Genomic DNA, 72089 nt, shown 5'->3' on the forward strand with positions numbered 1-72089 from the left:
TTCATGCAGTTATTCAAGCTCTCTCTTGAATTTAGAGTCAATTCCATCTACAGCAAAAATAACTCAATAATACCCACATATGGAGCAAGAACAGAGCAATATCCTCATTTCGGTTAATGTTTCTCAAAGTTTGATGGCATTTTAATTGTCTAAAATCCTCCAAAATGCTGCTTTTCTGTCATGAGCAGAGAGAGCATGGCATACTAGACTGAGGCACTTTGTTTTTTTTTATTGTTTTTTTTTTTTTTTTACCCATTTACAGACACTGAGCCTTTGTAAACACATTAGATCAGTTTTGAGCAAGCAAAAAGACTCTAGAGCTAACAAATGGCAAGGAAACATCTTCTGAACTTTATACAGTGTTTTTCTTTAGGAGCAGAGTGCAGTATTAGTCTATTTACTACAGCACCTCTCATGCACACTTCTTTGTAACTGGCTTAGGCAAAGACTTATATGGAAAGTATATGAAAATACCACCTGCAGAACAGGGTCCATTTACAGTTAAGCTTAGCATTATCTTTGCATGAGCACTTAGAGATGTTGAAACAGTAGTCAAATTCATGGTTATAATCATGTGTCCAAGATGGGCATGGGTTCTGGGTGGGTCCCAGATGGATTGAGGACCCACTGTGGAACAGAAACTGTGGGCAGCCCATTACCTCTATTATGGTCCTGTACTCTGTTGTACCACCAAGATTGGCCATATTTTAAACCACCCATGTTATATTACTGACCCTATGGCATCCATAACTGGCGGTTGTATTGAACCCATGGACAAAACCTGCTACTGTGCTGTTCACATGGGCCCACATGAGTGTTTTGGTTAATGTAGTTTAGTAAATAATCCACCTTCACAAAAAAATAATAATGATAAATAAAAACTTTATAAATTTTTAATCTCACGTTCTGCTTCTCTACAGCCTAATGTTTGGGGACTTTGAGCATGAGGACATAAGGCCCATAGGCAGATGCACCGGACTGTCCCACCAAGTTTGATACTTTTCTGCAGAGATAATAAAAGCCTTGTACACTTTTGGACATACAAAGTATGTTATGACCTCAGTACCCTCGTTGTATGCTGCCCCTTTGCGGCCCCAAGTTAAACTCTGGTCAAACCCACCGTGTTGTGAGGGAGGAACCGTGGAGAGCCGCCTGATTGGCTGCGAGGAACCGCTGTCACTTTATACTGAGAGATGATAGGTCTGAAACCACGCATAGAGCCCGCCTACTTAACGCTGATTGGCGGTTGGCGTGTCAGTTCTGAAACACCAACGTTTAAACTGTGATCAGAAGCCGGTTCAATATGCATTTGAAAGCTGGCGCTCGGTTTAATAAGGCCAGATATATTAATACAACTCGGGAACTTAATGTCTAACACATAGAGGCGACTGACACCTGGATTTGAGCGGCGTTTCGTGTTAAACTCCAGTGTGTATTCTGTTATCTCCAGGTGTTGTGTAATGAAGTGTGTGTGAGGTAACTCTGAACTCTGCTCACAGTGATTAGCAACGTTAGCTCACTGCGGATAAACCAGTTTAATACCGAGCCTTAGAAACTTTACTCCACTTTAGAGCTCACCAGCGGAGAACCTATCTTCCACGGCTTAAAAAACATGTCTTTCTCAGCGGTGAGGAGATTGACGCTGTTGGGTTTGAGTGTTTCTCGGAAGTCGCCGAAACTCCGCTCTACTCAGGGGCTATCTTCACTGAACACAGACCACCAAGAAGTCTCTCAGAGACGAGGAATCACCTCGTTTAACGTTGTCCAGCCTCTCAGGTAAAACAGCACGTAATTGAACTGAACCACTGCTCATTTAGCTCTTAGGCTAACTGCCTTGGTAAACTCGATGAGCTCAGCTAATGCTAACCCACATTTGACTTTGAGTCCATTAGCCGCTGCTACACCAGCACAACAGTGTGGTCCAAACGCGGTGTTTCCGCTTTTATCCTTTATTAGCTCCCATTCTCTTCAGAAGACATTCTTCCCAAGGTATTCCAAAAGGAAATATAGCTTACAAAATTGTTCAAGTTCAGTCTTAGAAGTTGGTTGCATTCACTAAAGTCCTAACACACTCTACGACATTCCACAGTGGGTGATATGAGAAGGGACAAAACCTTTGCACGCAAATTTATTTCCAACATTCAGTAATGTTGAAGTTTTGATGAATACTGCCCACTCCAGGGCACCAACCCTGGTATCTAGAGAGATATCCAATGAAAAACGACCTAGTTTTGGGGCCGCGAACAGGGCGCTACATTGTAGATACTCTCATTAATTTGGCGTTATCTTATATGCCTTGATGCGAAGCAATGTCACACTGATTTTGTTATGAATTCGGTTTTATATAAGCACAAGGAAGTGTGGAGTTTGCTTATCACAACTGAGGGAATCTGTTAGCAGATAGCTTGAAGGAATGGAGATCTTCCCCCGGAGTTTTTTTGGAAGCTGATTTAATTAAAAAAGCCTATACAGCCTAGAAAGTCCTCTATACTTACCACCCCCTTTATTTGTTAAAAAAAATAAAGTTAATTCACAATTACAGCAGTTGCATGTGTTTACTTTAGCTCCGTGTACCACTTTAAGCACAAGTTACTGCTATTGCTAACTTGAACAAGAACGAGTAAAATGTTATCTAGCACCGCTGATGACACTTGGGAGATGTTTGCTTTTGGGGTTTTCTGCCAGAAATGACTTTCTACCAGAAAATGACATGTTTAGGTTTTAATTTGTTTGTCAAAGTGTAGGCTAATACATTTCATCATGGTTTTTGTTTTCAAATGTTACTTTTTATTTAGTTCTTGTCTTGTTTGTGTTGTGAAAAAATAGGTTGACATAGTTTTCAGTAATGAAATTAACGCGGATACCTAAGAGATGATCACTTTGGTTCGCATAAAAATGATTGAATCATGCATTGGGCCACTTTATCAGTCAGAAGAGAGAGAGGCCAGTTGTGCCATACTGGACACCTGGTTTTGGGAGTTATTTCTGAGGATTATCCAAATGTATAAGTAAAGACACAGTCAAAGGAACAAATTTATTATATAGTTATATTTAAAAAGCTGAATCTGACAAACACCCCACAAATGATCATTACTTCTGCAAAAGTCATTCAACAAAAGCCTTATTTATTCCTTTTCCTCATCATCATTGCTTTCTCAATTTATTAAATACCTTAAAGGCAATTGTCCCATAATGTAAAATTTTGTGACTTGTTTGACAGTGAAATTCATTTATAGATGATGCAAATGGTAGGTTTGTGTGTAAAGAAACATTCTCTTTATGAAATTAATATGTTAGGAATATAGAGAACAGTAAACAATGTGTGAATGTGATTGGTAGGCTGTTTTAATAGGGCAAATGTAGAGGGTTGAATTTTTTTTATTTTTATTTATTTATTTTTTTAAACTAGTATTTCATTTGTGATATAAATTGCAGTTATTTTCTATAAATGATTTTCCAGACCTGTTTTTATAACAAAGAACACCAAGAAGGTCTGGCTTTAATTATAACTTACTTGGGAACAGTGGCCAAGCCATGCATCAAACCCTATTTCTTTCCAGCTAAATAAATATTGTCTAAAAAAAATAGAACATCCTTGTTATATACTTTGCCATTACAGGTTAGAACTGAGAATGTTCTGAGAAACATTGAATAATAAAAAGTAAATGAAAACTCTGACATTTAGAGTGAAACAGAAAAACAATTGAATTTTGTGCTGTCTTCCACTAGAGGGCAACATTCCCTGCTTTTTGACATATCTGAGACAGTTTTAACACTGCATGTCTTGTTACTAGAGCTATTCAATTGCACATATTGAACATCAGCATTTTTACTTTTTTTTTTTTGGGGGTCACTAGGTCAGAAAACAAGGTGACTATTAATTTCATCAATCGTGATGGTGAGAAAATAACAGTTAAAGCTTCCCCTGGTGAATCACTATTAGATGTGGTTGTTGATCAAGACCTGGACTTTGATGGATTTGGTAAGGCCATGCATTTCAGTTTGGTAGCATTTGTTTTATTTAGGTGCATTTAATGTTTAATTGTATTAATAATCTTTGTTATTTAAGATTTTATATCTAAGATACAACCGTGTGTAATACATGCAGTGGTAATTTTCTTCAGTATGGATGATTTATGATTATATATTTTTGCACTTTCTCTTGTGTTTAATGAAGAAATGGCTAATGTAATTGCATGGGAAATACAATCTAATCTCCATGTAGAAAAACACAAGTAACTCTTATCTGTTCTTTACACATAACTGTATTTGTTCTTCTTCTTTAAAACATGTGCTGTTGTTTACCAGGTGCATGTGAGGGAACTTTAGCTTGCTCCACTTGTCATGTCATATTTGAAGAAGGGACATACAAACAGCTGGGCCCTATCAGTGATGAAGAGATGGATATGTTGGACCTTGCCTATGGTCTCACAGACACGTACGTTGCTTATTCTTCTGACCTGACACCACTATATATTGCACAAACATATGACATAATGCTTAGGGTTTGGTTTGGGAAGGATAGAGATATTACTTAAGATCCAAAATCAGTATTGTAAAGAAGCATATTAGGGTGTTGTGCTGATTATGACCACTGTCACTCTAATGTCCGTTACATAAGAGATTCCCCCCTAAATTCTGTAATGTACAGAAGAAGGTATGTGTTCATGAATCCTAGTAATTAATGTTGGCAGGCCATGTAGTTCAGGACCTCTAAGGCCTCTATGATTTATGTATTGTCTTATAGATTCTGAAATTACAGTGATGTGGAGGAAAATGGAAACACATGAGTGTGAAATATTTTACAAATTGAGAGCTTTATATAATTTAAAATCATATGGGGGCTGGAACAAAATCCAGAAAGAACTATATTTCAGATGTGGTGATAAAATCTCATATCACATTATCTGACACTTAGAGTACATATTATACCCCTTTTCAATGAGTTAAACCACAGCTCACTTCAGTGCGAGTGCACAGCAGTGAGAAGCAAGTGAAGAGAAGGTCTGTTTTTTGGCCATTGGAGCATTTTTTTTATTCAGTATTCCTGTTTCTCCACGCTCGTTGTAATTCTTAAACAAGGGCAGTGTGAAAATTACAGCATATCATTCTGTAAAATATTCTTTTGGCTTGTTTTAAAATTTGAATTTCAGAATGAAGCTGAGTAATCCTAACAGGGAACTGAAGGGAAATAATTAGGTCAGTGTAGTAGGTATTTTGCTAACGAATATAAAAATGTCTAGTTGGTTTGTTGCATGGATTAGTACTGGGTCAGTATTAATTCAGAGTTCATTCATACAACAGAATGAATTTAAAAAATCCCCCAAAATAGGAAAGAAGGAAATAAATCTTACAAGAGACCTCCTATCCATTGACTTTGTCTGCCTGAGCCGATATGAAATGTCCCAAGAAGATTACTAATGAAGCAGATTGTTAATCACAGTCAATAGAGAAGTGGTATTAGAGCCTAATGCTTTATTGGTGGCACTGAGAATTGGAACTGGACAGAGTGGACTGTTTATTGTTGCTGTTCCTCTGCTGTGTTAACATTGTGTCTGTTAATTTAATTTCCCTATGAATGTATTCATTAATCTGAAGGATGCAGTTAATTAAATATTTCTGCCTGGATTTAATTGTGTAATGATGGATTCATTAAGTAGATTTTAATGTATTTATTTGTAATTTTTCCCCCTCCCCGTTCTAGGATGAAACTTTATTTTTAAGTTAAACACTGAGCAGATTAGTCAGTAGCTTTCAGTCCACACAATTTTCTTGAATAATGGGCATTGTCTCAGATGATAGGTGAGCTGTCTAGTGGTGAAAAGGACACATCTCTGTCAGGCTGAACTTTCCAACTTAATTATCCTCCTGACAAAGACTTGAACTCATTGAACATGTGTCAGCCTTCAAAGGGTGTCTTGTCAGTTTCTCAAACACTGCAGTTGTTTCTTGACTTAGTGGCTGTTCATGCCACTTTATGTTTAGCAATATTATAGTTTATTAAACTTTATGTAAAAAACATTCTAGACACAATTTCAATAATCTAAGTTCCGACATATTTTGCGAGCACAAATACATTTGTGCAAACAGCTTGAATAATTTCGAAAGAAAAGCCTGAAAAAAAAGCAATGCCGTCTGTTCCAGAGGTCTCTGTGTTGAATGTCATACATCAGTCAGAGCGGTGTAAATCCCTCAAGCATTGGGCTGTTGGGCACTGTTACAGGTGCATCTCAATAAATTAGAATATCATCAAAAAGTGAATTTATTTCAGTAAGCAGAGATGTCAATTGGCAAGGTTATATTTGATTATAACACAATACTTTGAGCCGGTGACACTAACAGCATCAGTAAGTTGCATATCTAAATCTTCTTGTTACTTAACCTACATAATTCATCCTTCATGCTTCATGTAGAATTACATCACACAAGCAATCCATTAATGACATTAGTAGAGTTTATAGTGATAAAAATAAATCAGATACATTAAGCATCTACAATTCTGAATCAACAGTTCTTTTTAGATCAATCTTCATAGGATGTATTACTAACATTATTTTATTATATGAGTATTATCTTTATACAAATGATCTGACCATTAAAAGCAGGTGTGTTTTGTTTATATTTGCAGTTTGTTACTTGCACTGAGGCTGCAGATTAGTTTTTACTTTGACTTCTGCACCAATCTCAGAAAATCCCAACATTCCAGAAGCGGTTGAGCCTGTTTACACATTGCATCAGCATGTTATTTGGAAATACATATGTCAGAATATACGATTCACTAAAATGTGCCCTCAGGGACCTCTGAGTTAGAAAGAAATGTCTGCCAGTACGTTGCCAAAAACAGATGGTTGTAAATGGATTCGAGGACAGGTGGGGGTTCCCACAATACGGCAGTGTCACACGACGCCATCAGAAAATGTGAAAGATAATTTCAACTGAATTGTTTGCGCAAACAGAAAAGACACTCTGCTTACGCTTATTACACTTATTTTGAAAGCCTGTCTCTTAAAACATCCAGATGTGGTTTGAGGGATCCCAACAAAATGTGCGTTCATACTTGGGATCTTCATGCGATCAGGTGAAAGCAAAATGTAATCTGATCAATAATATGCATGTCAGTGCAACGTGTGAACAGGGTCATTGTGTAGAGGGGAAGTCAGTGCTAAAATAATTTTAAAGGCTGCAAATGCTGAATTTAATTCAGTTTCAGTCCTGTGATTGAGGCAGCAAGTAAGTCATGCTCTCTTTTAAAAGCAGTAAATACCTGAATATAAAGTGACACATTTATTATGAAAATTGTCATTGAAATCCTAGAGTAAAAGACCTTTTGGATAAGAACACCAGTTTTTTTTTTTTATATATATAAAAGTACCAGTTTTTATTAGGGAAGCCCCTATGTAGGAGTTGAGGGCCAATTTGCAACTAGATTTATATACAGTGAAATGAATAAAATGTTTAAACAGTAGCCCAGCATTTCATGAATATTCTGCTGTTCTGACTACAATAATTACCTCATTACATACAAATAGAATTGTTATAATTATGGAAGCATTATTGGTCAGTATAACTGTCTGATTCCAGTATTATCACGGTTCTCATTTCCCACCCTGCATTTATATCTAAATTGAGCTAAAATGTGTTTCTCATTGTTTTGCTCTCCACTTACAGGTCCCGTCTGGGTTGCCAAATTTGCCTCACAAAGGCCCTTGATGGTGTCACAGTGCGTCTACCTGAGAGTGTGGCAGACATCCGACAGTCAGATGGCTCTGCCTAGTTCCACCTTAAATGGATGCTAAACTACTGTGACCATGTTATTAGAATATACCAGTGTAAATCATGAGATTAAGTGGGAAGGCAGCTGCATTATAGTGTAGTTTGCAGTTGTGGTGATCAGTACCCTTTGTATGATGAGCATCTTTTTTCCCCCGCCCAGTCCGTGAATGGATACAGTGTGGACTAAAGAGTAAGGACCCAACTAAAAGGCTGGAGTGGAGGTTTATGCAAAATTCTGGACACACCTGATTAAATTGCATGTTGTTGGTTTTTTTTTTTTTTTTCCTCTCTCTCTACTGGGAACAAACCTGAATATGGCATTGTGTTCTGTACATGTTAGTGCTCAACTTATTTGCTGAGTTAAACATTTTGGAAAAATAACTGATAACACTTTCACATGCCACTTTTGTCAATAAAGGATTTGTTTATTCAGCAAATAAAAACTGTGCATTGATGTGTTTTGAATATTATTTTATAAAAACATTGTGTTCATATTATCACCAAACATGTAAACTGACCAGTGCTGCCAAAACTTGCATATGACTGTACATGCAGCTGCTTTTTACCAGCAGAAAAAACTTTTAACATAACCACTGGAATTTTTGCTGAAGTACTTGGATAAGAATGTTTATATAAACAATCTGAGGGCTAAATATTGATTAGAGTATTGTAAAGTAGTGTCTCAGACGGGGCTCTAAAAAGGCAACGCAATACAATATCTCCCTAAATGAAAGATATTTATCGTTCCAGTTTTAAATGAGAAGCTAGTGTTTTGTCGTTATACAACAACTACGGATACTAAGCACATTAATTTACCATGTTATGTGGTGTTAAAAAAGATAGTGCCTAATCAACTTGGACTGTGCAGTTAGTAGATTACTAATGTACAACAGCCTTTATATAATCTATGGATTATCACTTGCAGCTGCATAATTATTAATTATTAAATATAATACATTGTTTTTAATTACACCTGTGTTGTCATACTTCATTCTTATATAAACCAAGCATTAGTATTTATATATTACAAATCTAGGAGTGTAATTTTCTCTGATGGTTAAATGGTTAAATATGATGTAATAGCAATTCTTTAGGAAACACTTCAAGGAGAACTACATAATATTGTTACCTGAAAATTACAGAATCATGATGCTGCTTCACTGATCTGTAATATGGAGAGCAGATCCTCTGTTGTCACTACTGTGAGCTCAGCACTGCAGAAACTTTACTATGTAGTTTGTGGAGGAAGGTAGGAAACCACCCCCTCCCCATAGATTTCAGTACAGTGCTGTCAGAATGAATTACACTAGGGGGAGCTCCAGGAGCAAAAAAAATCCAAATCTTACGTAGTGTTCCTTTAAGTGCGCTTATATCTCAATTTCTGTCAAGGTGTGGTTGGGTAAGTCAGAATTCAGTATTTCTAAAAGTGCACAGATATGGTGGGAGGAATTATTTATAGCATACTTTAATATAAACAAAACAAAAATAAGGTGTTAATGCCTTAGTTTATTTAGGTGATGTACACAGGAGGCAATATGCAGTGCATAAGCAGCTGCCTAGGTTTTAGCTTGACCTGGTATGGATCGTTTGAATTGCCCAAAGAGAAAAGCATGCCAGCGTTTCTGTTAACTGTAAATAAATTCAGATTTCTACTGTGTATAATGTGTAGCTGGTAATGTTTGCCCCATAAGACAGACTTTGCCAGTTAATATAGGAAAGAGAAACCTATAATTTAATTTGCTTGAGCTTAGTTCACACTCTTGCCCTAACAAGTGTAAAATGACTTGCTGTTAAAACAGAAATCATGAAAGAACACCAAGACCAATTTCAGTGGATGTTAGGGGATGTCCTGGTCTGATAAACTCATCCTCTCTTTCCGACTCTCTGAATAGGTCACACTCCCCATGTCTGCCTTCACATGAAAAAGGAAGTGGCACTGTGTGAGGGGAAAATGCCAGCTTTGAAGACCATCTCAAATTTTAATAAGAAGAATTGGGCGAGTGTTTGGCCATTTTTAACTGAGTATGGAAACAGATGACAGATTGGGAAGAATTGAATATTTTGCCCCTTTTTTTGTGGGTAGCTGTTTTTATTTTTAAACACTTCAAAATGTTTTATCTAATTTAAAAATAATTTCTAAATATCTAAAGCTGGAGTGGGGGCGGCACGGTGGCGCAGTCACACAGCTACAGGGGCCTGGAGGTTGTGGGTTCGATTCCCGCTCCGGGTGACTGTCTGTGAGGAGTTGGTGTGTTCTCCCTGTGTCTGCGTGGGTTTCCTCCGGGTGCTCCAGTTTCCTCCCACAGTCCAAAAACACACGTTGGTAGGTGGATTGGCGACTCAAAAGTGGCTGTAGGTGTGAGTGTGAATCTGTGTTGCCCTGTGAAGGACTGGCGCCCCCTCCAGGGTGTATTCCCGCCTTGCGCCCAATGATTCCATTGGGCCCACTCTGGACCCACCGCGACCCTAAATTGGATAAGCGGTTACAGATAATGAATGAATGATAAAGCTGGAGTGACATCTACAAATATACCTGTACACCACAGCTACAAATATTTTGAGATAACCTAGTGGTGACTGCTGTGAGCATGGAAGCCAAGCAGACCCCTGTCACTCAGCAGGAGACAGCAGTCACAGAGGGTGGTAGGGGGATGCATACATTTTCCTATAAGCAAACTTAAAGAGAAAGGATGAATAGGTAGTGGAACATGCAGGAGTATTAGTTTACACTAAGAATGAGATTGACATGATCTGACTAAAATGTGATGCAGGCCATGGTACACTGGAAGTCAAAACTTGATTAATTCATGCCTCTGTTGCTTGCCTTTCATATCAACGATTAATCGGACACACCAGGACCTCATTTGAGCCCCTGAAGGTCTAAACAACTGGAAAGCTTGCTTAGCTGTACAAGCTGCACAGGCGAGTGCTGTCAGGGGTTGGTGTGGAGCTTCAATCTGTGGTTAAGGTCACCCACTGCACACCGTCATCATGTAAAAAGAGCAGTAAGTTCAGTGGCAGGTTGCTGTCACAGAGCTTTATCTCTAATGGCATTGGTCTCTTCAACTCTTCCCAGTGCGGTTGGAGGAGGTCTGAGACTTACATTTTAGTTATTGTGGTTGCAGTTTTGTATACTAAAACATATTTTACTTACGTCACTGCCTGATTGACTCATTGTTACACTCTATTCAAATATATATATATATATATATATATATATATATGAATGTGTGTGTGTCTGTGTTGCCCTGTGAAGGACTGGTGTCCCCTCCAGGGTGTATTCCCGCCTTGCGCCCGATGATTTCAGGTAGGCTCTGGACCCCCCGCGACCCTAAAATTGGATAAGCGGTTACAGATAATGGATGGATGGATATATATATATACACACACACATATATGCAGGGGTTGGACAATGAAACTGAAACACCTGTCATTTTAGTGCGGGAGGTTTCATGGCTAAATTGGACATTGCACCAGTAAGAGCAGTGTGTGAAGGTTCAATTAGCAGAGGGTAAGAGCACAGTTTTGCTCAAAATATTGCAATGCACATAACATTATGGGTGACATACCAGAGTTCAAAAGAGGACAAATTGTTGGTGCACGTCTTGCTGGCGCATCTGTGACCAAGACAGCAAGTCTTTGTGATGTATCAAGAGCCACGGTATCCAGAGTAATGTCAGCATACCACCAAGAAGGACGAAACACATCCAACAGGATTAACTGTGGACGCAAGAGGAAGCTGTCTGAAAGGGATGTTGGGGTACTAACCAGGATTTGAGGTACTAACACCTCAACTCTACTGTTTCCACCAGAACTGTCCATCGGGAGCTGCACAGGGTCAATATACACGGCCGAGCTGCTATAGCCAAACCTTTGGTCACTCATGCCAATGCCAAACGTCGGTTTCAATGGTGCAAGGAGCGCAAATCTTGGGCTGTGGACAATGTGAATCATGTATTGTTCTTTGATGAGTCCACCTTTACTGTTTTCCCCACATCCGGGAGAGTTACGGTGTGGAGAAACCCCAGAGTGAAGCATGGGGGTGGATCAGTGATGGTTTGGGCTGCTATATCATGGCATTCCCTTGGCCCAATACTTGTGCTAGATTGGCGCGTCACTACCAAGGACTACCGAACCATTCTGGAGGACCATGTGCATCCAATGGTTCAAACATTGTATCCTGAAGGCGGTGCCGTGTATCAGGATGACAGTGCACCAATACACACAGCAAGACTGGTGAAAGATTGGTTTGATGAACATGAAAGTGAAGTTGAACATCTCCCATGGCCTGCACAGTCACCAGATCTAAATATTATTGAGCCACTTTGGGGTGTTTTGGAGGAGTGAGTCAGGAAACCTTTTCCTCCACCAGCATCACGTAGTGACCTGGCCACTATCCTGCAAGAAGAATGGCTTAAAATCCCTCTGACCACTGTACAGGACTTGTATATGTCAGTCCCAAGACGAATTGACGCTGTATTGGCCACAAAAGGAGGCCCTACACCATACTAATAAATTATTGTGGTCTAAAACCAGGTGTTATGAAATATGAAATATACACAGCCCAATGTGTATTAGCCAGGTTTATACTGTATATGATTATTCATTATCTTCCATAATTTGTGCCTCCTTACAGAATTACTGCTTATCGTTGCACTGTTTATTTGTTCTTTCATCCATAGTCTCCATATTTTTATATTTGGATGTTCCTTTAGCCTTGGTCTGTGTAGTATGTGTTGGCTAAGCATATTTATGCACATATTTAAGTATTGCATTATTTTATCCGTATTAATTAACTAATATTAGATACCAATATTTATATATTCAGCATATCTCCATGATTGTGATGTTTTATTAGGATTCTTACAAACCACAAGATACAAATAACCATTGTCTGCTGCAATTGCAAAATATCTTAAGACAGTAGCTGCAAAGGCATCTTTAGAAACACATTACAGCCTTAAGACACTATTTTAAGCCTCATATAAATATAAATACAAGCATCATATGAACACACACTAACATCTCATAGACTTCCATAGATAGGCAGAGGTGCGGTATGTATTTATGAAGAGAATTGGTGCCATATAATATAACACACATACAAAGGATTGGCAGCAATGTTACTGAAAAACAAATCTCAGTGTGTATGGAAAACAAAGTACTGTTCGTATTAATATGGTTTAGATTAGACTCTGCTTTCTAATAGTCACTCATACTATAAGTATATATACTCTTAGATTTCTGAAAAATATATGTCTAATGCATAAATACACTACTTACAGATATAGTGATATTCTCTTTCTGCACACAAACATGTCTTACAATTTCAAGCAGCAAATTTACATCAAATATTTGACAGGCTGCCTCATCTTAATCATATGACATTAGCCATAATTTGTCCTTGAAAACTACATATAATTAAACAATTATCTAATTATTTACACTTAAGAAAGCAGATTTATGGCCACAAAATAAATTTGCTCAAAGGAAAAAAAGTACATATCTATAAACTTATATGACTGGCAACACCAATCAAAAACATATTCATTATTATAATCTTTATAATAGATAAACTTTTTAAAAAATAATATATCAATTTGGTTTCTATGAAACAAAAACTGATCAATGCTAAACCTACACCTAGACTTACATTACAGAGTAATTGGAATGGATTCACAAATGGATCATTTGTGGATTCACATTATTTTAGAGTCAAAAACTGAAACTCTAACCTTATGTTCAGCTCGACTGTCAGAACAAATCCTCGTTTCTCTAAAAAACTTTACAAGAGAAGGAAAATTATGTATATCCTTCAGATTATTCTCCAATGTTGTTTTGGGTTTCTGTTGTTCTGATTAGAAATTTTGACACAGTGTAAATTATGGGAGGTGATTTCAAATTTTCTTGAAAAAGTTTTGAAAAATAGCTAAAATCTGGTTTGTTCTGGCAGCAGTGACATTATGATTTTACCTACCACAGTTTTTGTTTTTTTAAGCAGTAAATTAATGCAAACACCTAGTCTAGTGCATCTTTGTATTACACTTTAATACTTTTAACTGAACTGATAAGATAATCAAGATGCTTAGAATAAATGCAGGTGATAATCACAGCCTTCCAAATTTGGACAGTCCAAAATGAAAGATAAGATAATGTAGAGAATTATATTTACAAGGAACGTGGCAGGATAAACTGTATATACACAGACCACACCCACGGTCAAATGCTCCTAATTCTAATATTTACAGCAGTATGTTTCATAATTTCCCAGTCTTGTAGTACCTATCAAATTTTGTGGTTTCCTGGTTATCTAGAACCAATGCATTAATTAAACAAACCAAACACAATAAACCACTGAATCAGTTGAGATCTGTTCAAGGTGAATCACTTAATTTGGGAAACACTGTATTAGCGGCCAGTCACTTAAACATAGGACTCCTCCGCAAAAAGCATTTTGTCAAAGTCTTCAAGTCGTGGGTCACTGCACCTTCGCAGCCACTCCCGTTTCCCATGGACGACAGCCAGTGCCACTTCCTGACTCTTCTTTAGGGCACTCTGGGAGTCTTCACTTCCATGCAAAGAGAAGTATTCCCTTACAACTTTTGTGGCAGCAGGAGACAAGCAAAACTCTGGTTCACTTGCATTGTCAAGTGGTTCCACATCAGACACCTTGAGGGTATGAGGATGAGAGGAACAATCTCCACCTTGTTTTGCTATGGCCAGCTTATGGAGAAGCTCCAGACTTTCTGAAGACTCTCTGTCCAGCCCCAGGCAAGTACTTCCGGGTTCAGATGCTCGTCGCTGACCGGAAGGACAGCCATGAGACTTTTCCTCACCAGAAATGAGGGAGTAAGACTTCTGCCTGTGCAAAGCCAAACATCGACCACCCTGCCCATAAAATAAAGCCTTTGGCAGACTGCTGTTTTCACTGCCAGTTGTGTAAGACATGCTCTTTTGCATGTTCCTCCTTGTTAAGTTTGCCTTGCGCACTGAACAGGCCTGGTTGTGAAGCTCTCGCAATTCTTTAACTGTTAGTGGTTTCTCTGAGTCATAAACTGACCTGCTGTGCTGTGCCTGGAGCATGGCTTCTTGATAGGTAGGTGGGCTGTTAGATATTTTCCTTGAGGATGAAATGCTTGACTCTTGCCCTCTCTTCTCTTTGTTGTAGCTCGTCTTGGTGCAAACCTCAGACTGGCAAAGTGCGTCCACACTTTCCTCATCTTCCAGGCCTATTCTGTCTTTCGACAAGGAAAGTCTGTGATCTCTCTTGAGCCATGTGTTTGGATGTAGCCCATGAGCAGTCTTCAACTGGTTCCAGTCAAATTTCTCTTTAGGTGGAGATTCCTTTGGAGAAGGAACTGCTGGGCCAGGTGAAGGTGTGGACACCATGCCAGGGGACCGAGGAGAAGTACTCACTATTGCCCTAAAGCTGCCTACAGGTTGGCTACAAGGTTTGCCGAAGTCGGCCGAGTGCTGAGAGAAAGCACTGTCCAGAGAACTCATTGAAGACCGTGTTGGGGAAGCACCTGGAGAATAAAGACTGGAGCAGCTGGCATCTAGATGCAGAGGTGGAGGTTTCAGTTGCTCTTTCCGTCGTCTGGGAGTGGCCTTCTCACTCAGACACCTCTGACTGGAGCTCTCCTGCTTGCCCAATCTCAGAGTTTTCAAATGCTTCGTAAACATCTCCTCTGTGTCACTTTTGTCTTGGCAAGCTGCACCGTCATAGCTGCCTTTTCGGCTCCCTCTGCGCTCCAGGTACTTGCTCAAGGATGATGTTGGGTTCCAGATGGCAGGCTCAGAACAACGCCTCAGCTGACGGATTCCCTGTGGTGGAGCAGGCACCTCACACGGGGAATGTGAACGAGGACAAGATGGGCTCACTGCTGGGCTCACTTTTACAGGATTGGCCAGCGTGGGAAGCAGGAGGTGTGTGGATCGAGTGTTGTCGAGTTCAGTTTCAGGTGGTTCCAGGTCATTGTCACTCAGGGTGAGTACTGAGTCACAGCTGCGGCTATCCGTCTTCCCTCGAGACCTTTGCATGTGCTGGAAAGGTGATCCAGAGTCATCATTCAGTTCATTTTCGAGGCTGTCATAAGATGAGTCTGTCATCTGGTAAGAGGACATATCTGTTCAGAAAGGAAAAGAGGCCAAGTCAGTGGGTCAGTTTGTGAAGCCTACCATATCTGGCAACAACAATTTGGTTATAAAACAAGGTCCCAAAGTTCCAAAGTGTCAAGGATGCAAAAGAAAAGAAAAAATAAGAAAAAAATTTGAATTAACACAGACCCTATGCCGTCACCTGAGCTACAACACTATGGCTGTATCACAAACATCTTCCTCCACCTTATGCAGTGCACAATGTAGTGGTTAACAGTACTAGTTTTATTATCTGTGACTTTTTGGGCAGCCATGACCTAATGGTTAGAGAAGAGGACTCAGGACTGAAGGTTGTTGATTTGATTTCCATGACCATCAGGAAAAAAAACAGCACAGTCCTCCTGCTTCAATCCACGGCTGAGCAAGGCACCGAACATACAACTGTTCCTCAGGTGCTGGGTATAGCTGCCTGCCGCTCTGGGTGTGCGTTCGCAGTTCCTAGTGCCCTAGTGTGTGTTCACTGCCTCAAATGGGTTAAATGTGGAAGACATATTCCGTGGTTATGTTGTAAAAAGACAATTAATTGCACACATTTTTAGAAGTGCACTATGTAGGGATTAGGGTGTTATTTAAATATAATACCAGGAAAGGAACAAGGCATAGGGCACAGTGTACAGTTCTACATGGGACCTACATGTTTCCTATGGCGTAGAAGCATACATTGGCTTTAGTATGTGATAAATAGCTTCCCCTGTGGTGCAATATCTACAAGGGCATGACTGCGTGAGTTGGGGATGTGTTAAAAACCAATTCCATAAGGTACTACATATCTTAATTAGAGTCTTTCACCATCAGTTATAAGGTTCCTTTACCTGATCCATCTAGAATGCATCTCTGTGGAAACCCGTCAAACAGCGTGGTCACATCTTTTCCCATTACTGCCACGCAGTTTTCAATCATTATCCGTGCTAAGTCACAGACCTGAGAACAGAGCACCAAAATTATAAGAATTATAAGATGTTCATTATTAAAATTATTTTATTGAAATTTACAGCAGCCTCATTTTAATTGAACCTCTACACCCCCAGCTGGTTTGGTTTCTTTAAATAAATGTACAAAAATGGTTCTACATAGAACCAAAAACAGTTTTTGAAGGGGTGAACAGACTGGGAATGAAATACCTATTGATTACCCAGAAACTATTAGGCTGATCAAATTCTCTCGACTGTAGTGTTTCAGCTTGAGATCTCAAAGGTTAATTAGTTGTGAGAAATGCAGAGTAGACCTTGGGGCCAGCTTTTATTTATAAATCTCTTGTTTACTAATCCTTCTTGATTAGAACAAAAATTAAACACACATTGAGCAGAGAAATGATGTCAGCAGGGGATGTTCAGGCTTGGTTTATTCTGGTCCGATTACTGTTTGAACCCAACAGATGTGCATTAACATTCTGTTTTGATTTCTTAGCTGTTTACCCCAAAAAATGTTTGCAGTCCAAGGCTTTGGGGGAAATAAGGAGAGTCAACCTTAAATATGTCAAGGACTGTTAATGCTTGGAAAAACATTCATTCAAAAACAAATTATCCCAAACTCTGCACTATGTATACAAATTTTGGAACGCAGCGTGACTAAAAATCTGTCAAACAACAATCAAGCTTCAGAGTTTTCATGTCCCGTTCCCCAAGCTATTGTATGTACACTATACTAAAAATGGCCCTCAATTTCATCAGATACTACTAGTAGAATCTAGTAGTAGAAGTAATAATAAGTAGAAGAAGGTATACAGCAGAGTATGCAATTTTCACATAAGACAAAAAGCTGATTAAGGACACATTGGTGGGCAGAATCCCAAGCTTTTCATCAAAAAAATAAAAATAAACAAATAAATCAGTAACAAAAACCTCATAAATAAATTCAGTCCAAGCTTAGTTTGTGCTTGCAATAGTTTACTTAAGCGGTGTTGGAGCCAACACTGCCAGGATCAGTGTCGTTGGGGAATGTTGAAATCTCAAAATTTCAGGGCTGAACGGCAACACACAGGCCACCACACGCATATCAAAACAAACCGCGAGAGGCGAGAGCTCCATCATAACGGATACTGTGAGAATGGCACTGACCTCAAGAATCTGAAGGAAATGCTTGAAATATTTCCCAGTGAGCTGCTGCTTCCAGCAACTAGCTCAAAAACAGCTCCAAAAAAACAAACAAAATGAGTGAAATAAGATCCTGATACAAGGAAACACATATCAAAAAATACGGGTGACTGTTTTAACAGTTTAGGAAATTAGTGTTTGAATTAAAATTTACACCCAAGATAGCATAAGCTGCCTTATCTTTTGTCCAAAATCAAAATGGTTTTCACAATACCACATTTATTTTGAAGCAAATTCTCAAACATGAGCAAGCATTTTTCTTTTTACAAACAACAGATGGCTGGATTTTAAACAAGAACCCCAAAGTCACTTAACAGAACTCTGTTCACGCCTAAAGATAAAAAGGTTTGCCTTGCACTTTAATATTTTTCATGTTTGCCATCATAAAATTCTGATTAGTTCTTCTGTAAAAGCATCTGTTATGCATTTCTGTTCTTCTGACACTGGTGAGGGTGGGTTAAACTGCCCTCCTGTAAGGGGCCACCACACACAACTTGGCACGGTTATTCATGTCGAATGCCCTTCCTGTTGCAGCCCTCCTGTTCCACCCAGGCTTTAGCACTGGGCACGGACAAGTCCAAACCAAACTCAGCACAGGCCGTGATGAGATGCAAGGCTGGAACCCAGGCCCCCAAGGCCACCACCTGCTGTGAAACTGCCCCATGAGTAAAATAAAAAAAAAAAAAGTAAAAGTAGCAGCTCAAAAAGCAAAGTACGAAATAACTTCTAGAAATGCAGAGGGATTCTTGTGGTCTACAGTCAGTGATGTGACCCATCACAAAAAAGAAAAGATATTGTCCTGAAGGGCTAAAATGTAACTGAGTAAAAAGCATTTCTTCACTAATGCACTGTACGTGAGTAGTGTAAGTAAAATTATTACCATTTGATAATATTCTGGAAAGTGACAATCCAATAATATTATACTGAAGTACAGTTGTCTGAGTAAATACAACTACTTACTACCAACCTGTATGTTCAGTGAACATTTTGTGTTTCTGAAACAATAGAAATGGGACTATGCAAGTGGTCTAGGTGTAAACAAAGCTGCTCTCTAGCGACCTGAATAAAAGACCACCATCTCACCTTTTTGGCACCTTTTCCCTCCATCTCAGGGCTGCTGGTTGCAGAGGGAGAAAGCATACTGGGAGCGATGCAGATGGCAAGATTGAAGGCGTTCATCTGGTTATCTTGTGACCGAAGCTGGATGTGATAGAGAACCGCCAGAACATGCTTTAGGAGCAGGATATTCTCAGGAGGCAGGGAGGACACCAAACTGAAACACAGGTGCGGAGATCAATGAGCAAATCAGCTGTTACAAGCCTCAGTTACCTGACTGAGAAGCTGAGTTACTAACTGCAGTGTAATATTAAAGTACCCCTGAATAGCCTTCAGCTGGTTGTCATCTACATCGTCTGACAAATCCATGGTGGCCATCCACTGCTCATAGAGATTGGACAATAACAGGCTGCCTGGAATGCTCCGCAGGAAGTCCTATATTATATAAACACAGAAAAACAAAATCAAAATACTGGACCATCCACAAAGACGGAGTGATATTGACTAGCCGAGATTTTACCATAGGTGTGACCTCAGACTACTTTAGATAAACTGCTTTTGAACTCAAACTGTTGTTTACATTTTGGTTATTGACAGAAGATAGCATGTAAATATTTCTGAGATTAGATAAGAGAACAAACTTTCATAAGGAACAGGATGAACAAGGAGTTCAACAAGGGTGCCAAAGCAAAACAAAATACCTTCTATTACTGTGGTTAAAAAAACAGCAACAATAACATTAAAATATGTAAATATGCAGACAATCGAACTCTTAACAACCACGCAAGACCCAATAGACCACCAAAACTATGTCCATCCAATAAACAGTATTTAAGCTTTCCTCTTTGAGAGATAAGAGGAAAAATGTTCTACTCTTGCCTCACTCTGAAAAGGCAACTCAATAATATGGGTCTGAAAGAATGTGTACCTGAAAAAGGCTGTTACTGAGAAAAAGAAAGGAAGAATAAAATCTCTCAGTTAAACAATAGAGTTGCTGGGATCCCTAGAAAAATGCAGTCCCAGAGCTCAGATGTCAGGGGCCACACTCCATCCTGAAACTGTAATTTAGTGTGAAATATTTTTAAATAATAATTTTTATTTAAAACATTCTGTGTAATGCTGGAAATGAAACCAAGAAATACTGATATTTGTTTACTATGATCCATGTGAAACTGCATGTGCCATCTGCTTAAATCTGATCATACGATGACACTCAGAGTACATCTTAATTTGACTCACAGTTTCTCAGAACAGCTTAAAGGTATTTAACGGGAGAGAGGATTATATTCATCAGTATCTTTCTGAGTTGTAACATGATCACAACACATGACTCAGGTAAAACTGCTACAGTATTAACAGTACAGTGCAGTATTTGTAACTAACAGGAGGGACATGAAATGACATGAAAATCTGCAGCCACATCTGCCCTTTGTGGTTAAGACAGGACACCCATTATGTAGGGGCACCTTGTAGGCAGACCAAAGCCTATCTAGTTCTTGTTGATTGACTATTGATAACACTGTAGTGACACTGAACATGTTCATGAGTAATCCATATAAATGATATATAAGGATTTAAATAAAAAATAAAGATATGTTCCATTCAGACAGCACACAACTATTTTAGCTATTATATTTCTAATTATTGGTGTCTTTAAAGTTACATCTTTAACTTGCTTATAAAGGGCATGTATTAAGAAAAACACATTTTCAGTGCATTCGGACATTACTTCTGGATTCTGGAATGCACAAACCCACAAACTCTGAAACAATACAGCAAAGTCCATCCATCCATTATCTGTAACCGCTTATCCAGTTCAGGGTCACGGTGGGTCCAGAGCCTACCTGGAATCATTGGGTGCAAGGCGGGAATACACCCTGGAGGGGGCGCCAGTCCTTCACAGGGCAACACAGACACACACACACACTCACACCTACAGACACTTTTGAGTCGCCAATCCACCTAACAACGTGTGTTTTTGGACGTGGGAGGAAACCGGAACACCTGGAGGAAACCCACACAGACACGGGGAGAACACACCAAACTCCTCACAGACAGTCACCCGGAGCGGGAATCGAACCCACAAGCTCAAGGTCCCTGGAGCTGTGTGACTGCGACACTACCTGCTGCACCGCCGTGCCGCCCTACAGCAAAGTCAATTTTTTAAAGTCTGCTTAAGTCTGTCTGAAAACATGGAGTACAATGTGCTGTTCTGATTTTTGTACTGCAGATACATTAGAATGGTCCCACCTTCCCTTAGAGTATCTCCAATCACAGCGCAAAAACGTTAAACGAGTCAAAATAAAAAAAAAGCACAGAGAAAGCTAGTGGTAGTGTCGCAGTCACACAGCTCCAGGAACCTGGAGGTTGTGGGTTCGATTCCAGCTCCGGGTGACTGTCTGTGAGGAGTTGGTGTGTTCTCCCCGTGTCCGCGTGGGTTTCCTCCGGGTGCTCCGGTTTCCTCCCACAGTCCAAAAACACACGTTGGTAGGTGGATTGGCGACTCGAAAGTGTCCGTAGGTGTGAGTTTGTGAGTGAATGTGTGTGTGTCTGTGTTGCCCTGTGAAGGACTGGCGCCCCCTCCAGGGTGTATTCCCGCCTTGCGCCCAATGATTCCAGGTAGGCTCTGGACCCCTAAATTGGATAAGCGGTTACAGATAATGGATGGATGGAGAGAACTGGGCTGTCATTTAAAGCAACAGGGGTTGAAACCAGTCCTTCTGGACACGGCTGTTCAGGCACGGGGAAAACTGTGCTGCATTGTTTGTTCTTAATGGCTTTTTGACCAAAGCATGTCACAGGTGATTCATTAAGAACTGTGTTCACTTGTGGAAAAGAATAGAATGTTTTTTTTAATGTTTGCACAATTGGGGCTGTGAGCGGGAATTGTATAACGCTGTAAAAAAAAAGTGCACTGTAAATAAAATTGTATTTAACTGAATGGAAACATAACTATCTGAAGGAGTGCTTCAAACAAACAAATATTTAACAACCAAGTCTGAAAACCACATCCTCTGTTTGGTATTATGCAAGTGCTTTTCCAGTAAAAATTGGAACTCTGAACATGTGGTATGCATATACCACCATTTCTGATACATGCTATAACATAAACAGAGGCTTATTCAAGCATTACGAAGATAGAAAAAAACACGCACACCCATTCATCTATGTACATAGTCACTATGAAAATCACTGGTTGTTTTGTTCAAAAATATATTCTGTGTGCAGTTCTAGTCATAAATCACAGGATTAAACTGGCCTTGAGAACAGCAGCAATCACGAAGATGGATTGACGGCTGATCTGGATGTCCTGCATTCCAGAGTCCAAGATGTCTCGCAGCTCCCTGCAGGCCTTGGCCCCAGCTGACCGCCGAAAGATTCCCCTTGTGAACGGCCCCTCTTGGAACAGAAACACCAGCATGTCCTAGAGGCAGAAAAAAAGTCACATAAAGTATTAGCTTATTATACAGTAGGAAATTGAAAGAGACAAGTTCCATAATGTATATTGACAAATATATACACCTCATTATATCTTGCATCATATTCTAATGGACTGACCAGCATTATTATGACCAAAGTCATTTAGCAATATCAAAAACCCCTACATATGCTCATCTGCAACCTCTGATATTGTCCCGGATTCTCACTACACATAATTTGTAATTTATTCATTTATTAATTGATATTATTATCTTGCCCTCCTCCAGTCATCAGATTTAACGACTTCCCCCACCTGCACCCCAACGAAAACCCAATAGGACCAAATTATTTCATCTTTTAAGTTTGTCTATAAATGCTGTGTGAAACTTAATCCCTGGAACTATACTTTAGACGTTAAGTGCTGGGCAGGTTCAAGCACAAGCAGGAAACCCACCCCTACAAATCAATGGAGCCGTAAGTCAAATGAACCACCTCTGAGATAAAAGAGTCCTGCATTCAGGGAGAATATACATGACCATATATGAAAAATTCACCTGTTGCTCCCTTGGTTAAAGGTATTGTAAAAAGTGTTTAGTATAAAGGAAAATGACTATATGTAGAATGATGACTGAGGCGAAACCTGGTAACACTTTACACTAGGGCCATATTCAAAGATTCATCACACCTTACTGACCTCATGATAACAGACATAAACTTTAATGGAGGTGTATTCCAGCAAGAGTTGGCTGTCAAAACGACTGATTGCTTTAGTAGACCTAAACGGCTGATGGAGGTGATGTGTAGCCTTAAATGAACACTAAGTAAGATTTGGTATTATTGCTCCTGGGCTCCCCCTACATTTACAGCACTGTTCTGAACATTAGGCATCACAAATGTCACTCCAACTCATCCCAGTGTTATTAAATTCTGCTGTTGTTATAGTCATAAAATCTCAGGCATTATATAAAAAGACAACTCGTAACATATAACGAGCAACGTAATCAATAATTTCATCATCATCATCACCATGTTTGGACACGACGTGCTATGTCATGTAAGGCAAATTTAACAGGCTACATTACAACTTTTTTGCTGATACAACACAAATTATTCTGATTTATAGGTTCTTGGATACACTCTCATTCACACTCATTCTTGTTGCTAGTGAATGAGATGCAGGCTCTGTGTGCACGGTGAACAACCAATCACAATCTATTTCGATCAGTTGACTTCAGCCCCACATATTTGTGTTGTATTTATATTCTGTATATTAATACACTGGTGTGATGGTAAGTTAATCTGTATTTTAAATTCACCCTCAAAAAAATCCTTTTTTGTTTGGTTTGTTGCTGTTATATAGAATCATATTTCGTGAAAGTATGACTCTGACCAAAAGTGATCTATGTTTATTTGTTTATTTTGCAAACTGTTTAATCAAAACACCAACAGAACACACTATCGTGAACATCTGTGATTGGTCAAGATGATCATGGCATACAGTAAACAATTTTGTAATTGGTTAGAGACCAACCCAGCAACACCAGTTAATGAAAAACAAACTATGAATACAAACCCAGCCGACTTCTTGAGAACATTCTGTAACCAAAATCTCTGGGACAATGTCTGTGAACTGTTTATGATTATATAGCTAGTCTATGTTGTTGAAACATGTCATGTGCATCTTACACTTTAAATTAAGCAGTGTGAACTTCTCACATGGTTTACCACTGACTCCTTAGTGTGTTTGGGTGTGTTTTTTAAAAACGCGCCTGTGAATGAATTCCCACACTCACCATGATGGGCTTGGGGAGGCTTTGGTCCATACACACCACACTAAGCGGTAACCCAAAGAGGCGTCCAGTGGAGGGATGGATGGGCGAGGGGGGAGAATCATCTAGCTGAGTGCTGGACCCTCGCCAAAAAGCCCAGTTTATGAGTGAGCGCCGTCTCTTGAACGGCTTCTGGTCTGGATCAACTTAGGATAAGAGATGGCAAAATGTTAAATCTCAAAGAGACACAACAATTTTACAGCAGTTGATAACTTTCTACAAACCCAAAATTCCCTAAATGTTCTGAAAAAAAGAACTGAGAAAAAGATGTTCTGAAAGAATATGAAATGTAAATAAATAAATCTATATTTACCTGTATATTATATATAATATTTTTAGTATATATAATTTATTTATTTATATATTTTTAAGTGAATATGCACACATTTTAAACCTGGCTCTTGCAACACCTTCTAAATTAGGAAAATTAGAAAAAAATTCAGGTGATGTAATCATGATTTCAAGAAAAAGATCTTCAAGGAAGGACCTAGTTATAACGAGCATGGATAGGTCAAGGCTTGCAACTTTGCCAAAGCAAGTGACAACATTCTAAATGCTGTCTAAAGTCATGTCTGAAGTGAATGTATTTAAAAAAGCTGCCTATATATATATATATATATATATGTATCAGTATCCTTTGAAAGCTGTAACATATTGCTGCCTTCAAAGTTTGTCTGAAATGCAAGAGAGAGAGAGATAAGCCAGTTCTGAGGCGGTAAGGTTACAAGACCATCAAATTATTCAGAGAATCTGAGAACATATCTAATGTCAAGGAACAAAATTGTGCATTTGTGCATTTGAAGAGTTATTCAATTGAAAAATGGCACAAAATATCTGCTGTTGAAACTGGATCAGTTGGTGTCTTCTGTCCCCAAAATGATTATGGGTTGATAAAAGGAAATGAGATTGAACATTGTGATAAAAAATATTACTGTCATAAGATTTATCTCAGTGAGTTTCAAATTTGCCAACAAACAAACATATATTCTAAAGGAAAAACATCAAGTGTTGTAATTTTGCAATCAAACAAAATTTAGTAATCTCTGTGTTCTGCTTTTACTCACATTTCCCATTATATCACACCATTTTTGGGATTGAAGTTTGTAAAATGAATATTTAAGGAAGGTATTTACCCACAAAGGAGTGGCCCACGGCCACTCTGCTTGGCTTCAGGATGAATTGGCACAGACTGTCTGATTCAAACTGATCAAAGAGCAGCTCAATCTCTTTGTCAGGTGAAGTACCCTCATCACTCTTGACACCTGTTTGACTCAATGGCTCTCTTATGTGACTCATCTGAATACTGAAAGGAAACTCATGACCTGTGCAGAGTCATAATGAAAGAGAAACATAGTGATTCAATAATACATTATGTACAGTGGACTTCTACTCTACAGTTATGCAGCGCTAACATCAAGTTACTAATGAGAAAAAGGGACAAAAAAGAAGACAATTTGTAAATCAAAGAAAGAAGCTGCTGGTGTTCTCAGAATAGAGGACTGACCGTCCCAGAGCCTAAACCTCAACATTACTGAATGGGTTTGATAGCCAGGATAGTGAGAAGCAGAAAATGCAACCAACTTTTAAAACTGAACTTTTGAGGTATGGATTATTAATTGTGTATTAAAATATGGGCCAACATTGTACAAACTAAATACAAATTATTTATTCTATTTGGTTATTAAGGCTATTAAATTCACACTGAAAATGAAAATGAGCATGTTTCGGCTGGAAATAAAATAAATGAAGGGTTTTAATGTTTGACATTTGTTCAAATTAAATATATACAGTGCCTTTCCAAATGTTTGTAGATATCGGTTCATTCACGTTTTCTGGAATTTAGGGTATAAATAGTGGCTTTGTCACTACTTCAGCCACTGCATTACTCTTCTTGGAAAAGTTTGCAGTCTCAGCTCTTCTGGGAAGATTTGACACTGAATGTTGGAGCTTGGCTGTGAGGATTTGATGGCATTCAGCCACAAGAGGTTAATGAAGTCAGGTGCACATCCTGGATGATTAGTTTTGGATCAAAAACACTCAAGCTCATCTAAACGGCACTGGACGGTGTTCCATAATTCAGTTTCATTACTGCACAGACCAGTTCTTGGGTGGTCATGTCCCTCTAGCTAACGTTTGGCACTGGGCATTGGGAGAACATAGAGTAGGTTCCACAGCTGAATTCACTAAGTAAAAGAGGTGTCTGTACACTTTTGCACACATTGGCATATATCAGTGCAATAAAAAATATATATTTCCATATATACTGCAATAAATATTCCATATCCACAGAAGGATGGCATAATTGGTGAAAATCTTAAGGTCTGATAACAGACTCACCAATGAGAGGATAGGGAGCGTTGTCTTTGCTGGAACTCACCCACAGCTGATAGTCCTTCACACAGCCCTGCATTCCAGACACAATCAAACACATTCAGGGAATTGTTGTGTACCAGGATGAAGAGCTGACCTACATGATGAGTCCTATGGGGGCCCTTCTTGTCTAGGGACAGATGTTTTGTGTTAGGCTCCATATACAGAGCAGTAAGTATACTAGACTTCTGTGCAGTCATAGAGTATGCTTATGCAATGCATAATGGAGCACTAATTGTTCCTTGTAGGCCTTTTTATATCTGAAAAAAAACTGACTAATCATATTTTACTACCTCACCTTGAAATACACTGTATGGTCAAATGTCTCTGGATTTATTCACTGAGTGTTTGTATTCACTCAGATGAATGGTATTATAGGTAGCTAATGCCCCTTAGCTATAGAGCTAGCTTCTGCACGTAGGAAATTGATTTAGACTAAATGTTGAAGAATCTCAGTGGGAATTTGATGGCATTCAGCCACTAGAACATTAGGCATCACAAATGTCACTCCAACTCATCCCAGTGTTATTAAATGTAATATTTGTGATTAGGATCACTTTTCCGGTGAGAAAACTTTGGCCTGCAGGTCACACATTTGGTACCCATGCCTTGAATATATTGTTATTTCGGCATGTAGAAGGCAAACACTCTTGTTGTTAACATTTAGCACAGAGGTCGATGTGCCCAAATACAGCTGTGAGGAAATTGATGGGTGGAAAATGAAACAGCACATTGATTTAGGAGAGTCATCCCAGTTCAGGTTAGTTTCCAATGCATATTGGCTAGACTGGATTTAATGAGTGTGGGATGGATGGTGGTGTGAGTTAAGTTAGGGGAATTTCCTTGAGCTGTATCTCGGATGGAACACCTTTGATGCTCTATTTTAAACTGTAAAACAGACGTTTACGGCAGAATACAGTGTGCAACAGTGGTGTCATTAGATCCAATTAAAGTGCACCAGTAAAATGTAGCTGTGCCCCACTAAAGCTACAGAAGTAAGAAGTAAATTTTTTTGGACAAAATTACAGGACATGCTATGCAAATCCACTACAGGTATAACATTCCCTATAATGATCCAGCGTCTTTCCAAACGCTGTTTTGAACAAAGTTCACTTTGTTTTTTTGCACAGAGCAATGGACCTTCATAAATATTTTTTAAAAAGTCAGCCATATAACTGATAAGGTAATTCAAATTAAAATTTAAAATTCAAATGTATATATTTATGTAACGTTTTTTAGAACCTGATGGTGTCACAAAGCAGCTTTAGAAAAATTGGGAATTAAAACAAAATTGAATAAAAAAAACCCCACAGGTAATAAATCCAAAGCTGAAGTGGCAAGAAACCTGCCTCGAAGCTGGAGGAAGAAACATTGGAAGAAACTAAGTCTCACAAGGGGCACCCATACTCCTCTGGTCAAACAAATTGTAAACAATAGAGTTTTAATTAGTTTAAAAATTTCAGGTAGAAACAGCCTTGGAGTTTATATAGATCATGAAGGTATTTACTAAAGGTCTCTGCTGAATCAGTCCCATCAAATATCCAGAAGCGTTTGCATGGTGACTACAGGGGCCATCTGTTACATAATCATAGGCTTTTTTTTCTGCTAGCTCATAAAAGGAGCATTGATAAAACAATCTCAAACTGAGGAGATTTATACTGTATCTGTTTTTATTTTTTCAAGAAATGTCACAAACAAAAATTAACGCATTATCACATTTCTTTAGTGTTTATTTGTTATTCATTTTGCATCCTCCACTTTGATCCTCCACTTTAGTTTTAAATAAATGAACCTATTTAAAAGGATTTTTACTAGAGGCAGATTTGTGCCCCTATGACCGATACAACAAATTGTTTAGAAATGCCCCGGGTGTGCAGAGACTCACCACAATCCCGAACTGCTGCAGTGCTAGACGAGTAACTTCATTGGAACTGTCCGTGTTACTCACAGCAATGGTTTTCTAGGAGAAGAAGATATATTTAATCAGATTTCAATGTGCTGAATATTTTAATATGTTTAAGGCAACAATATTATTACTGTGTGAGAACACCTACATATGTGTAGTTCCCCATGTCCTTGGCATACACTTTAAGCGGGATTGTTTTTGGATTATCCTTTTCTTTCTCTTCTTTTATTCGACTGCATACAATAAGAGCAAGGAGGGAATAAATCCATGAGAGAAATGCAATAAAAATATAAATCATGGGAAAAGGATGATATGTAAGTGGCCTAGAAAAAAAAGTCTTTTTTAATCCCACTGTACCTTTTTATAAGAGAGAGCCACTTCTCCTTCTGTTCAACTGAGCTATTGGGGATAAAACCATAACAAATTATTTATCAATAAAGCCCAATGTTTGAGAGCAATCATCTGAGCAGCGTTATCATCTTTTGAAAGCTATTAATAGAACTGTGGTCATGCTTTGCAAAGGCTGTTTATATTTGGTTCAGAGTATCATTTTTATGCAGTATTCATATCAGTATAACTGGCAAAGTCAGGTCCAGAAAGCAAGGACCCAGGCAGATGGAATTACATCCTGCAGTCGATTATTACTTTTTAATTTTGCCACATCTGCATGTCAGCAAAGTCAAAGTCAGTAAAAAAGCAAGCCGGATCTCGTTGGCTCCATGATAAAGAAGCAAAAAATCATGCTTATATCCAAATAGTAAGAAAAAATATTTATGAATGTAAATATTTACTATCTTTACTGTTATTTATACAGTAAAATTCATGAAAGATGGTGATTTATGTCCCTGAATAAAATTAATACTCGCTAGAGAAGGTCCTTCAAACATGAGTGGCCATGTGATTATAATGGCATAACTTGATGAAGAATTGCTCCTTACAAATAACAGCTGAATTAATTATTTACTCGAATATAACCCATTCATTTCAGAAACAAACAAACAAAAAATAACTACTTATAAAAATAAACCTACAAGGTTAATATCCTTAAGAGTCTCTTATCATGTAGAGAAACATTAGACATATTAGCTAGATTTAAGACGCTGTTTGCTGTAATTTTTTGCAATGTGTACATCCAAGGCATAATGCATGTCTGATACTTTGTTTTCCTCTGTGGCAATGAGGCTAATGCAGCTAACAAGTCATGAAAGCTTATACTAAATAGCATCATGCAAATAACATGCCTATTGTATTTATAACATACACAGAAATGTAGAAAGAAGTAGCTGAATGTACAAAGAATCTAACAGTGTATCAGAGAATACATTATTAGTCTCTTTGAAATTACTTAGCAACTTAGCGTCATGTACTTCAAGGTTTGCACAGTGCTAACTGGTGGCTTTCAAAATGTTTTTTTGCTTTCTCATGGGCTTATTTATTCCCAGCTTAATTTTACTTGTGATCTACGTACCCTATATATGACCAAATGTTTGTAGACAGCTGCTCACCTAATATTTAATCTGAAATCAGGCATTTCCCTTTTGCTCTACCACTCCCCACACAGCTCTTCAGCTCACAATAGATTTTGTGATTACTTCTGGATCAAAAACACCAATCCACATCATCCCAAATACATTGGATGGTGCTTCATAACATCAGAGTTCAGAGAACTTCAGAGAATGCAGTTCCATAGCTCCACAGACAATATTTTGTATCTTTTCACTGACATTTAGCACTAGGCACACTGACTTTAGCCTCATGTTCAGCTGCTCTGTTATGCACTATTTTATTTAATCCTTTTTTTAAACCCATAAACCCATAAACCCTTGGACACATCTTGCTAGTTAGAAACTTAGTCTAGTACAAAACTATGAAACAAACTTGTATCTCTGATTCCTTGGTCTTGTTGATTCATTGACCTATACCACCATTACAGGTGGTCTGACTAACTATTGTTCTAGATGACCAGCCTCATGATCCCATATAAAATCAAATACCTAAACTAATTAAAGCATGTTTTGCTGTATTGACTTCCTTTGGATTGACGGCAGTAATTGTGTCTATTTTATTCATTGACATTCACATAAAACATCTTACATGGTGAATGTGTCAAATCATAGAAAGCAGAGGCTCAAGTGCATACTTTACCTGAATGTAGCCACACAGTTGCAAGTGGGCCATCCCATGACAAAGCTTTTTTCAGGACTAGTGCTTCCCTCACACACTTCATCCATACAGTTAGCTGTCCACATTTCACAAACACGAGCCTGGGCCTTCAGCTTGAAGTTGGTTGAAGATCTGTTCAGAAAAAACACATGGTTAAGTTAGTGGTTAGCAGCAAGCAGCAAACAGTATTACAGTACCCCATATCAACCCTATATCTGCAGATATGCTGCATGTGCTGAATGTGAGATTACCAAGAATTGCCATGGGTGTTGTGCAAAACTTGAAATTGAAAGAAGACTACCACAACACAGCCATGACAAATCGAAAGAGGTACCCCAAACACACACACAAACACACTAATAACACACTTTCAGTTTTCAATTAACATCTGCCTAAATAATCTCCAACAAGTTCTCGCACAGTCATTTCCCTGAGTCTCACTGTCTAGCACAGTAAATGAAAGCGAGATTAATCTGCTGTCTCAATGTCTTGCTTTCTGACTTAGATTATCTAAAGATAGTTCCCAGCTGAGCCATTTTACAGCTTTTTTTTTTTTTTTGCTGTGGGACAAGAAAGTGGTCTTCTTTTCAAAAGGCCATAATGAACAGAGGACCAGAGAGGTATTTTTAGAGTGCATACATTCTGCAAATGTTACATAGCCACAGATCTAATTAACATGGAACACTGTACTCAAATGCTGTTACAGCACCCTGACATGAAAATTCCCCTAACATGTCAGGGCAGATGGCTAATGTTGTCAGAAGTAATGACAGGCTTTTTCCAGTATTATAACAGTGTCAATATACCTTAAATGTCATGATATTAGATTACATTAGTACATTAGTTAGTCAGCAGGACATCAAATTTGATTTGCAATAAATGGTAACATAACAAACTTTTTCTTGAGAACTTAAAACACGTGATATCTTAAGTGACATTATGACAGGTTTATGTCAACCGTACATAGCCAGGTTCAAGAAAAATACCCTGTCTTCCACACTGCAGTGACACAATAGAGTAAAGTAGGATTCTGTGGTCTCTGAGGTCTAAGTCATAAATCACTGGCCTGCCATGAAGAGACCTAAGCCTGCACATTGTTATTAAAGATTTGAGAAACTTTTACACTCTGTGAAAACACAGGAATTATATAAATATTAGGTAACATTTTATAATACAGCCAGAGTTTACTATTCTGTTACTTGCAGTGTAACTACAGTGAAACTCTACCTATTTTTAGTGAGCAGTTCCTACTTGTTTTAACATTTATGTTCAGTGAGGAACGTTGAGTCTACTGTTTGATTGCCCATCCACCAAACACCAGACCTCATATGAACATTGTTTTTTGGGCTAAATCTGGTCGGTCCTCATAGCCTTTAGTTAACCCAAAAATAGATGTTGAAATACGGACTCTGTTTGGTCTGTGAGATTTGGTTCAAATTTAGCCTAAGACAGACATCTATTTTTCAAACCACTTACCACATTTCAACCAATTTTAGACATAAAGGATGTTTTTTGTAGACATATTTTCACCTTTGATTTTCAGCCAAACATGAGCATTGTTTATATGGCTGAGACAGCTGGCCACATCGTCTTTATATCATCTTTTTAACAAGATTTTGCTGGGTAACTGACGTTATATTCTCAGTTCTGGGAAATAAAATGGTAGATTCTAAGTCCCCAATTGTTACTTTCATTTTGTTTGCTGTAGATATATCTTAGTACAAGTGGGTGCCGCTTATTAATATGTACTGATTCTTACAAAGATTACAGAGAGACACTGTATATACCATGAGAGTACACTCTAAAACACTATTATGGTTCTTTTCATGTATTCCAAATGGTCCTAAGAAGCCCATCATGGACCAAAACAATTAAATAATATTGAAATATTTGCAGATATAATCAGAATCTCATGATACAGGCTTTAAATTGATACTTTCTCAACCTAAACTCTATGAAGCTGATTAATGTAGAAAGTCTGCCTCCAGCTCCTCTGATATACTTCCTGCAATCAAGTATATTACTTAGATGTTTGGTCCCTCTCTTTGCTGCATCTTTTTCCTATGCTAAAACATATCTATGAGCATTTGTTGGAATTTAGCTATGAGAACATTAATGACGTTAAGTCCTGATGCTGATGATTAGTTCTGGATCACAAACCCCACTCCAACTCATTTTAAATATATTGAATGGAGCTTCAAAACATCACACACCAGGGAAGGCACGTCCATTGTTCTACAGCTCAGCGGTGTGGGCCTTTTCTTAGTTCTAAGCATGGTGAGCTTAGTCTCCTGCTGCTGCAGAGCATCCCAGGATGTCTGGATCAACAATGGGTGGGATACAATGGTTTTTATTTTAGATTATAAATATTGCACTTTGCTAAATTGAAAGAACTTAAACAGAACCCTTTTTAAGACTACTTTATAATTATTTTTTTTTCTGACAATATCTAATACAATCTCCTCTGACAATATCCACAACATCCACAATCCACCTTTAAGGTCCCCTTGTTCCCACCAGCATGTGAAATTTGGACTGAGCCAGAGATATTTCGCTACACGTGATTCCAAATATAGGTCAACGTAGGAAACCCTGCTTCCTTTCATGACGCGGCAGCTCCAGTCTGAAAGGGGTGATAATGTTAGGTCAACATTAAGAGAACATTGTGTGTGATAAGCTCTGGACCACAGGCCTTACAGACTTCAGAGAGGCTGCTAGGGGCTTTGATCCCAAGCCTGGGCTTAGATTGAGTTAATTGCCCCTCTGGGTGGTAATTATGGAGAAGAGCCCCTCAGCTGTGAGAGGCACCCAGAGAAAGGAAGGGGATGGGGGCTACAAGATCCCAGGAGACTAAATAAAAGAGGAAAAGAAAGGGTGGAGGAATGTCGCCAGACTTCCCACCACTAACGCTCAGCCGTGCCCTCCCATACACAGCTCTTATTATAACTGACTGCTGCTGCCATTGCCCTTGTGGTCTACTACTCACTGTCATATTTCTGGATTGCAGTTAGTGGGTTTTCTTGTATGAATTAGCATACTTTTACAAGCTAAAAAAAAGCACAGTTAGGACAGCTGGTAGAATCACTCGTGATGTTTCTCAGTGCAGTGTTTGGAAGTTCAGACTAATACAAATGTAATGTGACATATAGTGTGACAGTTCAGCTCAAAGTTATTTAAGTCCTCCTGAATGGCTGTATGAATAATTGCATTCATTTATTCATTCATGTTTTGTAACTGCTTCGTTCAGATTAGGTTCTCGATTGGTCCAGAGCTTACCAGGAATCATTGGACATAAGGCGGGACCACACCCCAGATGAGGCACCAGTCCTTTGCAGGGCAACTCACACACACTCACACTCACCCATATGAAAATTCTCCCAAAGCCAATCCATCTAACAACGTTTTGGGACTGAGGGAGGAAACCCATGCATACACAGGGAGAACACACCAAAGTCCTCACAGATGGTGACACATGGGGGGAGAAAACCAAGGACCCTGAGACCTTGGAGCTATGTGTTGCACCAGCGTGCTGCACATAATCATGATTATGATGATGATGATAATACTTATTTTTTAAATTAACTGAATACAGTATAGGGCGGCACTGTATAGTGGCGCAGCAGGTAGTGTCATTGTCACACAGCTCCAGGGACCTGGGGTTATGGGTACGAGCTACACTCTGGGTGACTGCCTGTAGGGTGTGTTCGCCCTGTGTCCTCATGGGTTTCCTCTGGGTACTCCGGTTTCTTCCCACAGTCCAAAAACAGATTGGTAGGTGGATTGGCTACTGAAGAGTGTCTGTGGTTGTGAGTGTGTGTGTCGCCTGGTGAGGGACTGGTGCTTCCTCCAGGGTGTGTTCCCACCTTGGGCCCAGTGATTCTGGGTAGGCTCCAGACACATCGCGAATTGGATAAGTCTTTACAAACAATGAATGAATCAGTGAATACTGTATATGTACACATTAAAAGAAATGTAGACGATTCTGGAAAACTACTGTTATCACAGCAAAACAAACTCCCTACTGTTGTTTGTGTTCATTCAGAAGCTCTGCATCTTTTATGGGTGGAACCTTAAATTTTAGTTTATTTAGTGGTTGAAGTATGGCTAGACGATATGGTGATATATCAGGATATATGTCTACATTTCAGTCGATATGATATAATTCAATGTTTGTCCAGCCCTAGGTTGAAGTTTAACTTGCATAAATTTATTTATTCACTTTTGAATTACCAACGAAACTCATTTGCATCTCGAGTTGTTTAGTTCTGTAGCACTTTCAGTCTGTTTATTTTTAATGCAGTTAGCACTCTGCCTAATTTGGAGTCAGTTCCACATTAAGCAGTGTAACTTGGTGCATCTTTTAAGGTTGAACGCTATGTTTGAGTAATGTAGTTTGTCCATGGTTGAATATGAACTTGTCTGTACGTTTTTATTCACTGTTTGAATTACCACAGAAATGTATCTGTAACTCAACTTGTATAGTTTGTAGCACTTTCAATCTGTGTTTACTTTCATGCAGTTAGTGCTCTCCCAAATTAAGGGTCAGTTCCACCTTAAGCAATTAACTGCAACAGCAAAAATAAGTCAATATTACCTACAGATGGAGCAGAAATAGAGCAACAAATTCATCTCATCTCATGCTTTTCAAAGATCTCTGCATCATCCAAACACCTCCAGATTTAATGACGGCAAGAGAGGGGAAAGAGCTGCTGTGCCACTTCCGACAGAAATATTAGAGGGGCTTATTTAACGCAAGGATCCTATAATTTCTCTGTGGAAGGCCTGACCTGCAGAATCATGTACTGCATCTACATTCTCAGCGCCTAATGAACTGTCTTTTGGTTTTCCTTACATACCTCTTTCTCTTTGTCCTCACAGCATATAATATTGACCAATATCTCTTATATCTCCTCTTACTTAACCCACCACACCTTCCTCTGAACACGTACTTGGCTTTGCTGATGAGCAGGATGTCAGTGAAGAGGAACAGGTATCTCTCCTGTGTCTGGAGGCCAGTCTTCAGTTGGGCGTATGTATGAGAGATAAACATGCGAGAGGGGGCCAGGAAGGACTGCACCAGCAGACAGGTCTCTGCACTGACCGGAGACAAGCAGTTGTCCCTGGAACATGAATAAACAACAACAAAATAAAAACCTCTTAATGAACTTCAAACACTATTTATGCAAAAGACAAATATATTGGCTTGATCTGTTGGGTACAGCATTTGCACATTAATGAAAAATATAATGTATCAGCATTATTTCAAGTTAATTACTCTTGGCAATAAATCTGTCAATATGATTTCATTAATGTGGAAATGATGGAAACATCTGAAAATTTTCAGTGGAGTTTTTCTATATCTGGAACAGGATTTCTCCTATGTCTCAAAGATGAAAGCTATCCTGCTTATCTGATGCTGACAGTGTTGGAGGCGTTACTGTTCTGAGAAGACCAAGTGCTGTTATCTTTACTTATCCAAATTATACCACTTGCTGATCTTTGCATACATACTTTTATCATATTTGTTTTGGGACTGAATTCATTTCTCTGTTTTCTTGATTGATTACAATCATCTGAGATCATCCTTCAAGTTACTTTGACAGATGGCTTACACTCAAGAAAAACCACACCAAAAAGGGCACACTAAACTGCAGTGGTCTTTGTTCTGAACTCAAACACTGCACAGTGACGTGGGGTAAGATATGGCACCCAGAGTTTGTTCAAAACATGTTTTCATTTGCAACAAGCCAAAAGCCTAATAAGGGCTGCAGGGATGCTGGGACAATGCTGATATCTGATATATTTCCTGTACAAATGTAAAGATGCTGATAAATAAACAGTTATGAATTTCGGAGAATTATAACGTTTATTTGTAGAGGATTACAGATACAGTAAAATGAATAATCTACTAGAAAGATCTACTAAATAACCAAGGGTTTATAGACACCTACTTAGCCCCTGTGGGGTCATTGAAATAATGAAATTATTAAACTGAAATAAAATACTCTACAAATAAAATAAAGTTAAAGCTAAATCTCATCTGTTATCAAGATAGATAAAATTTCCAATGCAAAAACCCATAATGCATTAAAAATGGCTTAGACAACACTGTAACCTCCTCCATCAACTACACACAGATCTATGAATATACAATTAGTCCCTGCCCTAGTCTCCACCCACCCCAGTGAAGAGTTGGTCCTTCCCTTTGCAGCAGTAACAGGCTTTACATTAGATACGGGAACACAGCTGTGATTATTTGACGATATTCAGTCCAGACTTAGAGAAGCTTAAACCTTAAATGCAAACAGCTCTTAAAATAAATCAGAGATGTCTCCAATCGTTTGGACGTTTGGTACGTTTAATCAATAAATTAGCTTGAAATGTCAAATCTAAATATCTGTCCAATTATTAACTGTTGTCTTTTTATAGCAATAATCTGCCAATACTGATATGAAAAGAATATCACTGTTATCTCTTAAGGGAATATTTTTAATTTCATAATCAACTCCACGATGCAAACCTTTGCAATCCTGATATTCCAAAATGCTTTAATATGCAAATCCCCGCATATGCAAATCTTAATAATCACAGTGTTTACTAGAAGCATCTTTTCTTGTCCAATCAGAGTCATCACCAGTTTTATGGTTTTCAAAGTGTGGCTGATCATTTTAAAGTCACAGCACTGTGTTTGTAACAATACTGGGTTTGTTTATATCATGTGGCTCAAAAAAGGTGTTTAAAACAACAACAACAACTCTGTGTTGCAATCTGAAACTGATCAGCATCACAAATCCACGCTATTATACAATGTATACAGATGGATACCTATATCTGGGTACCCCTGGTTAAATGACAAATTTTTCCTGAGTGAAGATAATTACATATGGCTCTATTTTTATCTTCTTTTTAATACTTTTAACTGATATAAATTTAAATTGTACAGAAGATCAGCAGAAATGTCATATTTTTGGACCTCCATCCATTCCCAACTCTCAGATAACACCTGATCAGATTAATTAATGACTTGAGAAGTCCGTGCTTAGCAGGATCAAGCTGGAATTAAGCACTAGCAATTAAATATCACACACAGCTCCAGGGACCTGGAGGTTGTGGGTTCGATTCCCGCTCCGGGTGACTGTCTGTGAGGAGTTGGTGTGTTCTCCCCGTGTCCGCGTGGGTTTCCTCCGGGTGCTCCGGTTTCCTCCCACAGTCCAAAAACACACGTTGCAGGTGGATTGGCGACTTGAAAGTGTCCGTAGGTGTGAGTGTGTGAGTGAATGTGTGTGTGTCTGTGTTGCCCTGTGAAGGACTGGCGTCCCCTCCAGGGTGTATTCCCGCCTTGCGCCCGATGATTCCAGGTAGGCTCTGGACCCCCCGCGACCCTAAAATTGGATAAGCGGTTACAGATAATGGATGGATGGAATTAAATATCAAGTGAAGCATTAATGAACACTACTGTAAATATTTGGAAGCAAGCATAACTAGGAGAAGTGAAACAAATGACTTCCCCATTCCCTTCAAGTGTTCTACAACATAGAATATGTTATGTATGCTATATAAATACATGTATATGTATATGGAATAAGATTTGAAGAATCATGGTCTTTATTTCATCTTAACCACCTATCAACAACATATATAAAACTATATATTTCTGGCTTATACATATACTTCATTCATTGCTGGGGACACTGGGGCGCAGCAGGTAGTGTCGCAGACACACAGCTCCAGGGACCTGGAGGTCGTGGGTTCGATTCCTGCTCTGGGTGACTGTCTGTGAGGAGTTTGATGTGTTCTTTCATCCGGGTGCTCTGGTTTCCTCCCACGGTCCAAAAACACACGTTGGTAGGTGGATTGGCGACTCAAAAGTGTCTGTAGGTGTGAGTGAATGTGTGTGTGTTGCCCTGTGAAGGTTTGGCGCCCCCTCCAGGGTGTATTCCCGCCTTGCGCCCAATGATTCCAGGTAGGCTCTGGACCCACCGCTGATTCGTCTGAACTGGATTAGTGGTTACAGATAATGAATGAATGAAAGAATGAATGAATGAATTTTCCAACTGTCAATGTTTGCATTTTCTGCTTCTCAAAGTCCAGGTAATACCAAACACATTAATTTATCTTAAAGAGCAGGATCTTGGATGGCCGACGCAAATTGTCTTCTTTTATTTATGTCTATTTCCTTTTCCCAGTAGCACATCCTTTTAATGAATGATGCACAGAAACATTTTCATATCATATCAATGGTGCTTGAAGTACTCCTGTCTCTCACAGATGATGGCTATAAATATTGGTTATCTGATAGGGACAGAACTTATGTTTACCAGGTCTTGCATGGTTGTTAGGTTTCCCAATATTTCCATATGTTTAAATATGTGAATTCCAGTTTTGGAGAGTCTAGTTTCCATCTAAATCTTTCCGAAATATCGACAATGTACCATACATTTTCACTGTAGAATAATGTATTCGTAAAAGCAGTTTTTTTTTTCTTCATACCAGACAGCCCTAAGTCCCAGTAATCAACAAATCAGCCACGATTCTAACACACTTAACTTGATGGGCATCTGAGAGCGTGGTCAGAGGGGTCACCAGTACGTGGGAAAAAGTGACCAAACATCCAGTACTGCTTTAACAAGGTTATTCTCTCCAGAGTGTTTCGGGTCAAAGCCCAAGGACTATTTTTAGCCTCTATATCCCCCCAGTATTATCCTTCTGAGAAGCTTAACAACTCCAGTAAGTGCTGGTAGAGTTACTGCAGGTCTCTGAGAGAGTGAGCGAGAACCACTTATTTCCTTGAATGCAAGAGTCTGTGAAGTACACTGTCAAAAAAAGAAGAAAAAAAAAATGTCGCAAGCTAATAGATAAGGGTTCATGCAAGGGTGCAACTTTGGGTTGAACAGAGGCTTTGAACAGAAATGTCTATGAAAAAAAATATGAAGTAATATAACAATCTAATCTCAACTCAAGAATTTCAACCTAAATCTGAAATAGTTTTAATTATTGCTTTAAGACAGTTAGATAATCAGCCCTCAAGTGATTTAATATATCAATATATTATATAATAATATATAATATATTAAATATATCATATTTAACCATCCATGGTGGTGGTGTGTTAGTGTGTGTTGTGCTAGTGAAAACTGATTAGAAACAGCAGTGCTGCTGGAGTTTTTAAACCCCTCAATGTCACTGCTGGACTTGGAGTAGTCCACCAACCAAAACTATCCAGCCAACAGTGTCTTGTGTCCACTGATAAAGGACTAGGTGAATTGGGGATAAGAAAGTATTCAGAGAAACAGGTCGACTGCAGTCTGTAATTGTAGAACTACAAAATGCTCCTGTATGGTCATGTGAGAGCCATCAAATTCCCACTGTAATGTTTAATTATCTTTATGCAAAGCCTTTCTAGACCAGGGCAGGGTGTCTTAGGCTCTTATGTGCAGCTGCTCCTTTGCATTTAAATTGGTCAAAAATGCTTTTCTATGGAGATGACCCAAGCTGTGTGACTGTGCAGTTGAACACAGGTTAAATAAGTGTAAACAGCTGTTTGAATTATCATGAATCAGAAAGTTGACCTTGTAGTGTACAGACCCCTCTCACAATGCCCCCCCCTGGATATTACAGCTCTGGATTCATGTGACAAGCAAATGCAAGCTATGCAATTCTTATTAATGTCTTCGCAGCTCTAAAGTCAAAGAAGGATTTCTCCACACTGCTGCTTTTACAGATATGTTCACATCAACTAAGGATATGAAAGCAAACCACTGTATCGACCATAGTGGCCACAATATTACCCAAACCTCCTCTGACTTTCTTCCCTAGAAACACAGACTCATGCACACAAACAGACACAAACACACGAGCATGTGCACATACACATACATGCAATAAAAACACAAACATAACACACATGTGGAGGGCTTATATCTTCACACTCAGATCCACAGGCTGATACACTTCTACGAAAGCTCAGATGCCATATGTGATATTGCTTTAAAAATTAGATACAAATATCCTTGCGCACATCAAACTGTACTTAACACACTCCACACTTCAGAGTTATTTTAATCCACTGATTAAATTCTAGTGCATAACCATACAGCTGTAAGCGAGAATATCATCAGATTGATTAAAGCCCAATTACAGCACAGTCAGTCATTTCAAGAGATGAACTTATGGATATGTGTCCAAAAGATTGCATACACCTATTGCACTCGTGTAACATAATTTATGCAATCTCAACAAAAAAGCACAGACCAAGAGAATAGGACATAGGCCTAAAGACACAACCAGCTATTGGCTTGTGGGGTAGAAATATTCCCAGTGTTAGGATGTGGAGCAGTGGAAGTGCATTCTCTGGAGTGGTGGAGCTTCAATTAGGCTCCACTCAGTTCTATTCAGAACTAATCAACTGACTGAATGCAGTTTGGCATTTTTGCTCCTAGGCTCCTCGTACAGTTTCAGAGTTTTACAGCACTCAGGAGGAAGGGGCGGGAGGGTGGTTGTCTTTCTAACCTCCTCCCAAACATACATAGTGCAGTTTCTGAAGTGATGAGCCTGGAGTAGCAATGACAGAAACTCTATACTCCTTATTACAGCTATTCCCTTTTGAAGCTGTAAATTTAGGCCATATATATTACCTAGTGTTGCTTAGTGCAATGTTTCAAACACCTAGTTCAAAGGAGGCAAACTACCTTTTAACACTCTTGATTTCAGAAGAAATGTATGAGCAGGTCGTATAATGTATCTCCTGCTCAACTGGTATTTTTCCAAACATGAATAGCGTGTTTTATGGATAATTACATCATGTGTTCAATGTGCTGTGCTGTATCTCATGCTTTAAATTATCAGCCCACCAGCTCACTGCTTTTTCTCACTGATCTTTCCTCTTCACCATCTGACTATGCCTATACTACTTATATAACAATTCCAGTAGCTGATCTCGTGCATAGAGTGGGTTCCCCTTTTGAGCCTTGGTTCCTCTCAGAGCTGCTTCCTCTTATCTCAGGGAAATTCTGTTGCCTGCTTGTATGGATTTCCATCAGTTCCTCTGCATGTTTTGTTAGCCACATTTCACCCCCTTTTACCGAGTTTCGTGGACCACCACTATGCAGGAATTATTTGCATGGTAGATGTTACTCAGTGACCCACCGCAACCCTGAATTGGATAAGCGGTTACAGATAATGAATGAATGAATGAATGAATGTTCCTCAGTGCTGCAGTCACACTGATGGTGTGTAAATACGTGCTGTGCTAGTATAGGTGGATCAGACACAGCAGTGCTGCTGATGAAGTGAAGTGAATCCTGTGGGCGGCGTCCTGCGACCACTGATGAAGGACTAGAGGATCACCAACACAAACTTTGCAGCAATAGACGAGCTACTGTCTCAGACTTTACATCCGCAATGGGGAAATTATACAGTGGCTAGTGCATGGAAACTCCAGAGGGACTGCTGTGTCTGATCCACTTGTATCAGAGCAACACACAATAACATGCTCCCACCATATCAGTTTCACTGCAGCGCTGAGAAGATCCACCACCCAAGTAATTCCTGCTCTGTGGTGGTCCTGACCATTGAAGAAGAGGGTGAAACAGGGATAACCACATGTGCAGAGCAACAGATGGACTACAGTCTGGAATTGTAGAACTTCAAAGTGCACTTACATGTTCACTGGAGCTGAGAGAATGGACAGTGAGTGTAGAAATGAGGAGCTAATTTCAATTATATGGCTGATCAGTAGATATATCAGTATATACACACAGAAACACACACACACACTGCCATCACAGCAGTGGTCAAAGGTCTATTTCATACCTGGACATTGTCCTGGACCTGGTCAGTGCTTTGCTGATGACCAGGGAAGGAGCAGATTGTCTGCGGTAAGACAGGGCCTTCGTTCTCTGTGAGAAAACAAAAGAGAACAGAAACCAAATAATTACATACATGCATTTTTCATGATGAAACCGCACAAGCCATGTGATCACTCAGAACCAAGCTATTGGCACAATAAAGTGTAAAAAAAGAAAGGACACTCATGTTTTTAAGCCATATTTGCAGGAGCCATATGATCAGGGCTGGGTATTAATTAATCCTTTTTGGTATTGGTGCCAATATCTTGACTTCGGTGTTGTCTCTTTACTGGTGATATTTTAAGTTTCTTTTTTCAAAGAGGAAACTAACCCTAAATTTGAATATCTAAACAAAATCAAGCAAAATTCTTGATGGTGTATTGATGGTCTCAGTTTTCTGATAAACTGCATTCTTAAATGTTTAATCCACAAATTTTTTCCTCTTGAAGGCTCAGATGGCTCTTGGCAGATAGCAGTGAGATGGCATTCTCTGGAACAATGGTGGGTCGGAGTGGATACTGTAATCCAGAAATAATCATTAAATACCAGTACATGATGTCACTAATGATCTCATAGCTGAATACTATAAAGTCCTCACATAAATGTTCCGGCTTCTGTTGTAAAGCCCTCCCAGGATTTCAGAAGCCGTCACTGTCACAAAAATACATAGTTGACATATCTCTGCTTTATAAAGACAGAAGTAAGGTTTTCATCCAGAAAGGTCCAAAATTTACGTAATGAACACATCCTTTTAAGAACATTGCATAACTCAGATAAATGGAAATGCCAAGAGACTAGGAGAACATAATACAAACTAGGACTGAGCAATTAATTGAAAATTAATAAATAAATTAAATAAATAAAATAATTAATCAAAATCAACATTCAGAACTATATATATATATATATATAGTTATATATATATATATATATATATATATATATATATAAGAATAATCTTGTCTATATTGATTATATACATTTTTTAACTGTTTTTTTTTTTTTGTGTGTGTGTGAAAAACACAGTGTCTGTGGTGTGGATGTGCTGTGTTTTGACTATAATTAAGACGACACTGAATAAAAAGAAGTAAAATGTAAACGCTGAGAAAAGCAGCCAAAGCACAATCACACACCAAATATAAACAGTGCTCAGAAAACAAGAGAGGAACAAGCTCCCAGCGACATTAGAAAAAATATCCCAGCTTTAATACTGGAACATATATTTACAGTATAAGCCTCGTCCCTGAACTATGAGAGTCATAAATACAAAAACAAAATAATAGTTCATTAATTGTAATAGTGGTAAAATGTACAATTAATCGTGATATTGATTTGTGCTGATATCGCCCAGCACTAATACAAACACAATCAGGCCTAAAGCTGGCTTCAGCCAACAACAGTGTTTCACTGACTGGTGACATTTTGGGGAAATTGAGTTTAAATGAGGAGCTCTCCATAACATAATGTGGTCCAGCTTCTGATACATTAAACAATGTACTCTCAAGCTGATCAGCAGAGTTCAGATTTAAAACAGGGAGTGCATTAAATGTAAAAAAAAACAAAAAAAAAAACAATAAAATTGTTACAACTTGAGAACACAGTGCCATTTGCCATGTGTTGGGTTTTCATTTTGTGTTTGTGTTTACATCTTATCTTTGTTTTTCTCTGGTGACGCCCCACATGCAATTATTCACTGCAACTATTGGTGTATTATCTGTTTAGCTATATTTATATCAGCTAATATTCAGTTATTAGATATTCAGAGTTATTTAGATATCCTATCTACACACACACACACACACACACACACACACACACACACAAACACTGCCACGGTCACTCAATTTAAGCCTACTTTAAGCCCCACAACCACAACATCCAAACCATGTCTGATATCTGTGTTCCCATTGTCCCCTGTTTTAAAAAACAAAATATCATCACCCTATATAAATGCTAAAGAACAGAATTGATTTTTTTTTTATTTTAGTTAAACAATCTAAGCAATCTTTCTAGAGAAACTCATGAGTTAACTCGAGATGAGTATAAAGCAGTTGTTCAGTGATAAGTGTAGATAGTAGGCTAAACGTGTTTTTTATCAGTGTTTTTGATGGTGAGGAAGAGATAATACATCACTTTGGTAAGTGAGAAGCTTTAATCAGCTTAGTCAATCAAGCTCAGCTGGCCAGGGTGGGCATGGCCCGGGCAGAAAATAAATACACACACATGAAAAAGATGCTGACAGCTGCTGAAGTCTATGATAAAAGAAAAGGTCATATACTTCCCTTTTTTGGTCTGTGTTTTGCTTTAGTTACTGCAGAAGACAAAGCCTTTTCATTCATGCTTTAACCCCCCATTCACATTAAATAGATTTTACCACTTAAATATATACATACAAACCGGATTCCAAAAAAGTTGGGACACTAAACAAATTGTGAATAAAAAATGAATGCAATGATGTGGAGATGACAAATGTTAATATTTTATTTGTAATGGAACATAGATGACAGATCAAAAGTTTAAACTGAGTAAATGTAATATTTTAAAGAAAAAATATGTTGATTCAAAATTTCACAGTGTCAACAAATCCCAAAAAAGTTGGGGCAAGTAGCAATAAGTGGCTGGAAAAAGGAAATTGAGCATATAACGGACACCTGGAAGACCAATTAACACTAATTAGGTCAATTGACAACATGATTGGGTATAAAAAGAGCTTCTCAGAGTGTCAGTGTCTCTCTGAAGCCAAGATGGTAAGAGGATCACCAATTCCACCATTGTTGCACAGAAAGATAGTGCAGTAATACCAGAATGGTGTTACCCAGCGTAAAATAGCAAAGACTTTTAAGTTATCATCATCAACCGTGCATAACATCATCAAAAGATTCAGAGAATCTGGAACAATTGCTGTGCGTAAGGGTCAAGGCCGTAAAACTCTACTGGATGCTTGTGATCTCCGGGCCCTTAAACGTCACTGCACCTCAAACAGGAATGCCACTGTCAAGGAAATAACAGAATGGGCTCAGGAATACTTCCAGAAAGCATTGTCAGTGAACACAATCAACCGTGCCCTCCGTCGTTGCCAGCTGAAACTCTACAGTGCAAAGAGGAAGCCATTTCTAAGCAAGCTCGGCAAGCTCGGCAAGCTCAGACGTTTGCACTGGGCCAGGGGTCTTTTAAAATGGAGTGTGGCAAAATGGAAGACTGTTCTGTGGTCAGATGAGTCACGATTTGAAGTTCTTTATGGAACACTGGGACGCCATGTCATCCGGACCAGAGAGGACAAGGACAACCCAAGTTGTTATCAATGCTCCGTTCAGAAGCCTGCATCACTGATGGTATGGGGTTGCATGAGTGCTTGTGGCATGGGCAGCTTGCATGTCTGGAAAGGCACCATTAATGCAGAGAACTATGTTCAGGTTCTAGAACAACATATGCTCCCATCTAGACGTCATCTCTTTCAGGGAAGACCCTGCATTTTTCAACAAGATAATGCCAGACCACATTCTGCAGCAATCACAACATCATGGCTACGTAGGAGAAGATCCGGGTACTGAAATGGCCAGCCTGCAGTCCAGATCTTTCACCTATAGAGAACATTTGGCGCATCATAAAGAGGAAGGTGCGACAAAGAAGGCCCAATACCATTGAACAGTTAGAGGCCCGTATTAGACATGAATGGGAGAGCATTCCTATTTCTAAACTTGAGAAACTGGTCTCCTCTGTCCCCAGACGTCTGTTGAGTGTTGTAAGAAGAAGGGGGGATGCCACACAGTGGTAAAAAATGGCCTTGTCCCAACTTTTTTTGGGATTTGTTGACGCCATGAAATTTTGAAACAACATATTTTTCCCTTAAAATGATAAATTCTCTCAGTTTAAACTTTTGATCTGTGATTTGTGTTCTATTCTGAATAAAATATTAGATGTTGGCACCTCCACATCATTGCATTCAATTTTTATTCACAATTTGTTTAGTGTCCCAACTTATTTGGAATCCGGTTTGTATAATTATATGTCCAATCAGTCAAATAGATGATAGTTTATAAATATTGACTGCCAGATTATATAAGGACTGTGAGGTATGATTAGGCCAACATGCATTCATGTACAATACATGAACTATTATTGTCATGTAATGATATGATACTGTGTTAATAATATACCGTATGTTTCCTTTCTGATACTTGAACTTATTTGAACTTTTTCATTTTCAGTTGTAAAGATTCTATATCCATACTTTAAAAAACATACTTTAAAATGATAAAACTATCTATAATAGAATCACATTTTATTGCACACATTTACTTGAGAGCCATGTTTATGTGTATAACATAAGGCATAACCATGCAGTTCTAATACAACTGAATTAGGGTAAAGGTAATCACAAAACAATATAAATCTCTGTGTAAGTGATTTTTTATTGATTATTGAGGGGTGTAGTGTAAAAAGAAATTTGCACCTCAGAATGGTAAGCAATGGCTTACTGACAATAAATGCACTTGTTGGTATAGAAGTAACACTTATGACTTCAACACAGTAGACCAGGGTTCATTTCCCTTTCTGGTTAAGCACACCAATAAGAGTCCTTTGGCAAGACTCTATAACTCTATGACATAATTAGAATTGTGAGTTGCTCTGGCTAAGCATGTCTGCTGAATGCAATAAATGGAAATGGAAAATGACATTCTTATGTTAAATAACTAAATGTGCATATCTGACCGTGGTAGATGTTAAATAAATAGACGTGTAATTACATATTTTTTCAATTATAAATCTTACTGAACAAGATATTTAATTAGTATAATATCATTAGCGTTATGAATATTCTTTATTATAAGATCAGTAGGAAGCTCTCTGAATTTAAAGGGGAGGCAGGCTCATATTTATAGCCCCTTTTGGACATGAATGACAAGGTTTTGCCCTCCATCAGCTGATTCTGTTTAGAAGCTGCTTCTCACTGCTTAGTCTGTGTGTGCCTTAGGCAGGATTATATGACTAGAATCTTGCGCTCTGGGACTTCTGCTTGGCTCATATTGCTGCAGCATATCACATACATAGACTAGTCCTGAATCATTAAGTGATTTGTAGATTAGTAATAGACTTCTGAAATCAACTATATTATATCCTGGAAGCCAATGCAGTGATTGAAGGGTGGAAGTAATAATGTGTTTACGTCTGCACTTAGTGAAATCTCAAATGGTTTCTCAATTAACTGGAGCTGTTGAGGCAGCCCATATTGGAGCCCATTATGGTAATCAATGCTGCTAGAAATAAAGCTATGGAGGAGCTTCTCCAGCTTTGGTTTAGGCAGGAAATCATTGATCTGACTGATGTCCGTAAGTTGATAACAGTCAATTAGTGCACCAAGATTAGTAGTTCATACTTTGAGATTGAGTATGCATTGAGATTGAGTCTTTAGTTGGTATAGGTAGTTTGTCTGTGTCTCTTATGTGTTCCCTCTATGCAAATACAGATATTTTCATCTCGTTTAATCTCATTTGTAATGAGATCATGACATTTGCAAAGGGAGTCAGTGTGATTGTGGTCATTTAGAGAAAAGGCCAATACATACAATTGTCTGCATAGCTGTGATATGATAGTCTTGTACACACAATCTTCATTCTGACATAGTTGTATATGTTATGTAAAATAACAGTGGCCCGAGAATTAAACCCTGGGGGACATCATAGGTCAATTTCAATACAGCAATTTCTAGTAAAACCATTGCAGGTCTGTTTCTGAGAATCTATCGAAGTCTATCCACAAGAACATCATGATCACTGGCATCAAAGGCAGCATTTAGATCTAGCACTAGTAGGACAGGTAGTGTTCCAGTGTTCCAACTTAAAAGAATATCATTAATTACATTAATTAGAGCTCTTAGAATGTTAATTAGAGTGTCACAGTAAGTTAGCAATCTTGATTTATATATGTCTAGGCATCTATTTATGAAGAACTGCTGACAATCACTGCTCAATGTAGATTTTAAAGTGTTTTACATTTCTCAGTGTTCATATTTCTGGTTTTATTTCATCTATATTACCCTCACTGTAAACTGTGACTGGTTGAACTGCCCTTACCAGTATTTACTATTTATTGTTACTGTATATGTCTTGCATTTGTTGCAAATGTTTGCACTTGGGCACTTTATGTCCTTATGTGAGTCATGTAGCACCTTGTTTTGTTTTGTTTCACAGTGGATTATACACATGTATATGGCTGAAATGACAAAAACAAACAAACAAAAAACCCACTTGAACTTATTGAAAGAAATCAAGGTATTTGCTTGAAGATGATTATTTCAGTGACATTTCAACAAGATAAATAAATAAATAAATAAATAAATAAATAAACTTAAGAACATCTTCAAATATGTGTCAAACTCACAAAGATTAGACATTTGAGAATCCTCCTTTTATTCTTTCAGTACAATTCTACCTCCCTTCCACAAGGGGCCTTATATCACACAGATTCCAGAAGCAAATGACAAATATACCCATAAATAAGCACTGGCCTATATCTATCACTTTTAATAATAATAAAAATTGTTCACTTAAAACAAGCCCCAAGTTTATTACAAAATACCACCTTACAAAACACTAGACCCAACTTTGATCTTTTAAAGAAATTCATTCATTCATTTTCTGCAACCACTTATCCAATTCATGGTTGCAGTGGGTCCTGAGCCTAGCCAGAATCACTGGGTGCAAGGCAGGAATACACCCTGAAGGGGGCACCAGTCCTTCACACGGTGACACACACACATTCACCAAAACACTCACACCTATGGACATTTTTGAGTCACCAATTCACTTACCGTGTGTTTTTGGACCGTAGGAGGAAACCGGAGCACCTGGAGGAAACCCTCACGGACACAGAGAGAATATACCACACAGTCACCTGGAGCGGGACTTGAACCCACAACCTCTAGGTCCCTGAAGCTGTGTGACTGCAACACTACCTACCTATATATCCAAATCACCTCCTCTCCTTTCCCTGGTGACTGATTCAAAAGCAACACACCACAGGGAATGAGTGTTATGTCCCATTTTAATAAAAGGATTTGCTACTAGTGATGTAAGTTCTCTACTTCTGTTCACACTCCTATGTTCAATCAACTTACATTTAAAAGACTTGGTTGTTTTCCCAACATATCTCTGCTTAATGGAATATTTATTGACAAATAATGGATAGGCAGAGCTTTTTGTTTTTTGAAATATTACTACACTCTGCACAATGGTGACTTTTCCATGAAAATGTTTATTTGAAAGGGGCTTGTAAAATGAAAACAACTGAAGTGAAAGTAGATGTATAGAAAATATGTTGGATGAGCAAGTGTCCACAAACATTTGAGAATATAGTGTATTCTCACTTTGTAATTTCACATTTCACACCCAAGTCATTTATCTGGCACCCAAAGAGACACTGTAACCCTGACATGAATCCACCTCAAAAAAAAAAAAAAAAAAACCCTATACAGTCATCACTGATGATATCAGACAAGAACATACATGATCATACCATCTCTTATTTTGTGATGGTGAATTTTTGAGGTCTGTGTGTGTTGCAATGGTTGTAAGGCTACTGGTAAAATTAGGCTACGAATTGCACATTTTAAAGCTGTTACTGCAAGGGTTTGCAGTTTGTTTAAAGCATTCAAAAGCCCTGGACTGATAAGATACAGACAGTGATTTGTCTGATTCAGAATGAAAGATGATTTCCAGTAATACTAAGCACAAGGGTCTTTCCCCCTATTTGCTCACTGTGTCTCATGCTTTTTGCAGGGACAGCTGCACAGTCTTATTCTGTGCAATATGCTATTTTGAGTGAATTGAAAGTTCACTATATTGCCAAAAGTTTGTGGACACCTGCTCCTGCAGTATTTCGTCCGAGGTGAATGGTATTAATTGGGAGTTCATTCATTTGTTATCCCCTTTGCAGCAGTAATAGATTCTACTATTGTGGAATGAATCAGTGAAAGGTCAATGTGAGTGGCCTATAATAACTGTCAATCAAAACTCTGTTGTTCTTGGTTAACAACAGCTATTTTAGGCAATGAGCTTCAGAATTCTAGTCCTATCCAACCTGGAGGAGTCTTCTGGAAATCCTACTAAAGATACTGGTGTTTTCCTCAGCCTACAACAAAAATGTGGTCAGGTGAGTCCAGAGTGAACATATTCCAGAGCAACAGGTACGTCTCTTTAAGAAGGGAATTGCTTTAAGTGACGCAGCCATCACACACATGCCCAATTGACAAGCCTCCAGAGGCAGTGTTATTATCTGGGATTGCTTCAGATGATCAGGTCTAGGCTCAGCAACATTATGTGGTATTAAATGAATTCAGCTGAGCACCTGAATGTACTGAATGACCAGGTAATCCCATTGGATTAATGGATATTTTTTTCTTCACTGATGGCACAGGCATGTTCCAGAATGACTGTATTAGAATTCAGGGGGCTCAGACTGTCAAAGGGTGGGTCTGGAAGTGTGGGAAATCATTTTTACAATAATTGCCCATCACAGAGTCCTGTCTTTAATATTGGGATGTGTTTATAGAGACTTTACAGATTGTAGTCAATACAAGATCTTTAGCATAAAATAAATACAGCTCTGGATGAAAATAAATGTTGTGACACTGAAAATGTTTCCTGAAACAACGAAACCAATGTAATATAATCAAATGTGGTCAAACTGTATAAAGAACCCACTATCGCATAAAGAACAGCTTCATAGAAAGCCACCTTAATAAGAGGAAGTTCAGTTCCCTTTCATTCACAGTAATGCAAACACCAGTGAAGCACTTTTCACATTGTCTTCTTATTCATGGAATATTTTTTGAATATGTACAGCTCTGTAACTTTCTGAGAAATGCTGCCAGGCCTCTTCTCCTTCTTCTCTCTCTCTCTTTTTTCCAAATCGATAAACACATGCGGGACACGTTTTTCACCATCAAAGTAGGGACGGAGGGAGGAGGACAGTCAGGAAGTGTTCTGCGTTCCACCGCCTGCTTTTCAGAAACAAACAATTTACAATTTCCACAGGGAGCAGCAGCAACACACAGCGGCCAGTACACCCCATGTCCTCAAATCACTCTCAAATCAGAGTTTTCTGGAGCATCCTGATAGAAACAGTTAAACTATTAAACCTTTGCAGCAAAGATTTAATTCCTTGTTGCACATGTGTCTGCAGTAAAAGGCTTTGGAGTATATGTAAAGATTATCACTGGTAAACTGATAAACAAGCTTCACACCCTGTGCCTGTTAGCTTCAACCTGTTACTCTGACGAATCAGTTATTTGATCCTCTGTGTCTCCAAATTGTTTAAAAGATGCAAAAAAAATGGCCAACATTTAGCAATGGACACTGTGACCTTAGGCTCTATTGCGCTTGCACAACTTGTGCCACTCTACAGGTAATACTTGGTATGCAGATTATACAAGCTGTGTTTGTGTGTGATAGAATACCTGCATGTTTGACACTGTATGCACCTTAAACAAGCTGAATCCACTCATCAAGGTGCCTACCAATGTTTAGACATGTAGTTTAACTGGTCTAACCGTTTAGTAAATCTAAACACAAAACACAAAAATACACAAGGACATAATTAAACATCCCTTAGAATTCAGAAGAGGAAACTTCAAAAAAACTAAAACCATCCAACTATAAGTTGGATTACTCTATTACTATTACTCTATTACTATTACTCATTACTCTATAAGTGTTTTAAAGGTACAGTAAGTAAGAGTAAATCCCATGTCACCCCTCAGCCCTACCATTTATCCCTAGTCCTCTGTTTTGCCTAGGAGTACGATGTCTCAATTCTTGTTCGGAAAGAGGGGCAGGGAAGAAGCAGAGGGCTATATACCCCTCGAAAGCAAGATTTTTCACGGGCAAATGAAGGGCTATAAATGCTTTGTGAATCGCCGCCAAGATTGCACCACAAGTGACCAAAGTAAGCCAAAAAATGTCAGCAATGGAAGGTTAACCTAGTGCAGTTTCTGCAGTGCTGAGCCTGGAGTAGCAACAAAGGAAACGCTATTCTCCCTATTAAAGTCCTGTGAAACATCATAATGATTTTGAAGCTGTAATTTTATGGTAAAAATACTACCTAGTGTGGCTTTAATGAGCATAGAATTAACAGCAGATATTTGATTATGAATGGGCGGAGCCAAATCAGGACTGAACCAATCAGAGAGGAGATTGCAACACAGTCAAAGTGTCTGTCCTCCCAGCTTTTCAGATCTGTACAGTTATGACAATGTATAAAACATTATACAACCACAATACAGTGGACCTCTGCTTTTCCAACACTTCTTCTGAATTGACGAAAATTAATAAGGAGGCTGACAGAAACAGATTCTACTCTCTGGGAAGGCTTTACACAACATACTGGAACATTATAATGGAACTTTGATGGTATTTCTACACATAAACACTACTGAGCTCATGAAATGGTGTTGCATGATTAGTTCCAGATCATAAACACCACTCAAACTCATCCCATAGGTTTTTGATCACTCCAGAGAACACAGTTCCTCAGCTCCACAGCCAATGCTGGGGTACTTTATACCCCTTTTCAAATAGAAAAATTCCAGACAGTAAGTTATTCTCTGTGTCATACTCAAAGGCAGGGCGGTAGCCTTGTGTTTGTCCAGTAGAGCACTAAGGCAGAGACTGACCACAGACCCGGAACTGGGAGGCGGGGTATGAAAGAGGGCGTCTAAGACATCGGACACTTACAGTCAATGAACGCTAAGCTGGGATGAGTTTGTCAGAAGACATTACACAAGGATGATAGGATTTCAACAGAAAATGCTGAAATGATTGATCAGATATCACAGGGGAAAAAAGAATGAATACTGTAACAAACTAACCCTGAAATAGCACAAACTCCCATATCATCCCATGTACTTTAAATACTATAAGGTCATGGTTAGTCAAGTGGGCTTGGGACTGTAAGGTTGCTGTGATCGGCAGGGGACAGGGGGTTTTATCCACCCCTAATCCATAGCTGAATTACCCTTGAGCAAGGTGCACAGGGTTGAATGCCCACCGCTCTGGGTGTGTGAGTGAGTGCCCTAGTACGTTATCATTACGTAAAATGCCCCAAACTGCCAATACAGGGTAAGTTTTAATTCTATTGACATTATGCTTTTCTTTGAACAGCAGGAATACATCTAGGCCACAACAGCCATATTTTTTGTTGATATAATGTCACAGAAATAACTGAGATAAAGTATATTTTATGCCACTTTTCATTCATTCATCTGTAAGCGCTTATCCAGTTCAGGGTCGCGGTTGGTCCAGAGCCTACCTGGAATCATTGGGCGCAAAGCGGGAATACACCCTGGAGGGGACGCCAGTCCTTCACAGGTCGACACAAACTTTTATGCCACTTATATAATGATATTATAATAGCATAATTATGCAATTACACTGTTTAAAGACTGCAATAATTATTAATAATAATCAGACATAGAATTTGGTATATTAAATTATTATTATTTTTTAATCCTAAATAAATATAACATAAATAAAATAAAATAAAAATCACTGTTTATAAAAAAAATAAATAAAATGGCTCCAGAACAGTTAGACCAGAGAGAACGGAGCAGAGATGCAGTTAAAATATTGGTGTACATTTTTATGTAAACAAACACGACATTACAGTGATATTAACGTCAGCAGAAATGATTGAGTTTGTGTCCATATTTTGTACAATAAATCGATAATGTAATTATAGTGACAGGCCTAGATATATCAGTTTTAAAATACTATTTCTTAAAACTGCAACCTCCTCACAGACAACTGCATGAATAAAGAGCAGCGGGTAAATCCCTGTTCTCCAAGAAACAGCACTCTGGATTTGAGCAGTCGGCCATTTTCTCTAATTATTCTTCTTCATGTCATTAAACAGCTGCTTTTCTGATATACACCACATTAGAGATTCCTTACAAAAGCTATTCTAAACATGAACGCCTCCAAGTGGGAGACCCACTCCATGGAGCATCAACTGGTTTCATTCAAGAACTGATCATGAAAATCGAAGCTGTATTTTTTTTTTTTTTTTTAAATGTCAAAATACTTCCATAAATGCAGTTTCTTTCTCTTTAATGCTGACAGACAGCTCAATTTTTCTAAATTAAATAAAATAAATAAATAAATAAATAAAATCACACAGAGTTATACTGAAGTGAGACAAATCACATATAAGCAGTGAAAACAAAACAAAACAAAACAAAACAAATGGGACCAAGGAAGACAAACAGGAAGGTCTGACCACTGGAATTCCAGGCCGGAGCGAGGGATCCCCGGAATAACTCAGCTCCGTGTAAACATGGAATTACGTTAAATACAGCACGCTTCAGACAGGCCTCGGCAATCAGGGCGCCACGGCCAGCCGCTCCTGACCACGAAGCACAGACATGCTGTTGACAAGAGTTTTCCACCTCCTTATTACATTACAAGACCCAGGATCTCGAGGACGCAGTAAAAACAGCACAAAAGAGAAAGGATACAGTCTTGTTAACTAAGGTCGAAAAGGTCCAGCTGTATTTCAGAACTGCAGCTGGAAAATGCTGCATTTTTATTACAGCTTACATCATCAACCATGCTGTCTTAACATGTTAGTCATTTTCTCCAGTGATTCTACTTCATGTCAGAAAACAACCATGAAACATGGCCACTTCTAGGTGGGAACCCACTCTCTGCACTGTAAATGGGTTCATTCAGGGACGACAAATAACTTTCTCTTCACTTCACGTTAGCTGCACTTTACAGAAAATATATATATATAAATAATAATCACTTTCATGGATATCATTTGCTTAGTTTAGTGGAGGGAAAAAAATGACTGATGGCTACTGTAACCTAATAACACAGAGATCCTCAAACGCTTGGTGAGTAAGACAAGTCCGAAGCAACGAAAACCCATGTGCTGTGACATAAGAACCATGACTAACTGTCAGTCTGACACATTACGGTCAGTGTTCAAGCCTAAAGCCACAAAAACTAGACAACCTGGTCTTCACAGGGAAGGAATATAACAGGCCTGGACTAATGGGTATTTAAATTACAGTTACATTATGAGACAGAAAAATCATACGCCATCCCCAAATCATTCAAACCTACTATTAACAACTGGAGTCCATCCGTAGCTCTGCATAGTGTCAAAAGCTTTTCACCCTGTCCTTCAATAGTCACAATCCCGAAAGGACTTCCTTTGACAACTGCTATGATTTCACTGGAGTTTTTTTAACCCCTCATTGTCACTGATTGACTGAGAACAGTCCACCAACCAAAAATAAACCAAATTAAAGTGTCTACTCATGAAAGACTGTGCTCAAAAACTCCACCAGCACTGCTGTGTCTGATCCGCTCATACCAGCGCAACACACACTAACACACCACCACTACCGGGTCAGGGTCACTGCAGTATTGAGAACGATCCACCATCCAAATCCTACCTGCTCTGTGGGGGTCCAGTGGGGTCCTGGCCATTGAAGAACAGTATAAATGGTGTAAAAGACAGACACCAGGCTGTAATGTAGAACTACAAATTGGACCTGATAAAATGGACAGTGAGTGGACGGTTTATATCCAAATATCTGTTCTGAATTTCTCAGCTTAAAACATATTATGAGGAAGTAATATAAAATAGGATATCATTCACATTCATCTGTTTAAAAATGTTCACAGTTTTAAACAGGTATTTTGAAATAAAACCTATGAATATAACCAGTTGTCCATGCTCCCTTCTTCATTCCTGAATAGTAAGTTATTATTGTGTAATAAGCAGAGAATATAAAGGGCTAATAGACTTAAGAATCTTATCCATTCCAGTCTCAACTTCTGCTTCACAGTGACCCATTTATTGTAAAGAAGAGCAGAAGAAAAGGCTGTAAATGGGTCCATTACAAAAGAAAGCACAAGCCTAGAATAAATACATAAGTTGCACATGTGAAAAAACATATTACGTCAGACCTGTTTTTGTGTTTCTGGTTATTACTGTGAGTAATAGGTTATTACACTGAACTACACGGCTGTCTCATAACATCTGATACCTCATAAGAAGCTAATTCACTGCTTCACACACACACACACACACACACACATACAATGTTGTGTGATGTGCACAAACACTTTGAAAAACAGATGCCAAAAACATTTTTTGTGGAACTCTACTTGCTCCCGAAAGAACCTTCGCCTGGAATATTCTTGGACTGTTTTTGTAAAACCTAGATACTTTTTGAACATCCTGGATAACGTAGGGATTCTTCTTCACAGGCTCTGTCATAATGCATGTATTATGTCAAATGACATGCTCTGGAGCAGCTGCACAAGAGCCTACTGTCACCACATTCAATGCATAGCGTTTGCCCCCAGCATTGGATGGTGGAGCAGTGCAACTGTGTTCTCTGGATTTGAGTCGAGTTGGATGGAGTTGAGATTTGAGGTGAATCAGAATTGCATTTGAACTAATCGCCCAACATCAGCCGAAGAGTAAAAGCTTTTACTTTATATTAAAAGAACCATTAATAGAACTAAGACAACTCTAGGAACTTCTTTAAAAATTCTTTAATGTTAACTAAAAACCATTTTTTTCGGTTCCTTTATTAAACAGCTCAAATTAAATAGCATCAAATGGACCCCCCACCATCCCCCGCTAAAAAGCACTGCTAAGAGAGGCCTATTTTAAGAGCTACACATTTTAAATAAATAAATAAATAAATAAAGCTGGTGTTTGTCTCGCCTCATTAGGCAGCTGGAGTACAGAAAGGTCCCGAGTGGCTGCGCACCACATGCAGACACATTTAATGGACTTAAACCCATCATATCTTGATTTTCCGTTTTTGGGTTTTATTTGGATAAACTGATCCACCGAACTAAACTGAAGTCAGCTCGTAAGCTACAGGCAAACATCCACACCACCATCACCACACTCCAGAGAAAAGGAGTTATTACATTCATCAAGGGGAAAATTCGGTGCTGTCCATGGGGCTGTTGAACACATAACTGGTTAACTGTGAGCACACACTTCCACAGGCAGCAATTATACGCATATAAACCTGAGCAAAGACTCCACCGCTGAACAGATCACAGCTGAACCATATTCACAAGCCACATACAGCTGCAAGGACATTGCCTCTGTGTTTGATCTTATCACACAGCGTTCGACATGATTTATATTGTGCTGTTGCCCAAACAATTCCACTTCTATTAAACCTAATCAAGTTCCTGTTATGTTACAAGGTCTTGGCTCATTGGTTCCATAATATATATATATATATATATAGTGTGTCATGGTTTGTTAGACATACAATCACCCCTGGCCCAATGACATGGTGAAAAGAAGTAAATACATGAATAAAATTCAAAATATGCCATAACACAGGCCACAATCTGAGCTTTTTGTTGTCCTCCAATATGTTGAATAAAACTGCAATTGTGCGTAAATTATACTTCCGCGTAATCTATTCTCATTCAAATTCAATAAGAATATTTAGTATTAAACACAATGTTCCCAGTGCTGAACTACTCCATCAATTATAAGAGTCCAATCAGATGTAAAACAGCGGCCAGCTGTTGAGACTTTTCTGCGCAGAGCAGGTCGTCAGCAGTTGTTGGACTCCGCAGAATAACGGCATGCGCACATACAAAGAGTTGGAGAAGCGGTAATAAAGATCAGTTAGGAACTCACCCGTCTGTTTTCCATTTTCGTGTCCTCTGTGAGAGATGAGGAGCGGCTCTGGTTGATGTTTATTTGCTGCTGAGGTGACATAGTTTCCATTCAGGCAAGTTTAACAGGTGGTTGGACTGATCCAAGCGCAGGAACCCCCCCACCACGAGCCCAACTTCAACTTATCCCACCAACTTCAGATTATCCCACCAAAAAAGACTCAAAGCCGAGAGCTTCAGAACACATCCCGGATCCGCTTTAAAGCGCGAGAATGAAGCACGGAGGAATGACCTCGGTCCATAGCCGCTTTACATCCAGAGAGAGTCGGCACCGCGGTCTCGGCGCTCTGACTGAATCCGCCGCCGCTCACTCGCCTTGTAGAGGCTCGGGGGCGAATCCTTCTTCGGAATCGATTCACTCTATGTTCAATCGCGCTAAGCGATTCCCAGTCCAACTGAATCAAATTGTTCCCAGTAAAGTGTTGTTGCATAAATCTGTAAGAAATGAAATTAGTCATGTTATTCTATTACAAGCAGCGCGTTAATGCAATTTAAAAAAATACATTTATATCCAAAATGTGTACATTTTAATCCTCATTAAAAGTGTGTTCTTGCATAAAAGACTGCATTGCGATTTAAACCTAAATCTTTTTGCTTCCTAATGTGAATTGTCTTCATGATTATCATTAATTTTAGTAGTCCACTCTTAGATCCCATTAGAAAATAAGCCTCATAAAACACGCCAAGTATAAATCTCAGATGAAGTTCGAACGATTAGGATTGTTTCATTGTCATCAATCGAATTAAATCATCACCGAATCAATGAACCGGACGTCTCGAAAGGATCGGTTCACAAAAATGAATCAACGCCTCACGGTAAATCCCGCTACAGGCTGTTTAAAGCCTCGTCGCCTCTGGGTCCTAAAATCCTCCGCCGTACATGTGTGTGTGTGTGGACAATCCAGAGGTTAATGTGAAGCTTTTCTCAGATTATTGTTTTAATAAAATAACGCTATACATCACACATATTTACAACTGCAGAGCGCTATATACGTAAGCTTACTGAAATTATAGTGTTTAAGTAAATGGAGTTTCATATTGTTTTTTTCTACATATGGCACCAGAAATGTGTAAAACATATGAGATGGAACAAGCATGAGTGGCTTCTATTTTTTATGCTTTAATATGAACTTTTGGTTCATATTGGTAAAATAAACACAGTCATATAGTAAGACAGTAAATTAACTTGTATTTCATAATACTCTACATACTCATTCATGAATGTGACAAATTACTTTTGTTTGCTAGTGTAATCTGTGTGCTTTGTAGCCAGATGTAACCTTAGTTATATGTGTGTGTGTGTGTGTGTGTGTGTGTGTGTATGTGTGTGTGTACGTATGTATGTATAGCCCCCCACCCCCCAAATCTCTTTAGGGTGTTAAAAAAAAATCTAGTTCCAGTTCAAGGTCCATTAATCCCTACTGTGGTGTGAGTCTAGTCTGAGTTGTAATCTGAATCATGACTGCAGTCATTGAGTATGTTCCAGGATCCTCATCCACTTTGCATTTGCTTCAAAAGGCGAGGCACTGTATCCTACAAGACCCAAGCCAGTCACAACAGCTCCTCATAGCTTTGTCTTGTGCTTGTCTGCTTACAGTGGCTTGCCACTTTTTCAGCTGGCAATGTGAGAGCGGCTGAGAAATGGAAACAAAAGGCTTACAGAGCTCTGGAGAGGCCAAGAGAAAATGATCATAAACATTTTATTAAGTGAGTTTCAGTCAGACGAGGCCTCTTTGTATGATCCTTTCCACAGAGTACAACTCAATTAAAACTACTTACTGGGTTAGTGGAAAAAATAAAAAACGACGTGAAAAAGTGGGCCATGTTGTAAATTGTGTTAAAAGTAAAGGAAAAAGTGGGCTACAGTTCAGAAAAGACAATCTATAGAGGGGGAGGGGACAAGCACAACTTCATATAATTAAGAAGACTAAGATAAACTCGTTCAGACATTGTAACGATGGCAGTGCAGTGCCTGGGGCAATAACAGTCTCACCCTGCTTCATAAAGTTTGCAAGTAGATGATAAATGAGATAAAAAGACTTCTCTTTTGTGAAGTGGTAATTATGGCTTCTCTCAAGGGGCAGGAACTGACCCAATCACTTTCAACTCATAGAGGATTCAAAAACAGGCTTCATTGAGTGTTTGTATCTGTTTTACTGTCTGTATGAAAGATAAGTAGTAACTAGTTACTTTTACTCAAGTGCATTCAATTAATGTAGCATTTAGGTAGGTAGGTAGTATTTTTTACCTTAAAATTACATCTTAAAAATAATTGTGGTGCTCCACTGAGCTGAAACGGGAGAATAGAGTCTCTGTCATTGCTGCTAAAGGCTCAGCACTGCAGAAACTGCACTATGTAACTTTTGGAGGTGGGTAGGAAACAACTCCCTCTCCTTCCCCTTGATTTCAAGAAAGTGTTGTAAAAGTGAATTAGACTTGCAATGTAGGGGGACCCCTGATATTCTGAGTTTAATATTTTGGTACAACTTTAAAATAAGACTAGACTTATAAAGGTTTATAAATGGTTTAAAAATATGTTTAATGCATGGCTATTCATCAGGTTGTAAACACCTTAAAAGTCATTAATAATCATCTGTAACATAGAGATAAAAAGGGAAACAGTGACCTCTTTTTCATTTGTTAAAGTGTCAAAACTTACTACTAGACTGAGAAAATAAAAGTACTCTTCAGGTACATTGTTGTCACTAAATGAACAAAAAGTGTTAAAGTCCTTTTGTGTTCCCTAAAGCTACATGACATTATCTTCTCAAGAAGGAGAGGTGAATGTATGTAATCTTTCATTACAGAACTGTGTAATATAAAAGAACATAATATAAAAAGTCCTGGAGATAAAATTGAGATGAAAACTTAAAAATCCACAATTACTACTTAATAACTTACAGTTATGTTCTCTAACTAAAAGTACTCAATATGTACCCTTCAAGGTACCACAGTGACAGTTCTGAGGGCGTACATATATATTTAACCATTCAATTCTCATAATACAGTGAGTGCAATCCAGAGAAATTCAAAGAATTGGTATCAAATAAGGTTCATGAAACTATGTTTTCTCTCCCTTTTTGTGAGCATGAATCATGGCAGCATGTCTTTCCTTCAGTATGTCCTTCCCCTGAAAAGAAGCCTGAGGTTAATAAAAAAGAGAAAAGGAAAAAAAAGGGTTTGAGCAGTGTGCACCGTCTCCGCCCTCTGCACCACGCGATGGAGGACAGAAATAGACAGAGATGGAGTCGTAAGCACAGTCTGGGCTCCCCACCATGCCCTCCGCTCTGTAATTTGCTGCCTGGGTCAGGGAACGGAGAGTAGGGCTGGGGTTAGTGGCAAGAGCTCTCTTTGTTTTTTGTTGCCTTTTTTTTTTTTTTTGTCCCTTCCACATTTCTCTGTCATTACGCTCTTTCAGTGAAATATGTTCACCACATGGGATTTTAGGGCTTGCCTTGCTCATCTCTGTTTCAGTCTGAAGAGCCATGAAGCTATTTTTACCTAAACTAACACAAGCAGTCAATTAAAACACTACAGTATCTTTCAGTAGCAAAAAAAAAAAATAATAATAAATAAGAAATATGAGAGGGGGTTCCAGGCTCAGATTGAGTCTAGCCTTGTGTTAAAGTATTGTCAGTGTAGAATACTATACAAGTTGGAATTGTTACTTAGACTTAAAAGCAGAATGAAGACTGACACATATCTAGCAGTATTAAATACTTACAGACACACAGGGTGGATCTCATTTCATTAACTCCTCGTCATTTCCGTTCCTTGCCCCTGTTCCTCATGTCTTAGCTGGAGGCACAGCAGAAAATGTTTGAGACCACCTGTTGTAAAAGATGGCTGAGAATACAGCCTTTGAAACTGCAGTGTTCCAAATGGGGGAATTCAAACAAGTAGGAGTTTTTACCTCATAAACCTAAGGAACCAATCATGTCAGTTTGAGGGGTGAGGCTTAAAACTAAAGGAATATAAGGCATGAACTAAATGCATATTCATAAGGTTGTGCACATTAAGTAAAGGTACTGACTGTGCCCTTCCATTGAATAAAGCTTTCCAATAAAAGTAAACATGTTTTTATTGTCTGCCTCCACATTTAACACAGCCATTGTAGTGAGCACACACACTATTGCACTATTGGCATTAAACACAAACACACAGAGAGCATTTGGTGGTAGGTGCTTCCTCAATGGCACCTGAAAGTTGACATGAATATTGAGGTGTTGTTTCTTAATTCTCCCCACCCCCAATTTTCTTGCTTATCGATGAGGTCAAACTGGCAACTCTTCTGCCACCAGTCAATTTCTTCTAGGTTTAGGTCAAGGGTGCCCGAAATAAAAACATAGATATGAACAACCTTCTTCACATGTTCATTCATCATCTGTAACCGCTTATCCACTTCAGGGTTGCGGTGGGTCCAGAGCCTACCTGGAATCATTGGACGCAAGGCAGGAACACACCCTGGACAGAGCGCCAGTCCTTCACAGGGCAACACACAAACATGTTTTTTTTTTGGACTGTGGGAGTAAACCGGAGCACCCGGAGGAAACCCACGCGGTCACCGGGAGAGCATACCAAACTCCTCACAGACAGTCACCCGGAGCAGGAATTGAACCCACAACCTCCAGGTTCCTGGAGCTGTGTGACGATACCTGCTGCGCCACCGTGCCGCCCCATCATCACATGTGCAACAAATAATTCTTCCAAAGAGGACAAACTTGTGTTTCTTCATTCTGAAAGCCTCCTCTCTCCTTGATTCCTGAGAACTGTTACGTCCTTCAATATGGGAGACAGTAAATGGTTTCTGGGTCATTGAAGAGGCAGAATTAGAGACGAGATCTACCCATTGTTCTCCCTCTTCACTCAAAAGCAACAACAAATCTCTTTTTCATCAAAATGAAATCACTTTTAAAAAATACTAAATCGCTTTTAACCAGTGTTTACTATTGAAAAATAGATAGTTTAACATTAATGTTTACAGTTCTCATTGCATGTTGGAAAAATGTCCAGTGATTTTATGAAGCAGAGGCTCTGTAAATGGGGAACAATCTAAATGGCTCTCTCCAAAATGGCTCAGGCTTCATTTTTCTGTGTGTTGTTGGATCAGGCATGACTGAGAAACCACATCGGAATTATGAAGAGAACTCAGAACATTGGAAAACATTACAATGTTTGAGGATGTTTCTCTGTTTCTGCTCCATAGGTGGGTAAAAAATTTTTGCTGTGAGAACAGCAAATAATCTTTATTCCCTTTAAGACTTTACTTAAAACGATTAAGTGTGTTATCCTCATTTTATTTCTATCAGTATGCAGAATTATGGGGATTCTTTGCTCAGAGACATGTATACCGTCTAGACGTGGTCCAGTTCCAGAAAGCTGCTTCTAAAGTTAGCTGATACCACATTTACCAGAACTGCATGTTGTGAACTGAGAGCTCTGAGAACCCTGGAGGTTGCCTCAGCACTAGTACTACCAGCTCAAGTTCTCAGTCAGCCTCGGCGTTTAGGTTGCTTCCATGAAGCAGAATCACGTGACTATAGCTTGGTAGTGTGGTTTTAAAGGGGCAGTACATGAACACACAGTGGGTAGATTGCAGAAATAAAGTATATAATTGTCACCATATTTGTAAATGGTAGTGATGGCAAAACAATGATACACGGTTCTTTGTGTATTTAGTTACCAATTAGGTCACATTACTGTGCACTGGTAGCTCCACATGAAAGCTATATAGTTAAATCAGTATTTTGTACAGGGTCAGGGCATCAGATGGTGGATAATGCTGGACACAGAGCTCTCTTTGGATTGAAAAACAAAATCATATATATATATATATATATATATATATATATATATATATATATATATATATATACCATATATATGGTGTGTCATGGTTTGTTAGACATACAATCACTCCTGGCCCAATGAAATGGTGAGAATAAGTATATATATATATATATATATATATATATATATATATATATATATATATAAAAAGAGTGAGCCTACAGTGTGCCACACAGTAAATATTGTAGTAGCATAAGATAACTAGTGATTAGCTACTGCTATGGTCATTATAAACAGAATATACTGATACAGGAGGAGAAAATAATTCAGTGCAACAGCAATTTTCTTTTTAACATAACAGATCATACTTCTGCTGTTACAAATAAAAAAAAAACACTCATTAGAAGAGCTATATATAAAAGTTTGGAAGTAAAGCGTATGTATTCTGAATATTAGTATTTGTTTTCACCCAACTCTGTGTACACAAGTAGGTTATATGGAATTTTAAAGCATCAATGCTCGAAAATAAATGTATTTGTGTGGGAAATCGAGAGCAAGAAAGTGAGTTATATGATGTGAATTGTGTGTGTGTGTGGGGGGGTGGATTCATACATCTACAAGAATTGCACAAGCCTTTATTTCCAAAACAGAGAAGATTAACAGAGAGGCAAAAGTATTACATTATTATGTCAGACATTCCGACTAAAAAATGAATACAGTGAAACAAAGTAACCATGTGGATTTGTGAGTTTGTAAGTAGTTTACTGTATAATAGCATTACTATACAATATTTGTATAGTAATAATAATAATAATAATAATAAAAACAGTATTTGTTTTCCAAGTCCACCAGTAATATGCAGAACTTACCCATAACTTTGTTATGTATGTGGTTTATATTTTATTTTTTGAACTGTGGCATCTTTGCCACGTATGTCGGGCAGCTTATGCTGAGCTCTGTGTATGTGTGTGGGAGGGGGAGAGCATGGAGAGTTACATTACAGCTCCTTATGATGCAATGATGCCCTGTTTTTTATTTGTGCAGCATATAGCTGCAAATTTAAAAAGTATCCACCATCATCACCTGGAGAGTAAATGCATTCCTTAAAAGTTACTTTTAGTTAACTTTTTACTAACTAATTAGTTAGGCAGACCAGAGAAATACACAGGTAATTGCAGAACTGGTTCTGACACAGCCTTTCTTTAAAGTTTTCTGACATTGTGATTGTTGATCGACTGATCAGTCTTTTAAGTGTGTACTTCACCTTGCACCTTGTGTATCGATTACCTTGCATATAGATAACTGTGATCGGTCAGTAGTGGGACGGACGTTGTTTATTTTGAACCAAAGTAGTACAGAAACATGAAATCCTTTTCACCACACACACAGACTGTAGATATCTGCAAATTCATGTTGATATATTTCCTCAGATATTGTGTGGATGTCAGGGATGAATAAAAATGTTGGACAAAGGAAAAATTTGAACATATCCAAAAAATAAAAATAAATCAGCAAGAAGCAGGACCACGCAGGAAAAACATGCCCGCTTTGTATTTGTTTCTTTCCTGGCACCTCATATAAACTATGCTATGTCCCAAACAATGACCTACTCCTTAAATAGTGCACTTTAAAGATTTATAAAACATATACTACTGCACTACTACATTGTGTACTATATAGTTTAGAGGAAGATGTTTGAGATTCAGTCTAGTGTGGCAGGTTGGCAACACTCAACATGACTGCAGACTCCATTGTTGTAGTTTCTAAAGCCCATCCTATTTTTGACATCACTGGCTACATTTTGGGAAGGGGTGGGATGTTGGGCATTGTAGTGGAAAACAAACCAGATACCAGAAAAGAAAAACAGAAAAGTCAATTAGGTACCATGTAGTGGAAAAGCACATTACTGTTTAATTTGGGAGGCTTTATTGTTCTCATTGCTTCACTACACGTACAGTGAATGTCCAAATTTTTGTTAATATCCCTACCAAATTATGATTTATGATTTTATTAAGTCTACCTATTGCTGACAGATACGTTCCGACTGTTTATACACAAAAACAAGACAAGATATTTAATATTCAAACGGATAAACTTCACTGTTTTTTTTTTTTGCAAATATTCACTCATTTTGAATTTAAGGCCTGCAACACATTCCAAAAGAGTTGAGACAGGGGCAACAAAAGACTTGGAAAGTTGAGAAATGCTTAAAAAACACCTGTTTAGAAGATTACATAGGTGAGCGCAGGTTAATTGGAAACAGGTGAGTGTCATGATTGTGTAAAGGGAGCATCCCCAAAGGGCTCAGCCATTCACAAGCAAGGATTGGACAATGTTCACCACTTTGTGAACAACTGCGTGAGCAAATCGTCCAACAGTTTAAGAACAACATTTCTCAACGTACAATTGCAAGGGATTTAGGTGTTTTAACAACTACAGTCCATAATATCATCAAAAGATTTAAAGAATCTAGAGAAATCTCTGCATGTAAGCGGCAAGGCTGAAAACCAAAATTGAATGCCTGTGACCTTCGATCCCTGTATCTGTAATATCTGTAACGGATATTACCACATGGGCTCAGGAACACTTCAGAAAACCATTGTCAGTGAACACAGTTCATCGCTCCATCTACAAGTGCAAGTTAAAACTCTACCATGCAAAGTGAAAGCCATATATCAACAACACCCAGAAACGCTAGATTCTCCGGGCCTGAGCTCATCTGAGATGGAATGACGCAAAGCGGAAAAGTGTCCTGTGGTCTGATGAGTCCACATTTCAAAATGTTTTTGGAAATCATGAACATTGTGTCCTCCGGGCCAAAGAGGAAAAGGACTGTCCAGATTGTTATCAGCGGCAAGTTCAAAATCCAGCATCTCTGATGGTATGAGGGTGTTAGTGCCCATGGCATGGGTAACTTGTGCATATGTAAAGGTACCATAAATGCTGAAAGGTGGGAGCAACATAAGCTGCCATCCAAGCAACATCTTTTTCAGGGATGTCCCTGCTTATTTCAGCAAGACAATGCCAAGCCACATTCTGCACGTGTTACAACAGCAGGGCTTTGTAGTAAAAGAGTTTGGGTACTAGACTGGCCTGCCTGCATTAAAAATGTGTGGTACATTATGAAGCGCAAAATATGACAATGGAGACCCCGGACTGTTGAGCAACTGAAGTTGTACATCAAGCAAGAATGAGAAAGAATTCCACCTACAAAGCTTCAACAATTAGTGTCCTCAGTTCCCAAATGCTTATTGAGTATTGTTAAAAAGAAAGTTGATGTAACACAGTGATAAACATGCCCCTGTTCCAAATTTTTTGGAGTGTTGCAGGCCTCAAATTCAAAATGAGTGAATATTTGCAAAAAACAATAAGGTTTATCAGTTTGAACATTAAATATCTTGTCTTTGTAGTGTATTCAACTGAATAAAGGTTGAAATGGATTTGCAAATCATTGTATTGTTTTTATTTATGTATTACACAACGTCCCAAATTCATTGAAATTGGGTTTGTACATAAATGGTCACCATGTCCAGTACTAAGCATGCTTTGCTTTCTTTCCCTTTTATCTCTTTTTTCCCCATCAGCTAAACACTTGACCGAGAAGCCATTCCATTCTTTATTAGTCCAGGGTCTGAGGAGTACAGCATTCGGCAACCTTTTTAATTGCCAGCTTTTCTGTGTCAAATCCGAAGCTAATGTGGGGTGATGTCTACAGGAGTTCAAACACCATCTTGTAAAAATGAGTAGACATTCAGAGACATGCTGAGGTTGGAAGTGGGAGATGATGGTGATAATCCCCTTGGAAAAATCTAACTTGAAATGCAGTAGGCAGACATGGTGGTCTTGGGTTAAAGGGTTTTGGAAATTTTGCCCCTCAAAAAGATCCATCCATTTTGTGTTCAATTAGCTAATGTAATTCCATGTAATTCAGTGTAGTAACCATTGGTTTAGGTTAGCCACATATATCCTAGTCTTTTGGAATGAGCACAACACTGGCCACAGTGGTGTTATTACCACTTGTGATTAATCAGCGTATGAATAAGTTTTTTCCACTCACATTTTGCTATGGGAGAAATGGGAGAAATGGGAGAAAAACTGACCTCAACCTATGAGATATTTTCCTCTGGAGCTACATTTACCTCAGCATTAAGATTCTGAATCACTTGCTGTATTCTGAGGAAAAAGCCAACAGGAACCATGGCTAATGCACTGATTAAAAAAATTGGATTCAGGCATAAATAGGCGGACTTATAAAACCGGATCTCCAGTGCATGGCCGCTGTGTTGACCAAACTTCAGCTTTCTTGGGGGGACCTGTGAGGGCACTGGTCCAGCAAGGTTGAATGAGGCCACACTTAAAGCAATAACACTAGAGACAGGCAGCAAAGAGTAATGAGATTAGACACAAACTGTCTGGGTCTACAAGAGAGGGAAAAAGAGAGTGCTTCATTCAGCTTCTGCCCCTACTGCTTGACTGTGCAATATTTGGCGCTTTCCTGAAAGGACAGACATAGCGAATTCTAGCTTAGACTATTTAGACAAAGGTTTGTGGCTCATCCAAAATTTCTTATGAAATATTGGCTATTAAAAGCAATGTTGACGATTGTGGAGACGATTTTTGTGTCCATTCAGCAGCTCTACATCTTTCAAGGTGGAATGATAGGTTTGAAAAAGAAAAAGTATTTGTAACTTGAGGTGTTTAGTTTTGTAGCACATTCTGTTTTCTTTATGCAGTTAGCTGATGTCTCCTTCAGACTCCCAAATTTGGAGTCAGTTCCACCTTAAGGTAAGTAACACATCAGTATCAGCAGAAACAAGCCAATGTTACCCATGGAGCAGGAATAGAGTAACATCCTCAAGTTTCACATTTTGTGATAACTGCTGTGTAGTATTAAAAATGACAATTTATATTTCATAAACAACTAAACTAAGTAATTTGAGCTGAACATTACATTATTCTGTTCTTGAGATAATATTGTATCCAAATATACAGTGGTATGAAAAAGGGTTTGCCCCCTTCATGATTTCTTATTTTTTGCATGTTTGTCACATATATATAAGCATCTACATGGGTTTCCTCCGGGTGCTTCGGTTTCCTCTCACGGTCAAAAAAAAAGTATTAGTAGATGGATTGGCGACTCAAAAGTTTCCATAGGTGTGTGCGTGTGTATGTATGTGCTGCCCTGTGAAGAACTCCAGGGTGCGTTCTCGCCCAGTGATTCCGGGTACACTCCGGACCCACCACGACCCTGAACTGGATAAGTGGTTACAATGAATGAATGAATGAATATATAAGCATGAATTAATATCAAAATGCACTGATAGATAAAATATTTTTAATAAGATCCCCTGGAGATCCCCTTTGAAGGGAGGCAAATATATTGTAACTTCTTGCAAATGATAATTATGATGTAGCATTTTATGAAAACCCTGGTTATGAAACCCTGGAAATTTAGTGAAAAAAATAAATAAATAAAAACAAATAATAAATAAAATAAATATATTTAAATTTTATTTAAAATAATATTTTAAATAAAATAGCAGTTTTCACAATGGTGTAATGCTATAGTTATGAGATTAAAAGAAGTGAATGTTAACACTGTGGTTGCACTGTGTTGCATGTAGATGAGAATGAATCATAATAATTACAATAGATAAAAATACAACCCAACAAAGACCTGTGATATTTCATAGAACAGAGGACTGTCACAATACCAGTGTTTCCCTTGGAGACTCACTAACTTCCCAAATTGTTTCTTGTAAATATAATACCTTTAAATTGTTAAGAGTTAATGGTATAATTTCCAGTTAAAAAGATTTTAAATGGCATCATATCCACTAAGTTGCCTGACAGAAAAGTGAAAAAACTGTCAAAAACCATGTCTTGTACAATATTATTTTCTACCACAACAAACATCTCACATCACACAACTCTGAGGACTTTGTTTACATCAACAGAATTTCCTCTTTAAAGATTATCAGAGATGAATCTCGTAAATTAGATGTTTCAACCCTCAAACCTGGAGCTGAATCTTATGGGAAAACAGGCATAACGCCTTTTCCCAAGAAACATAATTTAAGCTGGAGTCTGGTCTTACTCTGAGTACAGCACAGTGTAAATACATAGTTAAGTGAAATGCTTAAGAAAACAATAAGGTTGGAGTTTGCTAAGTGTTGATTCAAGAAGTGAGAAGCTGTAGACTTTGGTACCATCCAGTCTGGCCATAATGTCATTCTCCAGGAGAGGGAGGGCTGATTGCAGTTCGGATACTGAGCTGCTATTTGAGTATCTTTGTGTTCCACAGTCAAACAATGATGTATGGCTTGTTAATTGTATTTCTAAATCATGCTCCCCTACACTAACATATACTGATCAGAGACAACTGATCAACTTGTGAAGGACCATAGCCTTTAAACATTTGTCCAATTGTCCACTTTTTGAGAAAATTAAAAAGGTCAAATCTGTCAGTGGACAGACCTTGATGAAAAATGAAAAAGTGGGCCCGGTAACAAACTACAGAAAATTCTTCTCTTTATCCTCCATTTGTTTTCATAGAGGCTTTGTTTCTTGCCAGTGAATACAGGATATTGATGCACGTGACAAATATTTATAGCCTCTAATTCTCCCCTCACACAATCCTGTTTATGAAGAGATTATTCCACACTGTTCACCGTGAGAGAAGCAGCTTTTCTGTTTATTGAAAGAGTGTTTGACACATTCAACCTGTTCCTTTGACAGAGTTATTGCCATGAGGAATTACTCATCATAGACTGGTTCTAGATTTCATGGAATGCATTATAATTCTAGCTATTCATAAGCATTTACTAAAGACCCAGTGAAAATCAAGTTTACATAATACAAGTTTATGTATTATGAGTGAAATAAGCAGTCAACACCATTGCTGAGCATTTCTGCTTTGAAACTGTACTTTTGCTAAGACAGTCTCAAACAGGGCAATTCAGACAGATTTTTATAGGTTATAAAGGTAAGGAACCAGTTTCATCAACTTGTGTAGAGGTTCTTTATGGACGAGCTTCAAATGGGTCAGTAGAGGTAAAGGTATTGACTCTTTGTATATTCAAATATCTGTGCAATTTCAGTGAATGCGAAGACATTCAGTTTTTAGGGGTGTAACTGATAAGCTACAGGGCCCTAAATTTGATCAGTAGCATATAAAAATATTGTGATACATAAAACAACATATTACATTTGCAATTAGCAATAATTTAATACAAATAAATAAACGCTACTCAGCAATGCAGTAACTGCACTAGGGAACTTTTGGAGGAGGGTAGGAAACTACTTTACAGCCTCATTAGCAAAAAAACCCAAAGGTCACCTAGCGTTCTTTTAAAGAATTTTATATGAATAACAGTGAAATGTGAAAATGAAGTAACATTTATAGACAGAAATCCTAGTTTTTAAAAAATAAGAACGCAAAATATTCATATTATATCTCAAAATAATTCCTGAGTATGTACGCATAATGACATATTATCTCAAAATATTGACCTGATATTGTTAAATATCATATAATGACTACATATAATTTCTATTTTTAATATATATATATCAGAAAGTGAACAAAAATACAAAGGATTTCTATTCAATGTAGCTGCCTTCTATTTCTACTATTTATTGTTCCATTGTTATTTATATCATTTAGCATACAGTGTCACATAGAGGAGCTTACAAAAGTGCTTTTTGTCATGTTCTCAGATAATGCATTCTATGCCGTATAAACAGGTTAGAGTCCAAATACCAGTTTAGAGACACCATTAATTACAGGAATCACACCTGGTAGTTAGAAAGAGAAAATACAGTGATATCCAACTAAATGAGTGCTGATAGCTGGGAAAGACAAACTGCAAATCAAGACATTTTGAGAGTGTTCAAGACATTTTTTAAAAGATGGTGAGAAACTTGGTTCAGACAGCTCGTGGGAGGTTGTCATA

At 38.4% G+C, this 72089-nt stretch overlaps 2 protein-coding genes across 2 annotated transcripts; one reads left to right on the top strand and one right to left on the bottom strand.

Moving 5' to 3' along the window:
- Nucleotides 1-1273: 1273 nt before the first annotated feature.
- Nucleotides 1274-8740, top strand: LOC136686254 (adrenodoxin-like). The gene is made up of 4 exons (XM_066659904.1): nt 1274-1776; nt 3858-3982; nt 4309-4438; nt 7669-8740. The coding sequence occupies exons 1-4, from the start codon at nt 1613-1615 to the stop codon at nt 7772-7774; spliced, it is 525 nt and encodes a 174-aa protein (XP_066516001.1). The 5' UTR covers nt 1274-1612; the 3' UTR covers nt 7775-8740.
- Nucleotides 8741-12626: 3886 nt separating this feature from the next.
- On the bottom strand, nt 12627-58570 carry LOC136686123 (rho GTPase-activating protein 20-like). The gene is made up of 15 exons (XM_066659674.1): nt 58307-58570; nt 42579-42664; nt 35717-35887; nt 30750-30899; nt 28962-29003; nt 28753-28837; nt 28584-28658; nt 26666-26732; nt 25462-25650; nt 24293-24474; nt 22339-22503; nt 19399-19514; nt 19107-19296; nt 16743-16851; nt 12627-15899 (listed from the first exon to the last, which is right to left on the bottom strand). The coding sequence occupies exons 1-15, from the start codon at nt 58394-58396 to the stop codon at nt 14197-14199; spliced, it is 3420 nt and encodes a 1139-aa protein (XP_066515771.1). The 5' UTR covers nt 58397-58570; the 3' UTR covers nt 12627-14196.
- Nucleotides 58571-72089: the final 13519 nt, after the last annotated feature.

Source organism: Hoplias malabaricus, chromosome 2, assembly GCF_029633855.1.
Source record: "Hoplias malabaricus isolate fHopMal1 chromosome 2, fHopMal1.hap1, whole genome shotgun sequence".
In the NCBI taxonomy this organism is placed as follows: Eukaryota; Metazoa; Chordata; class Actinopteri; order Characiformes; family Erythrinidae; genus Hoplias; species Hoplias malabaricus.

Coding starts and splice junctions, on each gene's coding strand:
- LOC136686254 (XM_066659904.1), top strand. CDS start 1,613: ATGTCTTTCTCAGCGGTGAGGAGATTGACGCTGTTGGGTTTGAGTGTT. Junction 1,777..3,857: donor AACGTTGTCCAGCCTCTCAG/GTAAAACAGCAC, acceptor GGGGGTCACTAG/GTCAGAAAACAAGGTGACTA. Junction 4,439..7,668: donor GCCTATGGTCTCACAGACAC/GTACGTTGCTTA, acceptor CTCCACTTACAG/GTCCCGTCTGGGTTGCCAAA.
- LOC136686123 (XM_066659674.1), bottom strand. CDS start 58,396: ATGGAAACTATGTCACCTCAGCAGCAAATAAACATCAACCAGAGCCGC. Junction 30,900..35,716: donor CTGCTCATCAGCAAAGCCAA/GTACGTGTTCAG, acceptor TTTTCTGAACAG/ATCTTCAACCAACTTCAAGC. Junction 28,838..28,961: donor TGGCTCTCTCTTATAAAAAG/GTACAGTGGGAT, acceptor TATTGTATGCAG/TCGAATAAAAGAAGAGAAAG.